Raw genomic sequence first — 72,089 nt, 5'->3', positions numbered from 1 at the left:
TGAAGGCCAATTTGACTTACTAAATTAAAGTTTTTTTTAAAACTAAAATATAGTTTTGTAGGTCTCGGAGTCAAGATTATGATTATGTAATTTTTTAAAATTTTGATTATGGATAATATGTTATAATTTGAAAATAGTACAAGTAGGTATTTTAAGATTCAAGAAGATGTCTATTCAAAAATAAGAAAAAAATAGTAAATCATGTTCAAAAATTTTTTTTTTTTAATGGTGCACTAGAGGAGAGAGTCTTCTTCAAGAATATGTAATTTGTTTTAAAAAAATATGTAGGTTTGATGGAAAAAGTTTGATGGGAGAAAAAAATTGTCAATTTTTGATAACTTTGACTTTGACTAGTTATAAATTATAAAATATTAGCTGAATTTCAATTTTTCTTTTTCGGTGCACTAAGTATACATGTTGACTCTAACATATTCCAAAATCAAATTAAAATATGAACATTTTCATATATTTGTTTGACAGGAAAAAAACTCTATATTTTTAGCATTTAAAAAAAATTAAAAAATAGACTTTAAAAATTGAATAATAGATAAAATTTTCACTCAATTTTTTTCAAAAAAATTATAGACATAAACTTCATCCAGTTTTACACATTTCATTAGTTTACATCATCTTCAAATTCTAAGCACAAATGCCACTTTTATGTCATTAAATTTGAAGACTTTAAATTCTGATATCACTTCTCCTTTATAAAAGGTGACATAGGTTTGTTCTTTTACCCATATAACTTGTTGTACAATCTATGGTTGATTTGTTAGATCTTTGTTGGATCAAAACCAACTAAAATATAGAGGAGAATCTTTGGTTTACATGGCTACATTGTTGGAGATAAAGATAGTATTTGTAGTCTTAAATTGTGTTTATTGTTTCAACTAATTTGTTTATGATTCATGGTTCATTTTAAATGATTTGTGAGGTTTTAAATGATTTGTGAGCCTCCTGATCACTCATCTATTGTAACAAACTACATAATTTTCCATTCATTATTATGTAGTCTTTACTTATATATATCCATATTATGTAAGCTACAGGAGTAGCAGATTTATATATCAGAAAAATACTTCTGCACATAGAGCTTCCTTTAGCATAATTCTATGTAATTTCTTTGTTACATATGGATGAATAAAATATCAATTTTTTGATTGAAGGAGCATAGAGGATCATTTATTTCCATCACCAAGTGTACTAAGGAGGCAGGATCCACTTCTTAGAATGACTGGTGATTTGTTTTAGATTAGAGTTTTATTTTATGTATGTTTTGATTTGATTTCTTATATAAAACTCTTACATTAGCTCACTTGTTTTAATTCATGTTATTGTAATTAATTATTGATTCATGTATTGTTACGATATAAGTGTGAATTCATATTTATGTGGTTTCTTATTTATTTTATGCAATGTTAAATTCTAGATTAAATTTTACATTTATAATTCTTTCTAGTGTTCAGAATAATTTGCTTTTACATTTAAATGTTTAATTCCTATCGTAGGAAGTGACAGTTCCTATCATTAGCTATATTTTGATTTATTGTGCGTTTTAGCTTATCTCCTATTGCCAAGAAGTGACAGTTCTTGTCACCATTTTTTTTTTCGTTTGTTGTAGGTTTTCTTCCACATTTTCTAAGTTGCATCTATCCCTATTGGGCATGCTATCTTCATCCCTTGAGCATATAGCCACTATACCTTTCACAAGTTTATGACCCCAGATTGATATTTAAATGTGAGATGAAATAGCCCTTAATCTTATCAATTATCCTTAATATTTGTACCATAGTTTTACCCTACAACTAGACTTTAATGTTCCTCCTTGAATGTTGTCGACCATCTCTAGCTTCTTCCCAATCAAGTTGGTTATGATGCAAAAATATTTACAAACAAGCATAATCAAATTAAATCCAAATATTTGAACACACATTCTGATGGTTATATGAAATATTACATTATGTGTATAATATTTGCAAAATGTGCCATACTATCTATCCATAGGTTAATTATTCTATGTGGATTTGATCATAAGTTCAACTAAACATAAGTTCAGAAATGTCTTGGCAGTATTAAAATAGAGTAATTAAAATTATCATAAAGTAGAGGCAATAATTAGCCTCATCATCTACCCCTAGTAATTTTGATGCTTGTCCTCAAGCATTGCATCTTCTAGTCATTGATTGGAAATCTCCAACTTCAGTCCTCCCTCTCCTACTACTTTTGAATAGGGCCACATGAACATTGGTGGCTGCATTGTTAGTGGGCACCAAAATTCTGATCTAGTCTACCTTCCCAACTATATGTATTTTAGAGCTCAATCAAGGGTTGCCTCTAAGCTTATAGGACTATGTGGCTTTGATCTTTTGAGTCCTTTAGATAGTCTCCCCCATCTACTTTTAACACCAACCATTGCTCTCTAAAAGGTAAAGTAAGGTAGGTTATCATATTCTACATATACCTTTGTTCTGGCCTCAAAGATTCATTTTCTCATCTCCTTGTGCTTATTCCCATAGGTTAGTCTGAACCAATCCCTAAGGATTTCTTCTAGTTTATCACTCTTAGCTCTTAATGACAGGGATTATGTTCTTTCCTCATCTCTATAATTGTTCGATTTTTTATCATAATTAGCTTCATTGAGCATCCAAGGCATCAGGGTCCTCAGATGTATATCCCCTATGTAAGGTAAAGGATTCCATTGAGTTTGTGTAGGGATAATGAAATTGTGCATATACAATTCACAAAGTAAATTTTGCTACCAAGATGTAAGAGTTTGGTATAAACCATAAAAAAATTCTTGAGCTCACTTGAATTATGCATTTATGTCTTTGAGGGTTAGCATAAGTTGGAATATAAGGAATTGTTCTTTTAAACAAATAGCATAGATCCTCGATGGTGGTCTATAATTGATTATTTGATCAGCCAATTTGGGGGCATTATCCATCTTTTGTTTCTATTTTTCCAATTTCTCTCTCAATTTTGCAATTTCTTCACCTTGATATGCTATGACCTTCTTCATCTCCTTTTTCTTCTCTTTCCATAGGGTTTTTGTCAACACATGTTTATTATACAAATGGAAAAGAAGCATTTGTAGCATAATTGGGCTACTTTCTTCTTAATATTTATTTTTCTTCTGTTGTTCCCTCTATGATTGTTTTAAGAAATTTGTAAACCATGTTTTCTTGTAGGGAACTAGGTCATTTTTTAAACAAGTCAACTGATGCATTATTGGGGTTTTTTCATCTTTACGGCTTGGAGTATCTTGTTGGCCTATTGGGAAATTGTTTTGGCTTTCATTCACCTCAACCCTACATTCCTCATCAAGGTTTTGAGAAATGTTTGGAATTTTAGGTTGATTGGGGGAATCATCCGGGACAACTTGTATTAGGGATTCTTCATTAGATGGTTTGGGTGAAGTAGACTAAGTTTTTACTAACACTTTAGAAGTTTTTCCTTTCATTCTAGGGCTTCTTCACACAGGGGTCTCCTCAAGCACCATGGCCTTCTTCCTACTACCTCTTTTTAGTGTCTCTACTACAAGAGTGACTATTGTAGGACCCACCTTTATTTTCTTTTTCTTTGAGACTATAGGGTTTTGTTTTTATGCTACCAAAGCCAAGGTTTCTTCTTATAATTTTTGTTTCCTCTTTCTTTAGGCAGAGGTAGGTACATTTCTCTTTTGAGTGGGTAAAGGCATATCTTCTTCCACATTTCTAGATTTAGCACCTCGGGTACTTTGCTTAGTAGTTGTGTCAATGGGGATTGCATTTTCTTCATTGGGTTGTTCATTAGGGGTAGCCTGAGGTTGCAAGGTTTTACACTAGACAAATTATGCCCATGACATGGGAGAGGCATCTCTAAGAGATCTCTCTATGAGAAATTTGATTAGGGAATGGTGAATAACAGAGTTTTCCTTCCCTTTTTTGGTTTCTTCATCACTAATGCATGGCATATTATATAAGAAATTGGGAACATTCACTAGAGAATTATGCCTTACATAACTGAGCAACTTAAAATGATGTGCATGCAAATATGAAAATCTTCCTTCATAAGTAAAATACCTAATAATATATATGACCAAATCATTGTATGGTGGCAAAAGAGATGTTCTTTTGCAACCCTACTTGGTTATATCCAATGGACGGTCAATTGGTATGAAAATTGGGCCCTAGCTAACCTTGCATCATGTGCATTAAGCTAGTGTTCTCCCATTGCTAGTAACCCATTTACTTTTGCTATCCACTCTTCTATGGAAAAAACTATCAATTCCCATACCATTGCTTCACCTTCCTCAAATGTATATATAAATTTAGTGGATGCTTCATCATCAAACTTTTTAGTTTTGAAAAATACCCTAACTAGTCACATGCATTAAATCTTCTCACTACCTCTACATCTGAAAGTAACACGCTATGCTCCACTGGCTCTCGTTGCTACAATTGTCCTCCCATTTGTGCTTGCCAATTTAAATCTCTAATTTTCTTGCACTATTACCTTATTCCCTTCTATAAATTCAAGCTTTCTTTTGTTTTCAAAAATCATAGACCTTTTTTACATTTTGCATTATTTACTGCTAATTTTCATCATGAACAATATGTCATGAGCATTAATAATGTGGTTTTAATAAAAATAAATCATAAATATGCAAGAATCATCCCAAAATTGAATTTGGGTCACACCAAAATTGAAGTTGGGTTACATCAAAATTGAGTTTGGGTCACATCATAGCCTGATAGTGAGGCATTATTTGGGAATAAGGGTACGACACATGACACTTCTGTACTATGGCAACTGGGTTTTAAACAATCAAAGAGAATGTATAGATTTGAGGATCTTTAATAAATAAATAGAAATGTCATTGGGAATTAGTAATCTTCCATGCCTCCTACAAAACATGGACAAGTGTCCTCACTTGTCATAATTGGCATGAGGTATGGAACTAGAATAACACCACAATAATATATTTAATGTAGTAATAGATATAACCATCAAAATCTATGTACTATAAATGAATAAAATTTTGAAAATCTTATAAATGCTAATTGATCATTACACATGCTAAAAGGTGGTGAGAGTTGAAGGTCAACATTGATAGCATACATCAGCATACTCATCGCATTATTGAAAGCATTGTAAAATGATGACATGGAAGATGGGTGGATGGTAGAGAAAGAAATGAGATGAGTTGAAGAAGAAGAAATTAAAAAGTGAATGAAGAATTTGAAGGTGTTGTTATTGAAGAGCTATAGGTAGGAGGTCAACACCTTCTGTTTTAAGAAGTGTGTTAGTTGGGAAACTACATAGTTGGAACTCCTGCAAAAACTCATCTTTAGTCTACGGTTTATGATAGAGGCACAACCTATGACCATTTACAAGAAATTTGAAGTGGATAGGATCAATGGTTGTCAACTCGACTACTCCATTTTCAAATACATATGAATTTTAGAAGGCCCTAGCCATTGAGTCTACAACTTTCCTAGATTCTTTTTGAAACAAGAATCATATAGGAGGGCCCAATCTCCCACTTGGAATTTTTTTTTACTGATACGAGCATCATGCCATTTCTTTCACTACTACTGAATGAACTTTCTTCTTTCTAATGTTGTCTTTCACATTTCATCCAATGAGTTCAAGTGGAGAAGTATCTCTTGTTGTGTTGCAAGAAGACTAATGTTTAATTCCAAAGTAGTGTGCATGGCTTTATGCTCAAATTCAATAGGCAAAATTACTACTTTTCCATACATAAGTTCAAATGGAGTAAATCTATTGGTTGTCTTCCATGTAGTTTGGTATGCTCATACAACTTCAATTAATCTACTGCTCCAATCCTTCTTGTGTATTTGCACTATCTTAGTTAGAATGCATGAGGGTAATAAGGAATGGATTTTTGGTTCCTTATGTTTTATTCTTTCATAACTTTAGTGATCAAGTTTGGGGTGAACTAAGTGCCTTGATCGATGACAAGTTCTCTGGGAACTCCATAGCATGTGAATATTTCTTCATATAAGAATTTAGCTACTTTCTCATCTCTTGCATTTTTTATTGCCTTGACTTCCACCCATTTAGTTAAATAATATTTGCATACTAAGATGTAGGATTTAACATTTGATGGTGGGTCAATTGGACCTATACAGTCCATACCCCACTTATCAAAGGGTGTTACAATAATTTTGGATTGAGTGGCATCTCATCTGACTTGGTTGGTTAGCCCATCCTCTGGTATTTGTCACACTTGGTGGTATAATTTGTTGCATCCTTACGTAATGTTGGCCAATAATATCCAGTAGTAAGTACCTTTACTATTGTTCTCTTTCTTGAAAAATGGCCTCCACATGGTTCATCATGATAAGCATGCAATATGTTATATATCTCATCCTCTCGATCACATATCCTCATAACCTGATTTGGTCCAGTATATAAGAGATTGTTATCTATCCATGAATAGTTGGAAATTTTCTCTGCTAACTTCCTTTTGTCTTTGTGAGAGAAGTGTGGGGGCATTCTATTTACTGCTAGATAGTTTTCTATGTTTGCATACCATGGTGTATGAGTTGCTATGTGGAACAAGTGCTCATCTAGGAAGGTATCTTCAATTCGAGTTGGATCTTCATCAACAATGTGCGGTCTAGAAAAATAATTGGCAACAATGTTGGACTTGTCTAGCTTATCAATAATGGTAATATCAAATTCTTGCAACAAAAAGAGTCATCTTTCCAATCTACCTATTATGACAGGTTTGTTCATTAAGTACCTTATAGATGAGTGGTCAGTATGAACAAAATTAGGATATCTAATTACATAATGTCTGAATTTGTTCAATTCATAAACTACAACTAAAAGTTCTTTTTTAGTTACTGTGTAGTTTAGTTCAGGACCATGAAGGCTTTTACTAATGCAACAGATGACATTTTCAAGATTAATTGGCTTTTTTCCTAATACAACACCTACAACATAATCGGATGCATCAGAATGGATATGAAATGGAATTGACCAATCAAGTCCCTTTAAAACTATTGCCATAGTGAGGAGTTTCTTAAGCTATAGAAAGGCTTCATGACATACAAATTTCCAATTGAATTCATCTTCTTTAGTCGACAGTGTATACAAGAGAATAGCTATTTTACTAAAATCTTTAAAGAAATGCCTATAATAGCCAGCATGACCTGAAAAATATCTTACATCCTTTGTTTTTGTAGGTATGGGTAATATTATAATTACCTCTATCCTAGCTAGATCCACTTGTATTCCTACAGCTGATATAAAATGACCAAGCACCACTCCTTCCTACATGAACATGATAAATTTCTCACTATTAAGTGATAGATTATTTTCTTTGCATTGGACAAGAACCTTTTCTAGATTCATCAAGGTGTCCTCAAAGGTGACTCCAAACACTATGAAATCATCCATTTATATTTCCATGTAGTCATGTGATATATCAACAAAAATGTTGATCACAACTCTTTGAAATGTTGTAGGGGAATTACACAAGCCAAATGGCAAGATAGAATATGAAAAAGTACCACATGGGCATGTAAATGTGGTTTTATCTTGATCTTTAGGAGCTATACTTATCTAATTATAACCACTATACCCATCTAGGAAAGAAAAATATCTCTTACCAATAAGAGTGTCCAGAACTTGATCAATGAAGGGTAAAGGAAATTGATCCTTCTTGGTTGCCTTATTCAATTCTCTATAATCTACAAAAAATTTCCATTTCCCTCTCTTTTTAGGTACTATGACTAGAGGTAAGACCCATCTAGTATCAGATATAGGGTATATAAAACCAGCATCAAGCAACTTTTGTAGTTCAGTTTTCACTATTTCTCTGAGTATTGGATTAATCCTCCTCTAGGGTTGATAGAGTGGTAAGCACCCTTCATTGATATATATTATACAAGTGCATAATGTAGGACTTAACCCTTTCATATCCCCATAATCCCATGCAAAATCTTTTTCATGTTTTTTGAAGAAGCTATGTTAACAATTTCATCTGTTTGGGAGGTAGTTTGTGATTAACATGGAGATTATGACCTTTTGAAAACTTAAAAGTAGTTGTGAGATCAACCATAGCAACTTCAAATATTGGACTTGTATCTAGTTCACATGGTAAAAGCTAATGGATAATAATAGGTTCCTTAGGAAAAAAATAATTCTCATTAGATTCCTCATATATAGTTAATTCCAACACAGAACTGTTAGATACATCTTTTTCTACCACACATGAATTATTAAGAATGCTTTGAATTATTGAATCTTCTTCTTGCGGCTTCAAAAAAGACTTTATATGTAACATCATAAGCTTTTATATAGAGTTTAACTCTTCTTCTACATCCCCTAAATCTGGTCATATAGATGTACTTAAATCTGGTTGTGGTTGTGCTGGAGGATATAGACCAAATTTCTTTGTTGCCTATCCATCTGATATGGTCATACTCCCTGACCTACAACTTATATTTGCATTAGTTGTAGCTAACCATGGTCATCCTAAAATGATAGGGTAACTAGATAAATTGACTTTTGGGGACAAAATCATGAAATCTGTAGGGCACTCTAAAGAGTCTAGGGTTACTACTATGTCTTCTATCATCCTATCAGGAGTGATAGTAGAACTATCTACAAGCTGTAGAATTATTGGGATAGCTCTTAACCCTTCTATATTCAACTTTTTCATAGTATCCTTAGTCATAATATTTATAGCAGCACCAAGATCAATCAAAGCATTTTTAATAGATTGACCATTTATAATCACATTCACAACTGTACTTCCTAGATCAGAGTATTTAGGAATAATCATTTTTCCTAACATAATATTAGCCAATTGTCCTACAACATGGATTGTAGTTGGGTCTTTTTTCTCTCTCCTAGAATTTTTTAGATAGGCTTCTCTAATGGCTTTGCCATAAATAGGAACATCTTTAATGGCTTGGAATAAAGGAATTTGAACATGCATGTTCTTTAGCTAATTGATGATGTCAAAGGATTGTTCCTTTGTTTGTGTGGGTTTACTTTGTATGAGCTTTTGTGGAAAATGAGGTTCAACTATTGTTTGAGTTTTACCTGAGCTAGTTACATTGGTTGGGTCAACTGCTTGGGGCTGAGAAGTTGTAGGTTCTAATGCTACAAGAGTATCTGGTATTTTAATTATGAGAGGCATTTTAGGCACTGGTAGCCCTTGGTTGTACCAAATCTCAAATGTATATCTGCAACATTTAGAGCATAAGCAGGGTATTGTTGAGCATCAACATAATATATAGGTTGTTGTGGCTACTGGTTATTTGGATTTTACTAAGGTCGTGCTAACAAATGAGTCTACTTTTGAGTTCCAGAACTTGTAGGTGGTGGCATTAGTGCATGTTGTTGGACTGAAGGTGGTAATTGTAGATTACTAGTATTTTGGTTAGTCCATTGGTGAGGTCCTCTCCATTGGTCTGTAGATTGTCAATTCCCTTGGGGTGGTTTCCATTAGTTCTATTGATTCTACCATTGATTATTTTGTTGGTCATTAGTTCTTTTGCTAGTTTGGCCAGTAGGATTTTTTCTAGTTTGACCAGGAAGGTTGGGAATTCTGAGGCTATTGAGGCTACTGTGGATTATTTTTCCCAACATTATTCCAATTAGATTGACTATATTATGGAGGACCTTGGGTACTACAGTTTTTCCATTGATTATCATATAGATTTGAATTTTGTAAAGGGTCTTGAGGCATACCTTGATGTGAGGCCCATGGCCAGGGTTGAGCAACAAAGAATACTTGCTCATCCTCTCATTCTATCTTGATGTACTCAGTTGGAAGATGTTGGTTCTCTATGCTAGTGACCAATTTGCACTAACAATATTTCTTTTGCTTCTAGTAGTGTGGATAGTACTCAACTAATTGTGTGTCAGCCTCTACATGCTTCTTCTTTATATTCATTATGTTGAGATGTGTAGCAACATCATTTATGATGTCCTACTTAAAATTTGAGTGTAGATTAGATATCTCAAGCCTTGAAATACCCTAACTGATTCCTTTAGTGGCTATGGTCTGATGTCCTCTGCCTTTCTTCATAGTTGAGTAGTTAAGACAAATTTTCTTTAGGTCATCCCAAGAAGATTGATATACATCACCACCAGCCATTAGGCCGAGTCCTTCTAGACAGTTATCATTCACCCATCTCAAGAAGACTAGTTTCTGTGAATCCTCTGCCAATACATGTTGGGGGTTCTTCTATAGTGTATACAAGAAATGTGAAACATAGTCTTTGAAAGTTTCATCCTCATTTTTTCATATTCTAAAGATATCATCTCTTCTTGAGTCATTTTCCTTGCAATACTCTTTGTATTTCTCAAAAAATAGAGTTTACATTTCATCCCAAGTACCTATTGCATTGGCTCCTAAACCCATGAACCATCATAAAGATGATTTTTTCAATGTTTTTGGAAACAACTTGAGCTTATGGGCATCAGTGTTATAGTCAAAGCTATGATAGAGTATGTCAAACTCAAACAAGAAAGTATCAAGATCTTCACTTGCAAGGCCATAGAACTTTGGAAGAATAGCTATAGGTATATTTTTGAGATTAACGTTGGTTATGAGGCTTGGGAGAGGAAATGGAAAAGTGGGTTGTGTCATTACTAGACGTATTTGATTATGGGGTTGCTACTGAAAAGGGACATTGGGTACTGGATTGTTAGCAACAAGTGGATTTGGAGAAAAACTACTAAGAAAGATGGCCAAAATTTTAGCAAAAGGTTGAAGACCATTTGTGTCCAAGGGTTGTGCTCTAGAGGAAGATTTTGTAGGAAAAATAGGACTTGCGTCCTCAAAAGACAACTCAACTTCTTCTTCAATTTCTTCGTTCAAATTAATATATTCCCATGGAAGAAATCCATCATATTCATCTCATTGAATTCCTCTTTGATGCATGCAATTGAATTCTTCACACTTGTCAAGAAACTTTTAGGAAACAAATTTATTAAAAAACTATGACCCAAAAAAATGTTCCTAGCTTGACACCATCCCCAGAAATGGTGCCAAAAATGGTCTGCCACACAATAGGGGTGTGATAATCATGCCCAAGGCATTACTTAGGAATATTATATTCAATCTAAGATTATTCTCCCCACCATGAGGTGCATTTAGTTTGTCAACCCAAAGACATATACTTCAAATGGTCGGCACGGTATGTGCACTAGGTTTCTTAAAGAGTCATTATGCTTATGCTATAGGAAAGTAAAATGCAAAGAAAGAACCTACACCAGTGTTGTGGGAAATTAACACACTTAACTCTTCACTAAAATGAATGTTAGAAATGAAATTAAATGCTAACTTATATTCCAACTCAAACCATCCACTATAACTGTTCTCACAAATGTTGCAGGAACACTCACAAAGTATGATGTTGTAGGAAGAAACTTAGAACTTCTACTTGAAATACTAGAAATGTTAGAATTAAATCTACATTACTCTAGTCTAATCCACCTCCCAACTGGGCTCCCTTGGTTGGCTTCTACTAATCTACTAACACAGAATGTAAACCAAGAATTATTTCATTATATTCCAAAATTTCTTACATAAGAACAATACATAAAATTGTAAAATAATTCACTATGAGAGTCAACAATTTCTTTTCATAAAATTTCTTCCAACCTCCTAAAAATTATCAATCCAATCCCTATAAATAGAGGATTGACACTTATTCTAAAATAGGAAAGAAAACAAACTGACTACAAATTTGCCAAAGAAAAAGAAGGAAATATAAAAATTTGTGATTCAAACAATAAAGTCTGGATAACCAATTCAACACAATAGTAAATGTAGAGGGAATATAGTAACTTTTCATCCCTGCATTCCTAGAACAATAGCTCCTCTTTTGTTGTGGTCATGTCTCCTGATACCATTATGGATCTTCCACTACTACTGGACTTTAATGTTCCTCCTTGAATGCTGTCAACCATCTCCTACTTCTTCCCTACTAGGTTAGTTATGATGTAGAAATATTTGTAAACAAGCATAATAAAATTAAATCCAAATATTAGAACACACATTCTGATGGTTATATGAAATACCTCATTATATGTATAATATTGGCAAAATATGACATACTATCTACCCATAGGTTAATGGTTCTATCTGGACTTAATCATAAGTCCAACTAAAAATAAGTTCACAAATGTCTTGGTAGTATTAAAAAAGAGTATTTAAAATTATCATAAAATAGAGGCAATAATTAGCCTTATCAATGAGTATGATGTTTGGGTCTAGGACATATATTTGATAGACCTAGACTTAGTTGGAGAGGCCTACAAAATTTGGATATAAAAAAGAGTCAAAGCTAAAGTTAATGACAAGAAACTAAGCACATGCTATAAATATCAAAGAGCATTTGATAGGGGCTCCATATTGCAAATGTGAATGCTATGGAAAATGAAGACATGAAACATAGTGTCTTATATGTAATAAATTGGACATGAGATTGGATTATCAAGCCCAATCAAATGGAATCCATATAAAGGGTGGAGGGAGTTGACAAAATTTCTCTATACTAATCAACCCAGTAACTCCAAGAACAATAAGTCTAATGCTAAGTCTTCTCCACCCACTCATCCAATAGGGCATGCATAGGTGGTGACTGGACAAATCACCAATAGGATTAGGATGCAACATTAAAAAAAGAATGTAATAGTAAATTTAAAAAAGAAAATGAAAGTTCGGCTACTCCTATTGCACCCATTATTACACATCCTTATTTAGTGCACCGAGGTCTATAAAGAAGAAGGAGACAATCAAGGAGAAGCTTTATGATTTCTTTGAGAGTATACAAAAAATTAAGAAAGAGTTTGAGGATGGTATGAACATAAAAATTATAATCAAAAGAGCATCTCCTCCAAAGGAGGAAAATTGAAAAAAAGCAGTTGGGACCTATGTATATCCATAATATGTGGATGTTGCCACTATTCCTTCTACTAAAGAGAAGCCCACCACACCATGAACCATGTAATATATTAAAGAAGAAATAAATCAACAACCACCCCAAGATACCATTAACATCAAATATGATATTAAATAAAATGTTAAGGGGGATAAGGTAGAATGAGAAAAGGCAATATAAGAAGAACCTTTCATAAAATAAGACTTATTGCAAGTAAATGCTTAAGAAGAAGAAAAAATAGCTAGGATAAGGAAGCAATAGATGCACCAATTTATTTAGATGCACAATAGATGAAGAGTGAGGGGCTCTACATTGCATTCTTTCCAAAATGGGTATACAAACAATAGATTATAATACAGGGGTACCAAAAAAGAAAACTTTAGATCCTCAACAAAAAGAAAAAGTGCTAGAAGAGCCTCATGAGAAAAAAAAAGGAAAAATCCTAAAGAGAAGGAAGAAATAAAATAGAAGCAACTAGAGGGAGAGAAATAACAAGAGCATGAATAAATATACCAAGATATTCCTTCAAAAAACTTAGGATCCATTCCCGAATAAGGAGAAGAAGAGAGAATTTTGGATATGAGGATTTATATAGGGAAAAAAAGAAGCACCACAATAGTGTGGTCATATTAGATTATGCATAAAATAAGGAAGAGTTGTACATAATTTAGAGTCAAAGATTTTACATTTTTGGAGTAAATATTTGGAGTTCTTGGCCAAAGAGTAAGGCATAAAAAATATCATAGGTTACAATTGAAACACATAGGCACTAGAAAGCTTGAATTTCAATCCCCACTATAGAAGAATGGAAAAAAAAATGCAAAAGGAAGTGGGCTTGGAGGTTCCTATAAAGGAGGGAGAAAATAGCATATTGTATGAGGGTGTAGCAACCATTTTCAAATATTTGCAAGAGGCTGAAACCAAAATGGAAGAATTGTAGCCTCAAATAAACAAGATAAAAAGCATGTTGGTCATTTAAAGGACCATTGGATCACTCAACCCCTTCCTCAAGATTGTAGAAAAATCACAACTTAAGGGAAGAATTATAGGTTATGACACACTTTTTGGTAGCTTTAGATTGAGTGCAAGAGATGGAGACATTAGGCATAGATGAAATTAGCTTATGACATTTTTAATTTTTATTTTTTATTTTTTTTTATGAAATAAAAAGTTTAAGTTAGAAAAGTTTGTTTATTTTCCTAGATTTTTTTCATTATGGTTTTTATTTCTTCTTTCTTAAACAATCCAAAATAAATAAAGTTATCACTTTGAAAGTAAATTTAATATTATTACCATTGTACTAAATCAACCTTTGAAACTTCATTGTGTCACCAGTAATATGATGTGAACATCCACTATCAAGTATCCATCTATCATTTTTTCTTCTGGGTGAAATTAGAGTAGAATTTTCACATTTTTCATTAGAATTAGAATCATCTTTCATCACAACATACATAAATTCTTCATCATTTTCATCAATACCACTACCAGAACTTTCTTTGACAATATAATAAGATTTATTACCTTTTCCTTTATAGTCTATGTTACCTCTTCTATCTCAGTGCATGTCGTCCTTCCTCTCATCCTTATCTTCTTTTTTAGGACACCTTGCAAAATTATGACCAACTTTATTCCATGTAAAAATAATAATACGATTTTTTCTTTTTATTTACCTTTTCCTCTAGGTAGCCTCTTAGCCAGTAACACTTCAAGTTCATCAAATTCTTCATCTAAGTCACTATCAATATTCACATGTTTTCTTTTCTTCTCCTTTCTAGAACCATCAAGAGTCATTTTTTTCTTTGAAAAAACTTTTAACATTCATAATGAAATAATTATCAAAATTAGCCAACTCAAAAGTTGTGATTCTACCAACTAGACTATCCAATGTGAAACCATTACCAAGTATGTATCTCAACTCCTTTATTATAGACACTCTAATAACATGAATAGGAAGTAAAGTTCTTAGTACCTTGTTGATCATTGTCTTATCAGATATTTCACCTCCAACACTCTTGATAGTATTCACAACTTCTTTAATTTTTGCAACTTATTGTGCTATGTTCTCACCATCATTCTTTCTCATGTCATCAAACTTCCCTCTTAGGATTTTTTCCTTGTCTCTCATTATATTTATTTCTCCTCCATGAATTGGTGCTATCTTGTCCCATACTTATTTTTTATTCACACAATATTTTACTTCATCAAATTCAGAATAGCTTAGAGAGGATACAAGCTCAATCATCATTTGATTATGCTCCTGCTTTTCTTTCATCTTCTCAATAGTCACAAGTCTGGGAAACTCAATATAATCATTTTCAAGATAGTAAAGTGTAGAATCTATAATACTTGATTGATACAATTTCATCAGCCTTTTCCATGCTCAAAAATTATCCTTTCTTAGTTTGGGTATCTCTCTCTCATACATCTTGATATTTAGCTTTAAGTCCTTCAAACTTTCACACAAGCACCAAGAACTCTAATTCCAATTGTTAGAATATTTAGAATAATTAAGAGGGAGAGGGGGGGGGGAGGGGGTGTGAATCAATTATCTCTAGGTCTAGATGTATAAATCAAACACTTGAAACTTTAACAAACTTAACCCAATAACTCACTGATTGAAACTATTCACTATAATCCAACTTATTCATGTCACTATAGCTCTTTGTTCTATATGTGCCACCTTGTATAAACTTATCACAATAAATAATAAACTTAAAAATAATAAGTAGCATAAACACAAAACACACATCCACACAATGTTTGACATCAGGATTTAATGTAGAAACATAATTTGAAAAACATCACCAGTAACATGCTACCACTTTTTCACTCTTCTGAAGTGAGCTTTGTTATGAGCCAACCCTCTAAAAGGTTACAAAACACACTATTAGGTGTGACCCTCTTAAAGGATTTAATCCCTATTACGAGTGGCCTTATAAGAATGTCACATTTATTAAAGGATTTAAAAATAATGGTTAGGTCAACCTTATCAAAAGGATTTTACTACTTCCACAGCAGTTAGAAAGTAACAACAAAATTTTGATTTGATAACATACAACTCACTTTGTAAATTTAGATCTATTTTTTTCTCCACTTTGGCTTATTGACTAGACTCCATCATCCTCATCATCTCAAATCTTCTTGGAAACTCTTCAAGTAATCCTTCATCTCACAAACCTTGCACTTCTCCTTGCAAGTTTGTCCACCACTTGTCTTCTCAAATTTCTAGTCCAACAACCCTCAAGAACATATCAAATACCTCCTTAAATATGTAGCTTAGATATTTTGTCTCTTAATCACAATCATAGATGTTAGGTTTTATGATAAGATCCAAAAAATTCAATGAATATGCCCACCTTCTTGTTCTCCTTCTCTTCTCTACACTTCTAGAACCATGTTCTCAATTCTTTGCCTTTGATTACTCAACTAATCCTTTCCTTCGATTAAATATTTCACTCATCAATCTTTATCATCAACATGTTTGGCTTATTCCAATACATTAACTAATTTGGCCACAAATCTTGATTATTCCATAGTAAAAAAAATTTGTCACTCGGTCATCACTATGTTCTTGTGCTCAATCTTAACTAGATCACTTGATCATCATTGAATTGTCTTTCTGGTTCAAGCTTATCATTATGACTTGTTTCAACTCTAAGCTTCATCCAACATTCACCTTCACTTCATTTATTAGCTAAAAAATAAATTATCTTTCCAAGTACCAACTTATCAAGTGTCCATTGTAATTCCATGTCACTTACACATCTCAACTCAACCTTTCACTAGGTCATCTCATGATCTCTTCTTTTAAAATCCTCTTCATCAATAAAATGATATGGCACTCTACACTATTAAAAAATGTTTCTTCATTGTCTTACCAATAGGTTTGAGATCAATTACAATATAACAATAGTTTGAATCAGGCTTGCAACAATTGTATATCTAATAGAGGATAGGAGTGCACTCAATGTTGCATTTAACAGTGTTGGGGGAATATATCGAGGGGCAGTCAAAAGTATTCAAATTTTAATTCTTTCAAATAAGAGTAAGTCATCAAGGACACATGACACTCACGATCTCTTCATCTTAGCTTATTTTAAACTCTTTTAGTAAACTTATCTTCCACCTTCAAACAAGATCGATAAACATTCTCAATAGTATTTAATTGTCCACTAGACTCAACTCCTCTTGTATAATCAGATTCAACTCATTAATGTAATGAGTCATGTTCTCCTGATTGACCTTTGTATATTGATTAACATATTTTTCCACTCACATAATTCCTTTCATCCTCTTAAACAAATTAAGCTCATAATCAATGGGGATGAATTACCAATTACACTATTTTCTTTTGTTTAATTATCTTGTCTTTGCTTATTCTATTTCTCTCCAACTAAGACTATTTACACGAGATATTGACACAAAATTTCAACCAACTTTATAAAGTTGGCTATCAAATTCTTCAACTTATTCATGGTCAAAGTAATCATCCATATCATTGATCTAATAAATCAACTCTTCCAAATTTAGACTTCCAAAAAATGTATTTCAATTTCAACCTTTGAGTTTTTGCCAATCTTGAAAATGACCCACATAAATTGTATTCTCTTTATTATATTGCATATATTTTTCATTAGGTCCACTGAGAAGATTTAATGAAAAATAAAGACTTCACCAAAAACATATATTCAAAAGTGGTGGTGGAGATAAAAAGGCTCAATACCTATTTTATTTTATTTCAAACTTTTACATACATAAAGATCATTAGGTACACATTACAACATTGTAAGCTACATAGGTATCCATGAGATTGAATCATTGTGTTGGAGCTTTATATAAAGTGGGTAATTCTTATAAGCTATTAGTCATAAGAATAAGTCTTGTTTTAAATTCCTAACTAAGGTAGGAAACCATAGTTATTAAGACATGAAGGTCACCAAAAGTGTATATCTTTATCTACTAGAGTTTTCACTAGAACCATTAAAAGTAAGAAGGGATAAATTTGATCCCATTAGAACTTTTAGCCATGTCATTGGCTTGCATTTAAGAAGATACAAGATATAAAAGATGACTGGAATAATTGTATACATGAGTATGATGTTTGTATCTAGGGCTTATATTTGATAGACCTAGACTTAGTTGAAGAGGCCTACAAAACTTGGATATAAAAAAGAGTCAAAGCTAAAGTTAATGACAAGAAACTAAGACCATGCTATAAATATCAAAGAGCATTTGATAGGGGCTCCATATTGCAAATGTGAATGCTATGGAAAATGAAGACATGAAACATAGTGTCTTATATGTAATAAATTGGACATGAGATTGGATTATCAAGCCCAATCAAATGGATTCCATCTAAAGGGTGGAGGGAGTTGACAAAATGTCTCTATACTAATCAATCCAATAACTCCAAGAACAATAAGTCTAATGCTAAGTCTTCTCCACCCACTCATCCAATAGGGCATGCATAGGTGGTGACTGGACAAATCACCAATAGGATTAGGATGCAACATTAGAAAAAGAATGTAATAGTAACTTTAAAAAAGAAAATGAAAGTTCAACTACTTCTATTGCACCTATTATTACACATCCTTATTTAGTGCACCGAGGTCTATAAAGAAGAAGGAGACAATCAAGGAGAAGCTTTATGATTTCTTTGAGAGTATACAAAAAATTAAGAAAGAGTTTGAGGATGGTATGAACATAATAATTAGAATCAACAGAGCATCTCCTCCAAAGGAGGAAAATTTAAAAAAAAGTAAAATCAACCAATGAAAAAGAGTTAACTTTTCATGTGAGACAAAAGCCTTTTCTTTTAATTTGTAAATAGGAAAAAAACTTTATGTGTGCACATTGTGTGGGTTAGAAGAATGGGGTCATTTATTTATATTTATTATTATTATTATTATTATTATTATTATTATTATTATTTTATTAGACTGCAAGAATTGGGTGCAACACGGCCCCCACTATAAATTGCAGTGCGTTGGGTAAACTTTTTAACATGATTGATAGCACTGGCATGACATGCCCACCGGTACCAGGAGGACAGGGGAGACTACAACCTATGACCAACCCCTTGCAACAAGGAAGCTTTAGCCAACCAAGCTAGGCCCCCGCCCATGGGATCTTTTATTTAATTAAAAGGGGTAATGTTCTTTTAATCAAATATGGACTTAGGATATTATAGTCAAACTATAGGTTAAAATTAAATCAATTGATTTTTAGCAATTTGGCCTAGGAAAATGATTAAATAATTTAGCCAAAATCCTAAGAAGGGGGTTAATAGTCAAGATGACCATTTTAAGTTGATTACACACATAACATGGTGCATCAATTCCAAATTTAATATTATTACCATTGTACTAAATCAACCTTTGAAACTTAATTGTGTCACCAATAATATGATGTGAACATCCACTATCAAGTATCCATCTATCATTTTTTCTTATGTGTGAAATTAGAGTAGAATCTTCACATTTTTCATTAGAATTAGAACATCTTTCATCACAACATACATAACTTCTTCATAATTTTCATCAATACCACTACCAGAACTTTTTTTGACAATATAATAAGATTTATTACCTTTTCCTTTATAATCTATGTTACCTCTCCTATCTCAGTGCATGTAGTCCTTCCTCTCATCCTTCTCTTCTTTGTTAGGACACCTTGCAACAATATGACCAACTTTATTCCATGTAAAAATAATAATACAAATTTTTTCTTTTTATTTACCTTTTCCTCTAGGTAGCCTCTTAGCCAATAACACCTCAAGTTCATCAAATTCTTCATCTAAGTCACTATCAATATTCACATGTTTTCTTTTCTTCTCCTTTCTAGAACCATCAAGAGTCATTTTTTCTTTAAAAAAACTTTTAACATTAATAACAGAATAATTATCAAAATTATCCAACTCAAAAATTGTGATTCTACAAACTAGACTATCCAATGTGAAACCATTACCAAGTATGTATCTCAACTCCTCTATTATAGACACTTTAATAACATGAATATGAAGTAAAGTTCTTAGTACCTTGTTGATCATTATGATAAGATATTTCACCTCCAAATCTCTTGATAGCATTCACAACTTCTTTAATTTTTGCAACTTATTGTGCTATGTTCTCACCATCATTCTTTCTCATGTCATCAAACTTTCCTCTTAGGATTTTTTCCTTGTCTCTCATCACATTTTTGTCTCCTCCATGAATTGGTGCTATCTTGTCCCATACTTATTTTTCATTCACACAATATTTTACTTCATCAAATTCAAAATAGCTTAGAGGGGATACAAGCTCAATCATCATTTGATTATGTTCTTGCTTCTCTTTCATCTTCTCAATAGTCACAAGTCTGGGAAACTCAATATAATCATTTTCAAGATAGTAAAGTGCAGAAAAATCTCCAATACTTGATTGATACAATTTCATTAGCCTTTTCCATGCTCAAAAATTATCCTTTCTTAGTTTGGGTGTCTCTCTCTCATACATCTTGATATTTAGCTTTAAGTCCTTCAAACTTTCACACAAGCACCAAGAACTCTAATTCCAATTGTTAGAATATTTAGAATAATTAAGAGGGAGAGTGGGAGTGGGGGGGGGGGAGTTGAATCAATTATCTCTAGGTCTAGATGTATAAATCAAACACTTGAAACTTTAACAAACTTAACCCAATAACTCACTGATTGAAATTGTTCACTATAATCCAACTTATTCATTTCATTATAGCTCTTTGTTCTGTATGTGCCACCTTGCAAAAAATTATCACATTAAATAATAAACTTAAACTTAAAAATAATAAGTAGCATAAACACACAACACACATCCACATAATGTTTGACACTAGGGTTTAATGTAGAAACATAATTTAAAAAACATCACCAGTAACATGCTACCACTTTTTCACCCTTCTGAAGTGAGCTTTGTTATGAGCCAACCCTCTAAAAGGTTACAAAACACACTATTAGGTGTGACCCTCTTAAAGGATTTAATCCCTATTACGAGTGGCCTTATAAGAATGCCACCTTTATTAAAGGATTTAAAAATAATGGTTAGGTCAACCTTATCAAAAGGATTTTACTACTTCCACAGTAGTTAGAAAGTAACAACAAAATTTTGATCTAATAACATACAACTCACTTTGTAAATTTAGATCTATGTTTTTCTCCAATTTGGCTAATTGACTAGACTCCATCATCCTCATCATCTCAAATCTTCTTGGAAACTCTTCAAGTAATCCTTCACCTGACAAACTTTGCACTTCTCCTTGCAAGTTTGTCCACCACTTGTCTTCTCAAATTTCTAATCCAACAACCCTCAAGAACATATCAAATACCTCCTCAAATATGTAGCTTAGATATTTTTTCTCTTAATCACAATCATAGATGTTAGGGTTTATGATAAGATCCAAAAAATTCAATGAATATGCCCACCTTCTTGTTCTTCTTCTCTTCTCTACACTTCTAGAACCATCTTCTCAATTCTTAGCCTTTGATTACTCAACTAATCCTTTCCTTGCATTAAATATTTTTATCATCAATCCTTATCATCAAAATGTTTGGCTTATTCCAATACTTTAACTAATTTGGCCACAAATCTTGATTATTCCATAAACTTTTTTTGTTTTTTCACTCGGTCATCACTATGTTCTTGTGCTCAATCTTAACTAGATCACTTGATCATCATTGAATTGTCTTTCTGGTTCAAGCTTATCATTATGACTTGTTTCAACTCTAAGCTTCATCCAACATTCACCTTCACTTCATTTATTAGCTAAAAAATAAATTATCTTTCCAAGTACCAACTTATCAAGTGTCCATTGTAATTCCATGTCACTTACACATCTCAACTCAACCTTTCACTAGGTCATCTCATGATCTCTTCTTTTAAAATCCTCTTCATCAATCAAATGATATGGTACTCTACACTGTTAGTAAATGTTTCTTCGATGTCTTACCAATAGGTTTGAGATCAATCACAATATAACAATTGTTTGAATCAGGCTCTCAACAATTGTATATCCAACAGAGGATAGGAGTGCACTCAATGTTGCATTTAACAGTGATGGGGGAATATATCGAGGAATAGTCAAAAGAATTCAAATTTTAATTCTTTCAAATAAGAGTAAGTCATCAAGGACACATGACACTCACGATCTCTTCATCTTAGCTTATTTTAAACTCTTTTAGTAAACTTATCTTCCACCTTCAAACAAGATTGATAAACATTCTCAATAGTATTTAATTAGACTAGACTCGACTCCTCTTGTATAATCAGATTCAACTCATTAATGTAATGAGTCATGTTCTCCTTATTGACCTTTGTATATTGATTAACATATTTTTCCACTTACTTAATTCCTTTCATACTCTTCAACAAATTAAGCTCATAATCAATGGGGATGAATTACCAATTACACTATTTTCTTTTGTTTAATTATCTTGTCTTTTCTTATTCTATTTCTCTCCAACTAAGACTATTTACACGAGATATTGACACAAAATTTCAACCAGCTTTATAAAGTTGGCTATCAAAGTCTTCAACTTATTCATGGTCAAAGTAATCATCCATATCATTGATCTAATAAATCAACTCTTCCAAATTTAGATTTCCAAAAAATGTATTTCAATTTCAACCTTTGAGTTTTTGCCAATCTTGAAAATGACCCACATAAATTGTATTCTCTTTATTATATTGCATATATTTTTCATTAGGTCCACTGAGAAGATTTAATGAAAAATAAAGACTTCACCAAAAACATATATTCAAAAGTGGTGGTGGAGATAAAAAGGCTCAATACCTATTTTATTTTATTTCAAACTTTTACATACATAAAGATCATTAGGTACACATTACAACATTGTAAGCTACATAGGTATCCATGAGATTGAATCATTGTGTTGGAGCTTTATATAAAGTGGGTAATTCTTATAAGCTATTAGTCATAAGAATAAGTATTGTTTTAAATTCCTAACTAAGGTAGGAAACCATAGTTATTAGGACATGAAGGTCACCAAAAGTGTATATCTTTATCTACTAGAGTTTTCACTAGAACCATTAAAAGTATGAAGGGATAAATTTGATCCCATTAGAACTTTTAGCCATGTCATTGGCTTGAATTTAAGAAGATAAAAGATATAAAAGATGACTGGGATAATTGTATACATGAGTATGATGTTTGGGTCTAGGGCTTATATTTGATAGACCTAGACTTAGTTGAAGAGGCCTACAAAACTTGGATATAAAAAAGAGTCAAAGCTAAAGTTAATGACAAGAAACTAAGACCATGCTATAAATATCAAAGCGCATTTGATAGGGGCTCCATATTGCAAATGTGAATGCTATGGAAAATGAAGACATTGCTCTACATTGAATTCTTTCCAAAATGGGTATACAAACAATAAATTATAATACAGGGGCACCAAAAAAGAAAACTTTAGATCCTCAACAAAAAGAAAAAGTGCTAGAAGAGCCTCATGAGAAAAAGAAGGAAAAATCCTAAAGAGAAGGGAGAAATAAAATAGGAGCAACTAAAGGGAGAGAAATAACAAGAGCATGAATAATTATACCAAGATATTCCTTCAAAAGAGTTAGGATCCATTCCCGAATAAGGAGAAGAAGAGAGAATTTTGGATATGGGGATTTATATAGGGAAAAAAAGAAGCACCACAATAGTGTGGTCATATTAGATTATGCATAAAATAAGGAAGAGTTGTACATAATTTAGAGTCAAAGACTTTACATTTTTGGGGTAAATATTTGGAGTTCCTTAGGCAAAGAGTAAGGCATAAAAAATATCATAGGTTATAATTGAAACACAAAGGCACTAGAAAGCTTAAATTTCAATCCCCACTAGAAAGCTTAAATTTCAAAGGCATAAAAAATATCATAGGTTACAATTGAAACACAAAGGCACTAGAAAGCTTAAATTTCAATCCCCACTATAGAAGAATAGGAAAAAAAAAAATGCAAAAGGAAGTGGGCTTGGAGGTTCCTATAAAGGAGGGAGAAAATAGCATATTGTATGAGGGTGTAGCAACCATTTTCAAATATTTGCAAGAGGCTGAAACCAAAATGGAAGAATTGTAGCCTCAAATAAAAAAGATAAAAAGCATGTTGGTCATTTAAAGGACCATTGGATCACTCAACCCCTTCCTCAAGATTGTAGAAAAATCACAACTTAAGGGAAGAATTATAGGTTATGACGCACTTTTTGGTAGCTTTAGATTGAATGCAAGAGATAGAGACATTAGGCATAGATGACATTAGCTTATCACATTTTTAATTTTTAATTTTTTTTTTTTTTATGAAATAAAAAGTTTAATTTAGAAAAGTTTGTTTATTTTCTTAGATTTGTTTCATTATGGTTTTTCTTTCTTCTTTCTTAAACAATCCAAAATAAATAAAGTTATCACTTTGAAAGGAAATTTTATTCATTTGAATCTAGTTAGGTCATTGATTTTTACCAAAAAGGGCATACATTGTTCCAACTGATCTAGCCACACAAATAAGAACCAACCTCTTGGATCCTTGGAGTGAATTATTCACTTTTCAAGAGAGAAGATTCATTTTGACTCTCCTATTGTTGTTTGTGTTGATAACCAATTCAACAATGGTCCCTCTTGCTTTTGATGGATGAATTAGTTATGAGAACCACGTTGGGATTTTGTGGGGTTGTGACAACCATTAAGAGTTGATAAAGGTTTTTGAATGTCTAATGACTTCTAACGGTATTAAATTTTTTCTCTCTATTTGTTTGTTTCTCTTATTTTTTGGTTTAACTCTTCATTATCTTTTGAATGTTTGAACTATGTGTTAGAGTGGAACCACGTTGTGATTGACACAAGTTCCAAAACTTAAGGTTTCTAGTAACTTGATAATTAGTTAATTTTCTTATATTTATCTTCCTCAGCAACCTTTATAGTGGTTTTGTCCACCTCATTCTTGTGACAGATTACAAAACTTGCTTAAACTAAAAACATCTTTTTTTTCTTCCCCATCTTGATAGTTATTTCTAATCACCTTCATAATGATTTGTATTGACCTTCATATCGAATTTAATTATTGAAGGGAATCACAATGCATTAATTGAAAAAGAGAGTTATTCTAGTACATTTTTAAATACTAGAAGTACAACTAAAACCTTTTACGAAGAAGACCACAACAACTACATGTGTTGGAAAGTCAACTAAAAACCAAGTCTATTAAAAAGACTTGCAAAATTGAATCCACCAACTTTTTTAGCCTTTAGTAGCTAGTGTGGGTGGAATATTTTTCTAATGATGTTAGAAAAGGGTTACATTGACATGGAATCATCAAATACTAGGATTGGTTGAGACGGATTCAATTAATAGGATAAGTGGCTACATCATGTCAACAAGTGGTTGCATGTGTGACAACATGATTGAGCTAGATGCATGAGTGGGTAAACCTAGGTTTAGTTCAAATGAGGAATGAAGTTTTTTAAAGGGTTGATGACATTAACATGATGTAAGCAAGAGTTAACTTATAAGGAAAAAAACTAGATCAATTGGTATCGAAGCCTTAAAATATCTAGTTTACATGGGAGGATGATCTCCATAGAAGAGGATGATGTAAAAAACATTAACATTGGAAGGACAGTGAAGTTGATAGATAAATATATTTATTAGTCTGATTCTATGGACATTGAACATTAACAATGTATTAAATTAGCTCACTAGGAAGAAACTAAATAAATCACATTATTAGCTTTGACAATGTGTAGTTTGCATGAAGGAAAAGTTCTTGTAGGTATTATATTTCATAAATATTAATGTTGGGCTTAATAGTTGTCAAGTTTAGGGAAAGCTAAGGGAAGTAGACCTGATAATTCAGGTGGATGTCTTGTTCTCGCAAAAGTTTAAATTCGTTACTTTATTCATTTTTTCCCCTCTTGTGGGGACCTAGAAATAGTCAAGACATCATAGAGAATGCTAGGTGAACCATAAATAGTTTGATCCGATATGTAAGACCCACTTGAGCTAAGTTATTCTTGGCCTTAGAGAATTTAGAGAAACATTCGAAACGACCAAGGTGTAGCTTTGAATTCTCTATCTAGATGGAATGGAAATTATGACATGGGACTATTAAGATTTAGCATTTCCTAAAACACATACACGATTACTTGAGTGGTAAACTTAAATAAAATTAATAGTTCCTTAGGGAAAACTCATACTAGTAATATAAGTGATTTGAAAATAGTGAAATATTGTAAGATCAAGGGAAAAATTAAAAAGTAGTGTGATCCAATACTATTCTTGACATGGAAAAAAAATTCAAGTTTAAAAGCTCGGCCAGGGTTAGGTTGTAACCATAAGAATTTTGAAAGCACTCCAACTGAAGTACTATAATGATTTCTAGTTTATTAATCAAAGATATCAATGAAACAGATCTAGATAACATACTAATTATCTTGCTAGTTTTTATACACTTATTAACACATCCATGACTTCAACTAAATGACCATTATAAAGATATAATGAATCCAATTAGATGTGATAGCTCACACCATTATTGCATGTGATGTTTCTTTTATCATGCTATAAATTTCATAGTATTTAAATATGTTGGTTTCTTCACCTTATTGGTTATAACTTCTAGGCATGATGTTATCGAGGCTATTGTAAAAAGCTTTCAAGGCTTTAGGACAACATGTTTAGAAAGATTGACGAAGCTTCTATTTATAGATACTTGAATCTTTAAAAATGATGGATTTGACTACCTTTTATTTAATGCCCCTAAAGATTTTTGATAAGATATTTTTGTTTTTAATCGTGTTTAATTTTTCTTTCTCATATAATGTTAACTTTCATCATAGTATACTTAATTTTTGTTGAATCATACATGAGCCTATATAGAACCCATTATTAACCTCTTTTGAAGAAATAGTCAAATGTAGTCTCATTCAAAGCGTTTGTTAACTAGATATTATTGAAGAAGTAAATGCAACTATAGCTCATTTAGGCTAGTAGATAACTAGGCAACATAATATTATTTATTAAAAAAAGGAGAAAAATGTGCTATGAAATAATTTTAAAATTTATTATTAAATCATGAAAAATGATTTAATTGGAAAAAACGATTTAACTAGGCAGCATAATTTTATTTATTAAATAAAAGAGAAAAATGTGTTGTGAAATAATCTTAAAATTTATTATTAAATCGTGAAAAAACGATTTAATTGCAGGCGCTTCCCTCGTAGGGATTTCAAATCATGATATCTTAGAAAGACAAAATCTGCATATCCGTTGTCGTCTAGTCCGGTTAGGATATCTGGCTTTCACCCAGACGACCCGGGTTCAAATCCCGGCAACGGAAATCGTATGTTGTCCTACAGACAGAATTTTTATTAATGTTTGCTGCTTCTTCCCCCACTTTGTGTGCGTTTGTTTCGGCTTGCAGACAATTTTAGGCTTCTGTAGAAATGTGATATTAAATAGTTATTGTACAAAAATGTAAAGCGAGAACCTATATGAAGGATCCGTGGCGCAATGGTAGCGCGTCTGACTCCAGATCAGAAGGTTGCGTGTTCGATTCACGTCGGGTTCAATCCCGAATGTTTTAATGTTTTTCACATCGCAATTTGCATTTTGCAAAGATTCTCGACTTAAAAAGGAGGCAAGAATGTAAGGAAAGATTAAATCTGATGGAGATGCGGGGTATCGATCCCCGTACCTCTCGCATGCTAAGCGAGCGCTCTACCATCTGAGCTACATCCCCGTGATTGACTTGTAAATTTTTACTAATATAAGTCGATAAAACGAAAGGAGCGGAATGAAAACAATGTGAACAGTCGGTGTTAGGCCTACTGCAGACATTACTATCAACTCACTCACGTGAAGGGCTGGGACAAGGGGATTTGTGTAGCGAGGAGAGGGAAAGGAGGGAGAAGGGCAATCATTAAAGTGGTTCCATCTGCAACAATATCATCCAAGGAGATACAAGATTTACGAGGCACAACTCCTCTCTAGTTTTCAATGACCTAATCAGTAGGACTTCCTTCATTTATACTATGCTTCTGCAATGTTTGCTCATCACTGGACCTACTCCACTTCCTCCAACGATCAATATTATGTTCTATATAATCTTTAAAGGGTTTCCAACTGCAGTTAAATTTTTTTTGCCACCTTCAAAGATCTCAAGTGAGTCACTTTCACATTTCAACTATAATCACGGAAAATTACACCATGCTATATAAAGATATACAAATTTCAACATCATATACATTGTAGGTAAAACTATGCATTTTGTAAAGCACAATATCCTTGACCTAAAAATTTACTTTGCCTTACAAGCTTTTGATATTCCAATTTATGAAAAACCCTTCTACATGGCTTACTTCAACCTATGCCATGAGTTCAAAACTTGACAAGTATAGCTTTTGATAAAATGAAGTGAAAACATTGTCTTGTTTCTACAAGGTGGGTTTAATTTGTCAGCCTACTCCTCAATACCACAAACACTTTCTGCATATATGTAGGGTAATGTCATGTCAATGATAGATGCAATCAAAGCTAACGACGTTTGAAAACTAAAAAATAAAATAATAAACGAAATGAAGGAAAAGTGGCATCAAAATCCAAAAATCAATGATAACAATCCAAAATAAAATATCTAAATGTGAAGAAAAAGCAAGAACCCGAGGTGGGAGTTCCTAACACAAAGTTCAAATGTGAAGAGATTTTAATCCATCTTCAATGCTCATAGATAAGAGTGACATAATGAAATGGATTTTCTAAATGGACTTAGATAACCAGATAGTGGAAGGTGTAGATTTATTCCATTGGTGCTTGGAGCACATGTACAGAGTCCCATTGATCAATTATCTTGGCCTCTACTAGAAAATTGATAATCTGATGAAGAAGAACATAGAGCATAGTATCATCCAAATGTACAAATTTGAATCTGATGAAGAAGAAAATAAAGCATAGTATTGTCCAAATGTACAATTTTGAAGTAAAAAAATTAAGAGTTGGAGCTTGAAGTAGTGGAAAAAAAACACAAATTAGAATATTTTCCCAATTGAAGGAATTCAAATGGTTACCATGTTTGAAGAACATCCTCATGGCGGTCATGACAACCCTAAGTTGTCTGGCGAGCCAACAATCTGCCATGCTGGGAGAGTGAAATAGCTCTGTGTCAACAAGCTAGCAAAGCATATCACAGTCCATTGGCAAATTCCTCTCTAAAGCCTGCTGACTGATTACTCTTTTCACTACTATTGGTGTACCTCGTTGTATAAGGTATGGAAATTTATGTGCTTCATTTTTGGCTCATTTTTAAAGAATTATTTAAATTATTAAATTGAAACTAGAATAAAAATCTAAAAAATTTTTTTAACTCTGATAAATTTTGTTGTTAATAGTACTAGTTATATGTATGTTGACTATTCAAATTTTTAGATATTGGTCAATATAATGGAACCCTTATATTGTCATAAATTAATGGATTCTATTATGTATATTGTAGACATAGAACTTGCAAAGTTAATTTTTTAGTAATTTTATTTGTTATACACTTTTCCTATTTTCTAGATACAAATTTTGATGCTTTATTTATATCTATAAATGTACTAAAAATTTATATAGAAAAATTTCACTTTTAAAGCAAATTATTAAATGTTCAAAAATAATTGATATAAACTAAACTAACATCAGTTACATAAACTTCAAGTAAAGTTCTAGCGTCATAGCAAACATTAATATTGCAACAATCATAGAACACTCAGTAAATGATCAATAGATAGGCAATAAATCAATGATTCAAACCACTAACATTACCAAAAGTTTAAAGCATTGGAATGGTAATTAATTCCTCAACAATCAGGGATAGTTTAAAGATCATCTTTCCCATGTCTAAATGACAAAATTTGGGCAAACTCATGGCGGCGATGTGGATAAATTAAAACCATTTACACCATTATATATGTATTTGATGAAAGAGATGGTGATGCTCTTTGAATTTAATGTCTTTCTCAACTCTCTATTGCATACGGTAGGTGTGAAATTTCCTTGCAGCTAGCCAAAATTGATTGGACATTTTAAATTTTGCTCCTGAAATTAAGAGGAGCATGTTGTTCTCTCTTTTTAGAGTCTCACAAGAAAGATATCTATGTTTTCTCGTTGTCATTTATTTTATGAAGTTACATATCTTTCATTGTCTTGGTAGCCTCTTTCAATACTTTTTAGCAGTTGGTACTTACCATTAATTACCTAAGAATGAGATGGTAAATAGGACATCATACCCTTATGGTTGTACTAATTATTTTCTAGTAAGAGACTACAAAGTTTAACATGAGATCTCTACCAATCGGTGCATGCAGGTCACCAAATATGCAGAGAGAAAATGTGTCAAAGGATGTTGTTACAATTTCAAGCAATGCTTCATAAACAACTCCCCCTCTTAGTTACAGTTGAGAAAGCAAAATCTTAGGAAGACTTCACTTCTATAAACTAGATGAGATTGCAAGAAACATGGGTACAACAACATGCCAAGATTATCACCACTAATAATGAAGATATAGTGAGGGGTCTAGGCCATGAAAATACCTCTATGCAAACTCTAAGAGACAATAAGATAGAGACAATGGAAAAGGCTACCATAGAGCGTGTGGAGTCATAGAAAAATATTGCACTTTAGAACAAGAAATAAGATAGGACAAGCCTTACAAGATGAGAAAATATGGTACATAGTTATGACATATGTTCATGATCTTTTTTTTAAAACCATGTGTGGAATAAGGCCTTTGCATAAAAGATCTTCTTTAGAAGGAAACCATAATTTTTTTAAAATGAATTATGATCTTTTAAACTTGATCTGAAGTTAGAAACTCTCTTTTGATATAAAAAATCAAAAAGTTGATTTGTTTGGTTTTACTATGTTCTTGTAAAAAGATCATAAGTTAGACACTCTCTTTGAGCATATTATTTTGATTATCTATCCAAATTCTCTTCATGGTTGGGACCTTGGTCATGTAATATAGGTCAAAGTTATTACATAATTGCCTATTTTATGGTATATTTGTGAAATTGTTAAATTAATATTTTTGTGTTACTAATACACTATGACCTCTACTGGTGAAATGTGACTCATCATTTTTTTAGTATATGCAAACATATTTTAAATAAACCAATTCTATGAAATGCAAAATACATATTGTATGTGCTAGAATTAGGATGCAAAAGATATAAAGCCAAAGCCAAACATCTAGCAAACTAAATCAATTAAAAAATATATTTGATAAACCAATAAGGAAACCAAATATCAGAACATGCAAACTTGCATCTCTGTGTAGCCTCCTTGATATGTAGATGTGGTCATGATTGTGGATGTGTTCTCAAATCTGGTGCTCAAGCTTCAACAATGGATGGATTTGATAGGTGCATGGAAATCTAAGTATCACCAAATAACACTTTGGAAGTAATTGGCTCTCGACACAATATAATATATCTACTCATAAGGTGGATGATTTGTGAGGAGGAAAGGGTTAAATTTATAGGAAACTGAGTGAGGAAGAGATACGAAATTTTTTATGGATAGTTAACTGAGTGAGGTGTGAGATAGGCTTCAGTTGACTGAGATAGGTGGAGGAGATGGACTTCTGTGTTTAGAGATGGATGAGGGAAATGTGGCATGAAAGTGGACTTGGGCTTGAGTTAGAGGAAATAAATCATACCTTAATTTATGCAAGCGATTTGAAGAGGGATTTTAGACATGGAAGAGGAGGTGATGTATTTTAGTTAAGGTGGGCGAGGTGGATCAGTTAACTAGAATATCTGGGAGGTGGATGGATTTGTTAGAGAAAAGGTTGGTGGTTGAACTTAATTAAATAAAAAGATTATTTAATTAAAAGAAGAATAATTGGTGCATGAGATTTAATTAAATAAATGAATTATTTAATTAAAATATGAATATTTGGTACATGAGTTGATTTTGGGTAACTGTTAGGTCAAAGAGTTACCTTGTGGGTGGAGGGATTTATTTAATTAAATTAATTAAATAGAGAGGGGATTTGGAGATAAAATTAAATGAGTTTTATATTTATTTAATTTAATAGAGGAAGGGGAATTTTATTAATAAATTAGACTGTTAGTTGTCAGTTAATTTATTAATTGGGCTATAATTAATTAATTAAATTAATTAATTAGGGATAGGACTAAAATAATTTAATATTTAATTAAAATATTCTTTAGAAGATGACTAAACTTTATTATGAATTAATGTGATCAGACTTAGGTATCTATACATATCTTATTTGAAATATTTATTTTCCATACTACAAGCACCTCTATGCAACCCATTTGGTTTCATTATATTCATGATTTGGAAGACAATATGGTATTGGACTGGTAAATGAAGACATAGGCTCATACATTTGAGTCACAAAATCTTGCATTGACCTCTACAACTTGAGGCCAAAAACTAATTTTCAACTAAAAGAAGATTGGAAGTAAGCTTAGAAAAATCATCAACCTGTCATGTTTTACTCTTAATTGTTTAAGTCTTTGAATTACCCTGTTGTCCATTCTTTGTTCTTGTCTATATTGAATAATGTGTTTTCTTGCACTGCAATGGTAAAACAAAGCATTAAATTTTGTGCTCTGGTACCATATGTAAAGACCACCCCTACAAAACTAATGCCACATCGACAATCTCCATAAAATGTGGAAGTCAAAGAGATTCAAGGTTATTTGAATATTGAATAGTAAACATTAATTGAATAATTATCATTATTTTAAAAAAAGAAGAAGATACATATACATATATACAATCAAGTCTAAAAGAAACCATAATTCAGTTACCAAAATACCAAGATGTATTGAATATTTTGACCATTTTGACAGAGGCTCCAAAACCTGTCTAAGAAGACATGGGGACAAGAATATTGTAGGGTGGTGCATGTGAATGCTCTTGAGATGATTGATTGACAAACTTTATACTTCACGTATGTGTTTATTTAATATAACTATATTACTTAAACTATGTTAGTGTTATCTCTGAAAAGTTGTGTGTTAATTTTTGGGAAGGTTAGAGTAGCAAAAGTCATCGGAGTCATATATTTTATACATTAGAAAAATCAGTTTTATATTCTTAAAAGAAAAATGATTGATCAAAATAGATTCAAAATAAAAAAGCTTGACTTTATTAAAGTAGATGAAAGATAATCTTATTGATTGTGAGAGAATCTAAATGTGAGTACATGCATTCTCTTGAAAATTAAACAAAGGAAGTTGGAATACGATTCATTTCAAATGAATTTCTTATTTTCTCCTTGGTTATGTTTGAAAATATTGACCAAGCATCGAGTACGATGCATTTTCTGAGGGGAGGATGTCACAACATATACACATGTGCATGCACACACATATGAAACTACATATACTAGACTCAAATCAAGATCAATAGTCTAGATTTGATCTTTATTATATGGTTGTTTAGAGTTTATTGGGGTAAAGGTTGAGTGGGCACATTGTTAGTTGAATCACTCATTTATTGATTTAATGCATCTAATTTTATGGGGGCCTTAAAACCCAACACAAGGCAGGTTTTTCTCATGACCTATTCCTTCATGCGAAGTAAAATGAATTGATGAAGGGTGCTCCCCTTAATACTAAAAAAAATAATAGAAACAAAGAAATAACATTTGCAAGAACAAAATATGGGCGTCTTATTATCATTGCAAATGAAAAATCATAGAATTTTGAAATACAATATGAAAACCCACATGTGTGCCTTCCTTCCAATAATTTGCAACATAGAGCTGCGAACTATCACCTAGAGTTGTCTTAGACAATGTATGAGCATTCCTTAAATAGATATTCTTACACCACCTGGGAAGTTTCTAGACATCAAACACCAACCCTTGAGACCGACTAACTCTAAATTTACATATAGAGTCAACCTGACACACCTTTGACATTTACTTTGAAAATTTTGGTCGGCCCAACTTTGAAAGGCCATAAATTTCAAACTATTGCTCTGATTAGGTATTATAACTGTTGGTGTAAATAAATATTCACTATTTACACTTACTTAAGTTTACTTTGGTCAATGCATTATTTTATTATTTCTTAGTGAGACAGTTAGGATTTTGCATACTCTTATGAGTTGTCATGTTCACAACACTGGAGTAAGCAACTCTAATTCAACACATGGTGTCTACAAAACTAGAGTTTGCATAATTAACTGAGCTATCATGTAGAAAACATAATTATTTGCACTCTTAATTAAGCACATGGTGTCTACAACATTATTTTTCATGCTACACCTTTGTAGGTTTATCCTCTCATCATCACACTTACTCCTATGCTTAATGGACAACAATGCACTTCTAGTGAACATGTGCCTTGTTGTAAGACTTATTAGTATGCTGATTTCTAGGCATTCTAGAAGCATTCCAAAGTACTTTATGTATAGGCACTTCTAGTGTACTTTCACATTGAATTGAATACTATATTGTTATTCTTATCATACTCTTCTGGTCTATTCTTATGCTTGTGCTTGAGTTCCTTGATCTTGGGTGAATTTTCCCTAAGAAAAATTCTTACATGGTATTAGAGCTTGGGGAATTTGTCTTCACATAGCCATTTAAGACCATTCTTGCTTCACCTCTTTGAGGACACCTTGACTCAGATCAGGAGTATTGCAGTCATTGGGAGCATCTAGAGCCAAAGCAGACCTCACCATTGTGTCTGAAATGTCGATTTGGTGAAAATTGACTATAAATTTTCCTATCCAACGCCATAGTTAAATTTGAGGCAATTTTTTTTTGCAAATTGACACCCAAAGGCCCAATTTGCAGCTCTAGTATGATCTATTAGATCTGCAATTTAATTTAATTTAGATCAGTATTTTATTTTTCTTTGCATTTTCGTCAGTATTTTTTTGCACTTTTTGGAGGAAATTTTAAGAAACTTTTTTTGACCCTTAGGCTTATAGAGATTTTTTTTTGTGGAAATCAGGTGGTGAAACCCTAGCCTTCACAGAGAATATTTAGGCAAAATATTCCTTTTAAACTTTGGTACACACCGATAGACACACCAACCAAGTCTACCCTTATAACATCCAGTAGGTTACATCATCTGACAGCTATTGCTTTCATTTAAACACCCATTGGCTCTTGTCTTTATACACCTGTAGGGTGTTCACACATTGTATGTGAGATTATTGCTAATTTCCCCCCTATGTATCACCAATTTTTTGGTGCTCTTTTTGCTTCACCGATGGTAGCAAAGTGTTCTCAGTGTGTTTCAAAAATTACTTTGTGTTGCTCCAGTTCTGTCAACCCCACCGACAAAGTGAGTCCTGCCCATTTTTCATAGTCTCCAGCAGTAGTAAAAATGCTTAACAACCACTGGCATAGATTCCTTTGGGTGGTCTTTCATTCTTTGGTAGGTTTTTATAGTACCACTATGATATACTTCCGACAGTGTTGACGATAACTCCAATAGCAACATCTGGCCATCCTCCCTGCACCACATGGCAACTATTTGTGAATTCATAGTTTCGTGGGACCAATCAGCTCCTATGTGGAGCCCACGTCAGCAAAGCAGTTGCACACATCACTTGCTAGTAGTGTCAACCTATCCATGTCAAACCAAGACCCACAACAAGCCAAATGGACATGTGGCTCCCTATTGTATGCCACATTGGATACACCTCACTCAATCGTACCATATAGTCAACAGATTTTGTACTGTACCATCAACATTTTACTATCTTAAATTTGATAGCTCTTAGATTGTCATTTTAAGCCAAATTTGAACTACTGCAATGGCCATTTTCCCAAATGTTTCTCTAATTTTAGTTTTGATTTGATATTTTGACATTGGGAGGCCATAACTAAGTCATCTGGACTCCAAATCAAGTGTGATTATTTTTGAATTTGGGTAGAATTTCTTGAACTTTTTAGTGGTGCTATTATTTTTTTGGTTTTGGTGCACAGATTTGTCAAAAATTGTATTTTTTGGCAACTGTACCTATCTAATCCTAGATTTTACAACTTCAAATGCTCCATACAGGCTCATCTAGACTTCAAAATAGGTTCCATTTTTTTTGAAAGTGTGTAATTTTCCATCTACATTCCAAATTTGCAATTAGATTATTTTGTTGTGTGGAAAGAAATATCACATTCAGACTTAGGGCCTTTTCTACATTGTATTTCTTTGATTACTTTACAAAATTTTTGTACATCTGAAGTATAGTGCTTAGTGACAAATTTGAGCCTCAAAAGGCAGCTAAAAACAACAAAATTAGAAGTCCACTTCGTACATTTTGGCAAGTGGCCTATTGTACATGCACTACATATAAAGTGCCAAAAGCATCATTTTTGGGGGGATCTTTTGATTGAGTGAATAGGGGTGGTGTCTCTTGTGCTCTTGTGTCTCTCTTTCATGCTCTTTTTCATTTTTTGCATCATGGGTTCACCTAAAATTCCACTTCTAACTTCACACAATTATGCTACATGGAAAGATATTGTATGGAGTAGATTAATGGAAAAAGGTTTAGATTTGTATTTTGATGGTACAATTACCAAACCCATAGATGCTACAACACTAGTTGATTGGAAAATTAATGACAATCAAGCTTTAGGAATTATTAGGAGTTATGTTCATAGAGATGTCTTCTTCCACATTTCTAGCTTTAAGGAAGCCAAGCCTGCTTCAAACAAACTTGAATAATTGTATGGTAAGTTGGATGATGAAAAGGGATACCAAATTGAGGATGACCTACTTCTCTTGGATCCTAAAAATCTTGACACAATTCAAGACTATATCAACAAAGCCAATGAATTAAGAGCACTACTTAAAGATTGTGGTAATCCCATGAAGGATGATCAATTGATTCATCACATTTTGACGAGGCTACCTTTAGACTATTCATCTTTTGTGTTGAGTTACAACACTCACAGGTTGACCATAGGAAGTTCTTTCACCAAGCCTACATTTGATGCATTCACGAAAATGTTAATGTTGGAACAATCCAAGTTGATAGATATGGGTATTCTCAAGTCATCAAAGACCAAAGCATTGGTGGCTAGAAATGAGAACCAATCAAATTAAAGTGGAAAAAGTTCTACCAAAAATAAGAAGTAGCAATGGAAGTAAAAAATTATAATCAGAGACACAACAATCAACCTCCTCATAGCAAGGAAATTCTTCTTCGAACAAGAAGGGAAATGATGATAAGAAGGACAACCTATTTTGTGCATATTGCAAGAAACTGAATCATGATGAGCATCATTGCAAGACTAAGAGAGTCAATGAATTGAAAAACCTACTCAAGAAGAAAAAAATCAATGTGCCAAATGCTTCCAAGGATTCAAATCCACCCACTTCAAAGGGAAAAGGGAAAGCACTTATGGCTGGTTCAAGTTCTTCAGCAGAGTGAATTCTTGACTCAAGTGCCTCATATCATATGGGTTCTTCAAAAAGAGACATTTCTTCATCGAAGTAGTCTAAGGTACCACACATCTTTGTCAGAGATGATACAAACATGGAAGTTGAAGGGAAGTGACAAGTTGAGATGGGAAATGGGGAGTTCAAAGAAGTTATCTATGTTCCCAACCTTAGCTCAAATCTCCTCTCAATCTATCAAATCAATCACTATGGAGATGGCAATAAAGTTGACTTCCTCCTAGATTTAGTAATGGTGTGCAATCTCAAAGATGATTCAGTGGTTGCAGTGGGTAAAGTCAATCATCACAAAAGGCTTTATTCTTTTTCCCACTTTGTGCCGAAGTATCCTTCACGTGCCTTATTAACTCAATCTCATTCACAAACTACATTACGACATGAGTAGTATGGTCATCTTGCCTTCCACTATCTTCATCAACTTTTCTCAAACAACATGGTCAAAGGTCTACCTACAATCAACTTTTCTAAGGGTGAGTGTTCATCTTGTTCAATAGATATGCATCTAGAAGATAAGTATGATAAAAGGAACTCTTGCAGAGCATCACTCGCTCTTGAGTTGGTTCACACAATTCTAGCAAGTCCTTTTGCAGTAACATCAGTTAGCAAGGGTCACTAAATTCTCACTTCCATTGATGATTTTTCATGCCACACATGGGTCTACTTTCATGATCACAAGAATGAAGTGTTTGATAAGTTTCTAGACTTCACAAATCTTGTTGAAAAACAATCACGAAAAGCCATCAAAGTTCTTTTTATGAACAATGAAAGCAAATATGTGAACTCAAGACTTAGAGAATTTTGTAAGCTTGAGAGTATTCATCTTTAGAATATAGTAGCATTTAGTTCACAAAAGATAAGTGTTGTAGAAATGAGGATTAGAACTCTTAAGTCTATGATAAGTTGTATGATTCAAGCCAAGTCTCTTGATCCATCACTTGAAGTCAAAGCTATTAGCAATGCCAATCACATACTCAATAGGTCTCCTCATCATGCCTTAGATGGAAAAACTCCTTTTGAAGCATGGTGTGGTAGAAAACTAGTTGTGAAACACTTCAAAATCTTTGGTTGTCTAGCATGGGCAAACATATTTTCTAGGGAATGTAAGGCACCACCTCCAAGGCCTTGTACTATCATTGGATATGAAGAGAACATTAAGGCATATAGATTTATTGATCTAGTGAATATGAGATATTTGTAGAGAGGAATGTTCACTTTGAGGAAAGTTCACCCAACTTATCCTCTAATCCTCTCCACACTTCATACATTGTGGAAACCGATAGTGACAACAATGATAGTGATTCATCAAATTTAGATATGTGGGGTCCTATTGATAGTTGCAATCCGAGTTCACAACATCAACCCATTCCACATGCATACATTACTATAGTGATAAGTTTGTGCAAATCAAAATAGCAGGGTACATCTTGTCTACCAGCTCTAGCATCAGGGGATGACTACATAGTAGATATTTCAAGTTTTTTTGTGGACTCATAGATAGCAGATTTGAGGGACATCATTGATGATAGACATCTTATTGATGACAATGATCCTTCTTCAGTTGTTGTGAGGGCCCACTGCAACCCTCTTTTCCATTCTCTACATGATCAATCTTCATAGGTTGATATGATTATGGATCATTATGTACAACAGTTGTAGGAGGTCTTTTTATCATTCAAGGAAATGGTTCTTTGGACATGTTCTAGATCCATCCTTGCTATATTTGACATTATTAATTTCAGTAGCATTGGAAGGGGCACCAGTCACTATTGACATAGGGATAGTTAAGTAGGTTTTAGAGGCATCATTGATGATTAGGATTCTTTCCACACATTGGGGAAGCATCTCATTTGTACCTATGATACTATTTCTTCCAAAGGGGAGGAACATTATTCAATAGTCTTGGATAAGCTTCTACATTGGAGTAGCTATCACTGATGGGTATTTTACATTTGTGGGGGGGGGACTATATTGTCTCCTTTCTTCTTCTCTCTTTTAGGGGGGGAACTATTTTTCTTTTGGGATTGTGTTCTTCTCATACTTCTCTTTTTTATATACTTGATGTACGTTGACAAGGGGGTGTCTTCATTACTCCATCCATCCATGCATCTTGATTTTTCATCTCTCTTTTTGCGGAAGTAGTTTTCCCATGAGGTTTTCCCTCTTTCTCTTCTTTATGAGAGATTGAATTGCATTACATTATATACTTGGGTACCTAACATGGCCTAGTAGCTGGGACCAATCATGCATTTTCATTCTAGCTTTCATAAGCTTAAGTGCATTCCCCTAAGTTACACTTAAGGGGGGTTTTGGTGTAAATAAATATTCACTATTTACACTTACTTAAGTTTACTTAGGTCAATGCATTATTTTATTATTTCTCAGTGAGACACTTAGGATTTTACATACTCTTATGAGTTGTCATGTTGACAACACTGGAGTAAGAAAATCTAATTTAGCACATGGTGTCTACAACATTATTTTGCATACCAAACCTTTGTAGGCTTATCCTCTCATCATCCTAGTTACTCATGTGCTTAATGGAGGATAACCCACTTCTAGTGGACATGTGCCTTGTTGTAAGACTTATTAGTATGCTAATATCTAGGCATTCTAGAAGCATTCCAAAGGCTTTTATATATAGGCATTCCTAGTGTACTTTCACATTGAATTGAATAATATATTGTTATTTTGATCACACTCTTCTGGTCTATTCTTGTGCATGTCCTTGAGTTCCTTGATCTTGTGTGAATTTTCTCTAAGAAAAATTCTTAAATGGTGTCAGAGCTTGGGGAATTTCTCTTTACATATTTTTTCAAGACCATTCTTGCTTCACCTCTCTAAGGACACTTTGACCTAGATCTAGAGTATCACTATCATTGGGAGCATCTAGAGCTAAAGTGGACCTTGCCATTGTGTTCAGAATATCGATTTGGTGAAAATCAACTATAAATTCACCTATCCAAGGCCATAGTCAAATTCGAGGCAATTTTTTTTGCAAACTGCCACCCGAAGTCCCAATTTGTAACTCTGGTATGATCTATTAGATCTACAATTTAATTTAGTTTAGATCAATATTTTACTTTTCTTTCCATTTTTGTCAGTATTTTTCACAATTTTTGGAGGAAATTTTCAGAATTTTTTTCACCCCTCAGTCTTGTACAATTTTTTTTTTTTTTTCACAACCTAGTGGTGAAACCCTAATCCTCATAGAGAATATTCAGGTAGAATATTCCTTTTAAACTCCATCACACATCAATAGACACATCAACCATGTCTGCCCTCATAACATTTGACAAGTTACATCATTTGATGGTCATTGCTTTTTGTTAAACACCCGCAGGCTCTTGTCTTTATACACCCATAGGGTGTTCACACACCATATGTGGGCTCATTGCTAATCTCCCCCCCCCTCTCCTACATATCACTAATTTTCTGGTGCTCTTTCTACTTCACCAATGGTAGCAAAGTATTCCCAACATGTTTCAAACATTACTTGACGCTGCTCCAGTTCTGGAAATCCCACTGGAAAAGTGAGTCCCACCCATTTTCCATACTCTTTGGTAGCCACAAAACTACTTAAAGAACACCAACATAGATTCCTCTGGGTGGTCTTCTATTCTTTGGTAGATTTTTATGGCACCATTGCGATATACTTTCGACGACATCAATGATAACTCTGGCAGTGACATCTAGCCATCCTTCCTATGCCATGTGGTAACTGTCTATGAATCTATAGTTTCATGGGACTAGTTAGCTCCTATGTGGAGCCCACGTTAGTAAAGAAGTTACACGTGTCACTTGCCAGTAGTGTTGACTTATCCATATCAGACCCAGACCTGCAACAAGCTAGCTGGACATGTGACACTCTTTCATATGCTACATTGGAGACACCTCACTCGAGCATACCATACAGTCAGTAGATTTTGTACTATGCCATGTTAGCAGCCATACACCATGTGGACACATCTGTACCTTGTTGATGTCATCTACCACATGAGGGGAGGGGATTTTTTTGCTAACATCAACATTTTAATGTCTTAAATTTGATAGTCGTTTGACTATAATTCCAAGCCAATTTTGAACTACTACAATGGCCATTTGATCATCAAATTTAACCTTACAGTTTCCTACCCAGACCCCTCTCCAAATTTAGTTTTGATTTGATAGTCTGACTTTGGGAGGCTATAACTCAGTCATCTAGACTCCAAATCAGGTGCAATGTTTTTTGATTTTGGGTATACTTTCATGAACCTTTTAGTGGTGCTATTCTTTTCTAGTTTTGGTGCATGGATTTGTCAAAAATTTCTTTTTTTGGTAGTTGTACCTATCTAATCCTACATTTTGCAACTTCAAATGCTCTGTATGGGCTCATCTAGACTTGAAAATAGGTTCCATTTCTTTTGAAAGTGTGTAATTTTTCATCTACTTTCCAAATCTACAATCATATTATAGTGTTGTGTTGAGAAAAATATCACTTTTAGACTTAGGGCATTTTTTGCATTGTATTGCTTTGATTACTTTACAAAATTGTTGTACATATGAGCTACAGTGCTTAGTGATAGCTTTGAGCCTCAAAAAGCAATTATAAATAGCAAAATTAGAAGTCCATTTTGTACATTTTGACAACTGGCCTATTGTCATTGCACTACATATAAAGTGTCAAAAGCATCAATTTTTTTTTTGGGGGGTGGGGGGGTCTTTTGATTGAGTGAATAGGGGGGGTGTCTTTGTTTTGTGCTTTTTTTTCATTTTTTGCATCATGGGTTCACTTAAAAGTCCACTTCTAACTTCACACAATTATAGTACATGGAAAGATATTGTATGGAGTAGATTAATGGAAAAAATTTTAAATCTATTTGCTGATGGTATAATTACCAAGCCCATAGATGCTACAACACTAGTTGATTGGCAAATTAAAGACAATCAGGCTTTAGGAATTATTAGGAGTTGTGTTCATAGAGATCTCTTCTTCCACTTTTCTAGATTTAAGGAAGCCAAGCCTACTTGGGAAAAACTTGAATCATTGTATGGTAAGGTGGATGAGGAAAATGGATACCAAATTGAGGATGACCTACTTCTCTTGGATCCTAACTTTTTTGACACAATTCAAGACTATATAAACAAAGCCAATGACTTAAGAGCACTACTTAAAGATTGTGGTGATCCCATGAAGGATGATCGATTGATTTATCACATTTTGAAGAGGCTAACTTTAGAGTATGCATCTTTTGTGTCAAGTTACAACACTCACAGGTTGACTAGGGGAAGTGCTTTCATGAAGCCTACATTTGATGCATTCACAAAAATGTTAATGTTGGAACAATCCAATTTGATGGATATGGGTATTCCCAAGTCATCAAAGACCAAAGTATTGGTGACTAACAATGAGAACCAATCAAACTAAAGTGGCAAAAGTTCTACCAAAAACAACAAGAAGTAGTGGAAGTAAAAATCACAATTAGAGACACGCCAATCAACCTCCTCACAGCAAGACAATTCTTCTTCGAACAAGAAGGGAAACAATGATAAGAAGGACAAACTATTTTGTGCATATTGCAATAAATTGAATCATGATGAGCATCATTGCAAGATTAAGAGAATTGATGAGTTGGAAACCCTACTCAAGAAGAACAAAATCAATGTGCCAAATGCTTCCAAGAATTCAACTCCACCCTTCAAAGGTTAAAGGACAAGCACTTATGGCTGGTTATAATTCTTTAGTGGAATGGATTCTTAACTTAGGTGCCTCATATCATATGGGTTCTTCAAAAGGAGACTTTTCTTCATTGAAGTAGTCTAAGGTATCACACATCTTTGTTTGAGATGATACAAAAATGGAAGTTGAAGGGAAAGGACAAGTTGAGGTGGAAAATGGGGAGTTCAAAGAAGTTCTCTATGTTTCCAACCTTAGCTCAAATTTTCTCTCAATCTATCAAATCACTCACTATGGAGATGGAAATAAAGTTGAGTTCCTTCCAAATTTAGTAATGGTGCGTAATCTCAAAGGTGATTCAATGGTTGCAGTTGGTAAAGTCAATCATCACAAAAGGCTTTATTCTTTTTCCCACTTTGTGCCTAAGTCTCCTTCACATGCCTTGTTAACTTAATCTCATTCACAAAAAAAATCATGGCATGAGCAGTATGGTCATCTTTCCTTCCACTATCTTCATCAAATTTGCTAAAAAAAATGTTCAAAGGTCTACCTACAATCAAATTTTCTAGGGGTGAGTATTCATCTTGTTCAATGGATATGCATCTAGAAGAGAAGTATGATAAAAGGAAGTCTTATAGAGCATCACTTGCTCTTGAGTTAGTTCACACAATTCTAGTAGGTCCTTTTGTAGTAACATCAGTTAGCAAGGGTCACTAAATTCTCACTTCCATTGATGATTATTCATGCTACACATGGGTCTACATTCATGATCACAAGAATGAAGTGTTTGATGAGTTTCTAGTCTTCAAAAATCTTATTGAAAAACAATCAAGAAAAACCATCATAATTCTTCATATGGACAATGAAAGTAAATACATGAACTCAAGACTTAGAAACTTTTGTGAGGTTGAGGGTATTCATCTTCAAAATCTAGGAGCATTCAGTCCGCAAAAGACAAGTGTTGCAAAAATAAGGATTAGAACTCTTAAGTCTATGGAAAGTTGTATGATTCAAGCCAAGTCTCTTGATCCATCACTTGAAGTTGAAGCTATTAGCAGTGCCAATCACATAGTTAATAGGTCTCCTCATCATGCCGTAGATGGAAAAACTCCTTTTTAGGCATGGTGTGGCAAAAAACTAGTTGTGAAACACTTCAGAATCTCTGGTTGTCTAGCATGGGAAAACATATCTTCTAGGGAATACAAGGCACCAATACCAAGGCCTTGTACTTTCATTGCATATGAAGAGAGTGTTAAGGAATATAGACTTATGGATCTTGAGACTCATGAGATATTTGTAGAAAGGAATGTTGACTTTGAGGAAATTTCACCTAGCTTATCCTCTAATCCTCTCCAAACTTCATACATTGTGGAGACTAATATTGACAACAATGATAGTGATTCATCCAATTTAGATATGTGGGGTCCTATTGACAGTTGAAGTCTGAGTTCACAAAATCAACCCATTCCACATGCATACATTGCTATAGTGATAGGTTTATGGAAATTAAAATAGAAGGGTACATCTTGTCTTCTAGCTCTAGCATCATGAGATGATTGCATAGCATATATTTTACGTTTGTTTGTGAGTCATACATTGCCAATTTGGGAGATGTCATTGATAATATACATCTTCTCTTTGATGAAGATGATCCTTCTTCAGTTGTTGTGAGGGCCCACTCTAACCCTTTTCTCCATTCTCTACATGATTAGTGTTCACAGGTTGATATGATTGTGGATCCTTATGTACAATAGTTGTAGGAGGTATCTTTATCATTCAAGGAGACAATTGGTTCTTTGGGCCATGTTCTACATCCATCCTTGCTAGATCCAACATTCTACTTTTCAGCAACATTGAAAGTGGTGCTAGTTAGTATTGACACAAGGATAGTTGAGCAAGTTTCAGAGGCATCATTGATCATCGAGATTGTTTCCACTCATTGGGGAAGCATCTCATTTGTACCTTTGATACTATTTATTCCAAAGGGGAGGAACATTATTCAGTAGTCTTGGATCAACTTCTACATTGGAGCAACTATCACTGATGGGTATTCTACATTTGGGGGCATGAATATTTTGTCTCCTTTCTTCTCTCTTTTGTGGTAGACCTTTTCCTCTTTTGAGATTGTGTTCTTATCATAATTCACTTTTGTATATACTTGATGTATATTGACATGGGGGGGTCTTGATTACTCCATCCATCCATGCATCTTGATTTTTTATCTTTCTTTTTGGGGGAGGGTTTTTCCCATGAGGTTTTCCCTCTTTCTCCACTTTATGAGAGATTGTATTGCATTGCATTATGTACTTGGGTACTTAACATGGACTAGTAACCAAGACCCATCGTGTATTTTCATTCTAGATTTCATATGCTTAACTACATTCCCCTAAGTTTCACTTAAGGGCGGGTGTTGGTGTGAATAAATATTCACCATTTACACTTACTTGAGTTTACTTAGGTTAATGCATTATTTTATTATTTCTTAGTGAGACACTTAGGAGTTTGTGTACTCTTATGAGTTTTCATGTTGACAACTTTGGAGTAAGCAACTCTAATTCAGCACATGGTGTCTACAACACTGGAGTTTTCATAATTAACTGAGTTGTCATGTAGACAACAAAATTATTTGCACTCCTAATTAAGCACATGGTGTCTACAAAACTATTTTGCATGCTACACATTTGTAAGTTTATCCTCTCATCATTGCACTTACTCCTATGCTTAATAGAGGATAATCCACTTCTAGTGGACATGTTCCTTGTTGTAAGACTTATTTGTATGCTAATTCCTAGGCATTCTAGAAGCATTCTAGAGGCCTTTATATATAGGCACTACTAGTGTACTTTCACATTGAATTGAATAATATATTTTTATTCTAGTCTCACTCTTCTAGTCTATTCTTGTGCTTGTGCTTGAGTTCCTTGATCTTGGGTAAATTTTCCCTAAGAAAAATTTTATGGTGGCAAAGCTTGGGGAGTTTCTCTTCACATAGCTATTTGAGACCATTCTTGCTTCACCTTTCTAAGGACAACTCAACTTAGATCTAGAGTGTTGTAGTTATTGGGTGTCTCTAGAGCTAAAGTGGACCTCACCATTTTGTTTGGAATGTCATTTTGATGAAAATTAACTATAAATTCACCTATCCAAGGCCATAGTCAAATTTGAGGCAATTTTTTTTTACAAACCAACACCTGCAGGCCTAATTTGCAACTTTGGTATGATCTATTACATCTGCAATTTAATTTAATTTAGATTAGTATTTTATTTTTCTCTACATTTTCATCAGTATTTTTTGCAATTTTTGGAAAAAATTTTTGCCCCTCGAGTCTGCAAAGAATTTTTTTTTGCTAGAATTAGGCGGTGAAACCTTGGCAGCCACAGAGAATATTCAGGTAGAATATTCCTTTTAAAATCCATCACACACTGATAGACACATCAACCAATTCTACCCTCATAACATTTGACAAGTTACATCATCTGGCAGCTATTGCTTTCATTTAAACACCCATAGGCTCTTGTCTTTATAAACTTATAGGGTCTTCACAAATCGTATGTGGGATTATTGCTAATTTCTCCCTCCCTACATATCACAAATTTTTTGGGGCTCTTTCCTCTTCACCAGTGGTAGCAAAGTGTTCCCGACATATTTCAAACATTGCCTGATGTTGCTCCAGTTCTGGCAACCCAACAAAAAAGTGTGTCCTGCCCATTTTTCATATTCTTCGATAGCCACAAAACCATTTAATGACCACTGACACATTTTCCTCTGGCTAGACTTTCATTCTTTGGTAGGTTTTTATAGCACCACTATAATCTACTAACGATGGCATTAATGTCAACTCTGATAGTAACATTTGGCCATCATTCCTATGCCATGTGGAAATTGTCTATGAATCTACATTTTTTTGGGACTAGTTAGCTCATACATGCAACCCACATTAGCAAAGCGGTTACACATGTCACCCACTAGCAATGCAAACCTCTATCCATGTTGGACTCAGACTCGAGACAAGCCAGCCAGACATGTGGCACTCTTCCATACACTACATTGGAGACATCTCACTTGGCCATAACATAGAGTTAGTAGATTCCATATTGTTCCATTTTAGTGATCGTATACCATGTGGACCCATTTGTACCTTGCTGACATCATCTGCCATGTGACAGGAGGGAATTTTTTTGTTAACATAAGCATTTTACTATCTTAAATTTGATAGTCATTTAAACATCATTTTTAGCTAAACTTGAACTAGTGTGATGACCATTTGATTGTCAAATTTAACCTCGTAGTTTCTTGCCTAGACCTCTTTCCAAATTTAGTTTTGATTTGATTGTCTGATTTTGGGAGGCCATAACTCAGTCATCCGGACTCCAAATCAGGTGTAATTTTTTTTGATTTTGGGTAGAATTTCCTGAACCTTTTAGTGGTGCTATTCTTTTCTAGTTTTGGTTCATAGATTTTTTAGAAGTTGAATTTTTTGGTGATTGTACCTGTCTAATCCTACATTTTTGCAACTTTAAATGCTTCGTATGGGCTCATCTAGACTCAAAAATAGGTTCTATTTTTTTTTCCAAAGTGTGCAATTTTTTATCTACTTTCCATATCTATGATCAGATTATGGGGTTGTGTTGATAGAAATATCACTTTTAGAGTTAGGATATTTTTTGCATTGTATTTCTTTGATTACTTTACAAAATTGTTGTACATCTAAGCTACAATGCTTAGTGATAGATTTGAGCCTCACAAGGCATTTATAAACAACAAAATTAGAAGTCCACTTTGTACATTTTGACAAGTGGCCTATTGTACATGCACTACATATAAAGTTCCAAAAGCATCATTTTTAGGAGGGTCTTTTTATTGAGTGAAGGGGGGGGGGGGGTGTCTCCTATGTTATTGTATCTCTCTTTTGTCCACTTTTTCATTTTTTGCATCATGGGTTCACCTAAAACTTCACTTCTAACTTCACACAATTATACTACATGGAAAGATATTGTTTGGAGAAAATTAATGGAAAAAGGTTTAAATCTATATGTTGATGGTACAATTATCAAACCCAAAGATACTACAACACTAGTTGATTGGAAAATTAAAGACATTTAGGCTTTAGGAATTATTAGGAGTTGTGTTCATAAAGATCTCTTCTTACACATTTCTAGCTTTAAGGAAGCCAAGCTTGCTTGGGACAAACTTGAATCTTTGTATGGTAAGTTGGATGATGAAAAGGGATACCAGTTTAAGGATGACCAACTTCTCTTGGATCCTAATTTTTTTGACACAATTCAAGACTATATCAACAAAGCCAATGAATTAAGAGCACTACTTAAATATTATGGTAATCCCATGAAGGATGATCGATTGATTCATCACATTTTGAAGGGGCTACCTTCAAACTATGCATCTTTTGTGTTGAGTTACAACACTCACAGGTTGACCATAGGAAGTGCTTTCACCAAGCCTACATTTGATGCATTCACAAAAATGTTAATGTTGGAACAATCCAAGTTGATAGATATGGGTATTCTCAAGTCATCAAAGACCAAAGCATTGGTGGCTAGAAATGAGAACCAATCAAATAAAAGTGAAAAAAGTTCTACCAACAACAACAAGAAGCAATGGAAGTAAAAAATCACAATAAAAGACAATCCAATCAACCTCCTCATAGCAAGGAAATTCTTCTTCGAACAAGAAGGGAAACAATGATAAGAAGGACAAACTATTTTGTGCATATTGCAAAAAATTGAATCATGATGAGCATCATTGCAAGACTAAGAGAGTCAAGAAGAAAAAAATCAATGTGCCAAATGCTTTCAAGGATTCAACTCCACCCACTTCATGTTGAGATAATGGGTGTTGCACACATTGCATAATATTGTTATTTTATTATTTTATTTTATTATGTAATGTTCCACCTAGATGGATGTGCAACATGTAAAGATTCCCATGGAATATTCTTGATGAGTTGTATTCTAACATTGTGAAAATATTTCATGTAATTATTTAATATTGGGGAAAAGAATTAAATGCCCAATATTAAATGTGAGGTCAGTGGGTTAGGTAGCACATGGTTTTAGCACATGGTTTATGTAATACCACTTAGTAGTTTTGTGGGACTTGCTACTATATAAGCAACCACAAGGGTAGTTGTTGTAGAGTGATAAGGAGAAGATAAAAGGCAAGAGTCGAGCGGGACAAGGCTTGACAGGTTAACCAAGGGAGCATTTGTGAAGGTTGGAAGCATGGCATGGGATGTGTGGATTCATGCTTGTTCACATAGTTTGCTCGGTTGTGGCTATGGCCATGAAGGCTTCCATGGTTGTATGGTAATGGTTATTTTGCTGAATAATACATGGTGATGGATGCTTTTGGAGGCTGGGTTTTTTCCCTCAATGAGGTTTTCTCAAGGTATATCTTGTGTCACGATTTTTGTGGGTATGTTGTCTATTCTCTTGAATATGGATTTTTTAATTTTGTATTTATTTTAGATCTATTATGGGTTATGTGGAAATAGTTATATTCTTTATTGCCAAGTTTCCTTACAAGTGGTATCAGAGCTATGGTTTTATTATTGTAACCCTAGATTGAATCCATGGGAATGCATGAGAGGATAAAAGAAAGGGCAAGATATATGAATGATTTATTGTAGATCTAAGAGTTTTGGATTTTCTTTTATGATGGGATGTTAAAAGATTTGGGCATGTGAAATTGTTGGACAAAAATATTTTTTGGATGTTTCATTTAAATGAGGGTTTTGGGGGGTAGCTTGCATAAATGACCTTCTGGGTAAAAACAGACCTCACCATTGGATCCGGGTCGACATTTCCATAAATTTTGATATATAATATGCCCTAGTTTGGTCATGTTTAGAGAAAATGAAAGAGTTTTTTTGGTTTCAACCCATGATGGCCGTCAAATTTAATCCTGTCAGAATTTTCGTCACTGAAAAAATAAAAAAAATGAAAAATTGTACTGAAAATGTTAAAAAGACTATCTTAGTAAAATGGCTATAGCTTTCTCTCAGATTATTGGATTTTAGAGTTCTTATAGGCATTGGAAAGCTAATTCAAAGCACTACAAGATGGTGTAGGTTTGGTTCTATGATTTTTAGATTTTTTCAGGTTTTAAGAGCCCTAAAGTCAGATGTTATTTATTTTGAGCACGGATTAGCGCATAACTTGGGCATACGGAGTCAGATTTTGGACTTCGAGTAGTCAACGGAAAGCTCTTGGAGAGCTCTACACATTGGTTTAGATTTGGTATAGGTTTGGCATGATTTGTTTGTTGATATATTGATCTAAATAGTTTATAGATATATTTTGACTATGGTAACATTGTGAGTTTATGGCATTGGAGATTTAAGATTTGATGTCATTGTATACTTAGTTCATATTTCAGATTGGTCTCATGATGATATGGTTATCAGTGTTTGGTTTGGATATGCATGATGACTTGTTGGGTCTACAAGTTGTGTAGTGTTGTAAGCAGTCTATACTTACAGGTTGCATTTATAGCTTGGTTATGGGTTGTCTTTGCCCATTGATCTTTCATTATTGATGCATATTCAGATTGGTGGCTTGGATTTGGGTTGTCTATGCCCTAAGTCACATGATTTGCTGATTTTTTCTTCATTTAGAAGGGATGAGATGTTGTTACCAGGTACAATCATGGTGGAGGATTGTGGTTGACTATGTTGACAGGTTGGACACTTTGAGAGCTAGATGCTCAGTTCATGGATGTGATCATGGTGTCATAGATTTTGGCATGACATGATTGGATATATAAGTACATCCTTGATGTTCATTAGCTTGCATTTTTTGATTCAGTTATGGTGGTATATCTTCTTGGTTGAGGATCGTGGTTATTTGGTTTCTTTTGAGGAGCTCATGATGTGCATTTTGAGTGGTTTGATGCCTTGGTTGATTCTAATGGTTAGAAGCTGGTTTTTCATCATTATGTCATGGATAGCTTGGATACACAGTTTAGTGGGAGCTTGTGACAGTGATGGGGTGACAGTGTAGGATTAGTTCCTAGTTTGGTTTGGATCTTCAAGTAGGAGATGGATTTTATGATGCCATAGGCAACTTGGTACCCTAGCTGAGTGGGAGTTGTTGGCATTGATATATTTATTGAGTGTTTGTAGATGTTGGAGGTTTGTCTTAGATCCTGTTGCTGCAGAAGTGTCTTTGACATTTGCATAGTGCACTTGTTATCTTCATGGTGTGTGAAGGTGGTTAGATCTTGAGGACTCATGGAGTTCTTGGTTATCTTCATGGTATGCGGAGATGGTTCTTCCTGGTATGTGGAGATGGTTTTCTTCATGGTGTGTGGAGATGGTTGCATCTTGAGGACTCACAGGGTTCTTGGCAAATGTGTGGTTTATATTTTTTTATTTGGCATGTTATCCTTGGTATGAGGATGGTTTCATTATTATGTCATGGTATACTCTTGATATGCATTTAGAGTTGTGACATGTTATAGTATGTTCATATGGAGCATGTTATCTCTTTGGTTGAGATGGTTAGATCATGTTGTCATGTTTATGTTCTTGAGGCCATGGTTGGAACTTTGACATTGATGTTGGTTTAGTTTCTTGGTATTGAGTACACTGATCATAAGCTGGATACTTCATGATATTTTTATGTTGCATTTGGAGTTGGCATGGATTGATTGTTACAGGTGCTCATGGATACTTAGAGACGGTGGTGATGCTATTTTCTCTTGGATTAGAGAAGTATTTGTTGGGATGATTGATGGTTTCAGCAAGAAGTTCGAGGGGCAGTCACCTGATATGGACTTGAGAGGAGATTGTTCTTAGATGAGTCTTGGTTGAAGACTTGGGTATCTTGATGAGCATTCTCATTCCCCACTCTTGGTCTACCCGGCGGTTTGCTACTTGAGAGGTATAGCCCATTGTTTCTCTCAGTTGCATTATATTTATACTTGTCTTTCATCGATATGGATCTTGGGCTATGGTACATGAGTTAGTTCTGGAGGGTTCATTTGAGAGATGGTTTAGCATTGGTTATCTCCATGTGCATATGTTGTTATGCTGGTTGAGTTTGGGAGATGGTTTTATATTGGGCATATTCCTTGGATTAGGAATGCTTATTCCTTGGTTTGGGAATGGTTTATGAGTTTGATCTTCTTGTGAGAGGCTTACATCCATGATTAGTTATATGGTATGGTTTGGGTGTTGTTGAGGCTTCTTGTTGGGGTTTTATGGAGGAGATCATACTTGCACAATTTACATCTAGAGGTGTGTGTAGAAGGACATGATACAGGTTATGATTTGCATGGTTTCTCTGGTCTTGATTATCTTCTTGGATGTTCAGTTTTGCTTACATTGGATTTGACCTTGGTTAGAGATTGTGATCACTGGTTTGTGCTCATGTATGTCATGTGAGAGATGACATGGTTATTCCTTTATCTCTTTTCTCTGTTGGTTGTGGTGAACTTGGGAGAGCATTGGAGACTTGTTATGAGAGTTATTCTTGCAGGATATTAGTTTATGTATTGTGGATGTCCTTGATACTACATGGATTCACTTCTTTGAGATGTTGTGAGTGGATTGGTTATAGATTTGACATTATCTTTTGTAGTGGGAGCTTCTTGGTATATATGTGGCAGGTATTGCTCTTAAGGCTTGTGATTGCAGGTTATAGATTGGATATGTCGGTGATATGAGATTCACTTGTTATACCTTTGAGGTATGGATAGATGGATGGGTTTGACACTTTGCTGTGGGTGTTATTTCAGCTATGGATATTTTGACAACTAAGAATACATGTGATTACCTTTGGATCAGGTTATTTGTTCTTGGAATTTTAGTTGGTACAAGATTTTATGATCTTCTAATGCGACAGGTTGGGTGGTTTTCTCTTTGGATGGCTTCTATGTATGTCTAGTGGGAGTGGCATAATAGGAGGTGAGATCATTCATGTTCGAGATGTTGGATACTTTGATTTTGTTGTGGGTACTAGGATGGAGCACTTGGTGTATTTTGATCCATGATGGTGGATGTGCTAGGAGGGATTGTTCCCTTGTTCATTTATGTGGCTACAGATTGACCCTATGCAATGTATACAACAAGTGGGAGATTGTTGAGATAATGGGTGTTGCACACATTGCATAATATTGTTATTTTATTATTTTACTTTATTATGTAATGTTCCACCTAGATGGACGTACAACAAGTTGTATGATTCAAGCCAAGTCTCTTGATCCTTCACTTGAAGTCAAAGCTATTAGAAGTGCCAATCACATACTTAATAGGTCTCCCCATCATGTCTTAGATGGAAAAACTCACTTTTTGGCATGGTGCACCAGAAAACCAGTTGTGAAACACTGTAGAGTCTTTGGTTGTCCAACATGGGCAACCATATCTTCCAGGGAATGCAAGTCATCACCACCAAGGCTTTGTACTTTCATCGGATATGAAGAGAGTGTTAAGGCATACATACTTATGGATACTAAGACTCATGAGGTCTTTGTAGAGAGGAATGTTCACTTTGAGGAAAGTTCACCTAACTTATCCTCTAATCCTCTCAAAACTTCATACATTGTGGAAACTTATAGTGACAACAATGATAGTGATTCAATAGATTTAGATATGTGGGGTCCTACTGAGAGTTGCAATATGAGGTTTCAACATTAGCCCATTCCACATGCATGCATTGCCATAGTGATATATTCATGCAAATCAAAATAGTAGGGTACATCTTGTCTTCCAGGTCCAACATCAAGGGATGACTACATAGTAGATATTTGAGGTTTTTTTGTGGAGTCATACATACTAGATTTGGGGGACATCATTGATGATATACATCTTCTCTTTGATAATGACGATCCTTCTTTAGTTGTTGTGAGGGCCCACTCTAATCCTCTTGTCCATTCTCTACATGATTAGTCTTCATAGGTTGATATGATTGTGAATCCTTATGTACAACAATTGTTGGTTCTTTGGGATAGGTTCTACATCCATCGTTGCTAGATCTGACATTGTTCTTTTCAATGGCATTGGAAGGGGTGCTGGTTAGTATCAACAGAAGAATAGTTGAGCAGGTTTCAGAGGCATCATTGATCGTTAGGATTCTTTCCACACATTGGGGAAGCATCTCATTTGTACCTATGATACTATTTCTTCCAAAGGGGAGGAACATTATTCAGTAGTCCTAGATCAACTTCTACGCTGAAGAAGCTATCATTGATGGGTATTCTACATTTGAGGGGGACTATCTTATCTCCTTTCTTGTTCTCTTTTAGGGGGTACCTTTTCCTCTTTTGTTATTGTGTTCTTCTCATACTTCTCTTTTATATATACTTGGTGTAATACCCCAAAATTGGCTCATTGCCATGATACCAATTCTGGTCTATTTCTGATCAATCCTAAGACCTATTCTAATAGGCAATTCTCATTCTACTATTCGCTACTTGACTTAATTATCAGATGCAGAAAACCCTAATCTGCATTCATCATATTTCTTACTTAATTCTTATAGTATGTACTCATATTAGTCGCATTAAACCTACTTGATTTAATTATAATTTAATTATTAAGTATTTATACTTTAATTAAATTAAATTATATTCTAAGGCTAATGTACTATGGAATTAAATTTATTTAATTTAATAAATATGCCTATCTTAATTAATTAAATGGGAAAGGTATTTCTAATTAATTAAAAGAAATTATTTAATTAAATGGAGTACTTACTTCTAATTAATTAAACAAAGTTATTTAATTAAATGGAAAGCCATTCCTAATTAATTAAATGAAGTTATCTAATTAAACAAAAGTGTCTCTAATTAATTAAAGATTATTTAATTAGATAGAAAAAGTAATTATGAGAGCATATCTACTTTTATTAAATTAAATATCTCAACAAAATCTCTCTTCAGTTCAAAAAGGGAAATTTCTAGTTCGCTATTGATAAAAAATGAGTTAAATCAGTTAACTCCTTTTTCTACTCAAATTAAAACAGTTAACTCCTTATTTTACTCAAATAAAATCTATTAACTCCCTTTAATTTGGGAATCTCCCTTTATGATTGAACCTCATCTTCAATCCTGACCGTTGATCCGAATCGATCTCAATCGTTGATGGATTCCAGGAAAGTCTATTTAAGAGATCTTCATCTCTTCATTTTAGAGGATGAATTGGGAGAATTTGCATCAAATCGCTGCTAAAATTCATGCTCACATTTACTTACATTTCTTGCATACATTCTCATTCTTAGTTTAATCTCATTTTAGTTTAATCATGCATATGCTTAATCTAGTTTGCTTGATTTGTTCTTAGATTACATTGCATCTTTCATTCTAGATTAATCTGCATAATCATATAGATTAGTTGCATTTTCTTTGAAATCCTTCATTCTTAGAGGGTCTGGTTGCCTACACCTTGATTCTAAGGATATTAACAGGCAAAATCCCTTTAGATAGAAGGCAATAGGTCGCTTTGCAAGTCAATTTTTGGATGAAAAATCCAATGTTCATTTTGAGATGAATCCACATGCAATGACCATGTTGAAGTGTGTGTGTTAGCATAGGCCGCATTTTCACATATACATTTTTGGCGCCCACCGTGGGGCACAAAAATCAAGTTTTCTGGCCTCTTTCTGTATTTTTTAATCATTTTTTTGTTCTTTGTCCGTACTGTTCTGTACAGATTCAAGAATCTTCACGCAAGACTATTCATTTTCGTGTGAGGATCCAAAATTTTTGCGCAAAGATTCTTTCTGAATCACGCGAGAAAGTTCTTGGGCATGCGAAACTTTGCGCAAAACTTGTTTCTTCGTGCGAGCTGAATATAATTTCACGCGAGACAGAAATAACTTCGCTCAGGCTTCAAACAGTTTCACGCGAGACAGAAATAACTTCGCGCGAAACTCTGCTGACAGAGGCATTTTTTTGCATTGATTTTCATGTTTTCTGGTTTTCTGCTAACTGCTCACTATTTTTGGTTTTTTCATGTTTTCTATTTTTTTTGGAACAACAATATAGAAGACAACTTTTTTCCAATTTTCCAGATAAATAATCATAACAGCGGTTTGTAGGACAATTGGAAAAGCGTGATAAAGTTGCTAAAAATAGGTAAAACATCTACTAAGCGGGTTGTGAGGATTACCAGGTAATTCTCTTTGACTGATAACACTTCATTTAGAGCTAAAACAAACATCTCTTGTGTCAAGCTTGTGTGTGTTTCCTTCCATCATGTCATTTTACAACACATGCATAATTTGATACTAGGTTGTGATCTCTATTAGTTTCATCTAGCAGGCTTAGTCATTAGTGATAGATCTAATTAGCTATCTTGGGTTATTGGACTCGCTAATCTACCGGCCCCTTGTTCCACCCTGTGGTTGCAAGATTAGCACCACGTTAAAGGGGAGGGGTCTACAAGACATAAGCATTAAAGGCTCCACAAGGCAACCCTTTTGTGCTTTCTAGAACTCACTAGTTTCTAAGTTGTGGACTCATTTTGGCTTGTGTGAGGGGTTAAATGTTCCACATCTTTGGACTCACCTCACATTAGTTAAAGTGTTAAGTGTACCACCTTGTGCTTTTTGATTGCTTTTGGATAGATTTTCTTTGGGGAATTAACATCTGTACACACATAGTAATTAAGCCCCCATGAGCACTATTCGTGGATCTTGAGGGAGTGGGTTCCTAGTGAAACTCCTCTCTAAGAAAGATTTCTTATGGGTGGGGAGGATACTTCGAGCATCTCGTAGATAGATGAATCTTTGACTTGTTGATTAAGGCATCCTTTCTCCGGAGAGGTTGATAGATCACGGGGAGATGATATCATAGATCTTTAAGAGATAATCTTAGTTTAGCGTGTCGGATTAATCTGTCTATTTTGATTGGGCTAAAGGTGAAAAGGTGTCAAAACCTTGAATCTAGAAGCTAAGTCCCCTTGTGGTATACTATTGTGAGTCAATCACCTTTAGAGAGGGTTAACTGTAGCAAACAATCCCTCTACAGGGAAAACTGCATTAACGAAACCTCAAGCGGTAATAGCCATTTTTGCCATGGTAGTGACAACCGCTATATAAATGTCCTTGTGGAAGAAATCTCCATGGGTGTGGTTCATTGTGGGTTGTCAGATCTCCTTAGAAACTCTTGAAGATTAAGTTCTGAGACTGTGTCAAAACCTCGGTGCGCCAAGATTGGAGGTCACCCCTGTGAGTCATAAAAGTTGCAGAGTCAAACCATTACTAAAAACCTTAGAGAGGCCAACTTTTATTTTCTAGGGATGTATGCGTGATTGCAAAACCTTTTGAAAACATACACAAATAGCTCTCTTAGGAATTAGTGCATACTAAGTCACTTGATTGTTCATGCGCAAGGTTGCTTTTGCCCTTGCTCATTGTTTTCAGACATGCTTGATATCACTTGCTTGCTATTCTACATGCCTGTTTATCTTCTTGCTTACTAAAATGATCAAATTTGTTGTCTTTTAAATTGAAATTGTCTCAAAAATTTGCCTAATCTATCTAGAAAGTCCAGAAATCTTGCCAAAATCAGTTGCTGTTCTAAAACTGGTCTGCTTTCTCACGTAAAAACTTTTTCAGTCTCGCGTGAAATCATTTTGTCCTCGTGTGAAATCATTTTTTCCTCACGCGAAATTAAAATTATTTCATGAATCTTTACATGACCCTGTGTGCTTTCTCATGCGAAATTAAAAACTATCACTAAACTTTACGCGTGCCATAAAACTTCTTCATGCAACCTGTAAAACTTCTTCGCGTGGCCAATAAGGTTTCTTGCATGAGACTTTGTGTCAGCATTTCCACTTTTGGTCTGATTTATCTATTTGCAATCTGCACGCTGTCCTTTTCTGTGTTAGTTTGTCACTTTCTGTCTGCAAACATTCCTCAAACAGTGGCATCCTGCTTAGCTAATGACTTGCGATCCATACTTTAACTAGTCTTGTCTCTCAGTTATCTTGGTCTTGTCCTTTAGTGCTTGTTGTACTCTGTGTCATGATAGTCATAATCTTTGGTTGTTCTAGCCTTCAAATCAGACTATTCATACCTTCCTATACTACACTCTTATCTTGCTTTTTTGAGACTGCGTTCTAGTGTGGTCCTTGTCTAAGCTTTTGCTTTTTGTCATTGTCTATGACTGTGGCAACTTGACTTATGTTCTAAAACTTGGCTGTCACTACTTGAAACATAGTACATCAAAATGGCTAACAACAAATGTGCTAAATCCAATATTCCTAGTGAGGAAGAAGGGATTCTTATTGCAAACATGAAGCAACAAATCCAATCAATGAATGCTCAACTTCAAAGACTAAAAGAAGAGGAAAATACATCATCGAACAAATTATCCTTGAGAGAAATTTTCCCTTCCTTCTATGACAACCAAAAATCACATTCTTGTGATCTTGAATCCAAGACATCTAAGAAAACCTCACATACACCCAAGAAATCTAGAAATATCTTTGAAGAAAAACCTTGGGAACCTAAACCAAAGTGTGATTTCACACCTTTGGGAAAATCTTATGAATTAACCTTGGAAGGACTTCTTGAAGAGAAACTCATTGTGTTACCTAAGGTCACTTTTGCGAGAGTTTCCTTTTTGAGAAACTATTGTGCCTATCATAGACATAATTTACATAAAACTTTGTATTGTAGGGAGTTGAAAAACAAGATCCAAGATCTCTTTGATAGAGGCATAATTCAAAAATCTAAACTCTCAACTACTATAGATTCTACTCTCAAGAAGGATCAACATCATGAAACCATGTCTAGAAATAGTTCGAATGCAACTTCTACTTCCTCCAACATACATCCACCTTCTAAATTGTCCAAGCTTTCCAACACATATTCAGCAAAAGAACCCACTACTCCCCCAATTGACTATGTGTACCCTCAAGGACTACCTTTAAAGGAAACTCAAGCTAATCTTGACTTAGTTGCAAACCTTTCCCATACTACACAAAGTAAAGATCCAATACCTCCATGTGTTGCTCCTCCTATTATCCCCAATCCAACTATTCCTCCATTTTCCCTTCAAGATCCTATTATGGAGACTCTAGAAATATATTCAAATACAAATTCAGATACTCCCTCATCCTTGGATTTGGTTTCATGTCAAGAGGACCTCTTAAATGATGAAGAAACAAGTGTTGATCAAGACCAATACTCCTTCATCCCCTTTCAAGTCTTCCAAGATCTCGTGTCTCCATCTCAAGAGCCACATAGTCCTCCATCTCCCATGTCATGCACCTCTACTAAGCAAGATCAAGATATTCCTTCCACCATCCTTAAGGCGATTACAAAACACCAAGATAAGGATACTTTTCCTATGTTACCTAAAAATCCTTTTGAAGAAAAAAGTGTTCCCTCGCTCTCTTATTCTACCTTGCTACATTCACTTCCAAACTATGCTCAAGCTTTAAATACTCCTGTCAAAGGTATTGATCCTATAATAGTTACTCATAAATCTATTGATGGCTTTGGTCATATTGCTCACTCTAAAGATGCTGATATCCATACTCATGGTCCATTCACATCTTCTAAATCTATCCTTTGTCCCTATCCATCTAAGCTAAAACCTTCAAGTCTTCCATCCATATTGGGACCTTATGTTCCTCTATCTCCTACTTCCACACTTAGCTCATTATACATTTCTCCTACCCTACCCCAAGATCAACAAAGATACACATACTTAAACTCTTCACATTCACCTTTCCATCTAAACCAGTCACATTGGCCTCATTCATCCACAAGTCCCAAGTCCTTTGGAAGAAATTTGGATGATCAACTCAAACACAAGTGCATGAATCCATCCTCAAAAGTTCACTATGTCTCCTCTAATCAACATGTGGATGTTAAGAAGGAAAATATGCAAAAGAGACCACAAAGGTCCACTATTGAAAGAGCTCAACCAAAGAAAGTATGGGTTCTTAAATCTATTATTGAAGAAATGCATTCCAAAGCATCTAATGAAAAATCAAAAGCTATATGGATTCCCAAGTCTCTTTTGAAGGACTTGAATATTGAAAACAAATCAAAGTTGACATTCAAGCTTCCAAAGGCTTCCACTCCATCTTCTTCCCAACATCTTCCTAAAAAGGTTTCAAAACCTTCTACTCCACCCCTCTGCAAAATGGCTTTTCTACCTCATATATCTAAGCCTCAATCTATTTCATCCACATTTCCTCCATCATTCCACTACCCTTTAAGGTGTGTGTCAATTTTTATCTTCCCTAATATCTCATCCACCCTCATGAGATCCTCTAAATCTTATGCCTACTTGCCATCCTTGCTTGTTTTAGTCTTCCAAAACCAACAACCTTATCCTCTATCTACCTCTCATTTTCCTATCATTTCCCTTCCATTACCTTATCAACATCTTTGAGTGTACCTTGCTATGGCCTTGGCTTATCATAATTTATCCTTCCAATAGGAGCACTATTCAAATTGAAGAAGGCTTGAATTATTTCCAAAAACTCTAAAAATATAAAAAGAAAAAAGAAAAAAAAATGAAAAAAATGAAAAAAAAATGAAAAATGAAAAAGTGCCTTGGTGAAAACCACTTCTTGTGGCACCTTGGTAGCAAAAGTAAAGAAAAATAAATCCATCCTATGGTGAAAACAACTTCTTGTGGCACCTTGGATAAGTACCATGATGAAAACCTGGTAAACAGGCATCATGTTTAATTCTTCCATCCATGACATCCTATCATGATCTTGCTTATCCTTCAGATGTCCTCATTCCTGAAGTCATTCACTCATAACCTCAATAAAAAACTTTTCTATCCTATTCAGTTAACCCTTTGGTCTTGATCAATGAAAGAAAGAAGAAATCTCAGTTCTTAGCAATCTCTTAACATGGTCATTTTCTTGGATTACTTATGTGACACCCTTCATTACACCATGAGCTCATATTGTTATATGCTTTTCCCTAGCTTGGGTAATCTTATGAAGGCTTTCCTTGAGAGTAACATTCACTACTTCATACTCCTTGCCTATCCATCTCTGCTTATCCACCAGCTTGCTACTACATCTCGTCCTACACCTTGCTAGACATTGAAACAAAATCAAGGTGATCCTTCTTAAGAGCTAGTAATCTCTAAAAAAAATCTAAAAACCAGAAAAAGTCTTGAAAAAAATTATTACCCTGGTGAAAACCTAGCAATAGGCGTCTTGGTAACACCAAAATAATTGAAAATCTCAAAAATACAAAAAAATCAAAAATACAAAAAAATTGAAAAACAAGAAAAGTGTCATTGATGAAAACTTGCACACAGGCATCATTGTAGCAAAAGAAGGAAATCCTACCAAGAAGGTGAAAACCTGGTAAATAGGCACCTCTTGTTCCTAATGCCTCATCTTGCAACATATCTTCTAGCTATTTTGTATAGTCGCTTTCATGCTTTCACTTTCTTTCTTTTCCTGCTCATGTATCCATAGATTAAGTCTTGTCATAGCTCAGGGGCATTCCTCATTAGTGTCACTCTTTTCAAGATTCTCCTTATAGAATCTCCTACGTGATAGTCACCAGTTGTTCTGACTGTGTCTGCCTACTATCACCAGTGTCACTCTTTTCGAGATTCTCCTCATAGAATCTCCTTCACGATAGTCACTAGTCATTCTAACTACGTCTGCCTACTATTGCTAGTGTCATTCTTTTTGAGATTCTCCTCATAGAATCTCTTTTGCAACAGTAACCAGTTGTTTCAGTTGTGTCTGCCTACCATTTCTCGAGTCATGTCTCAAGATTCCTTTATGGAAGATCTCTTTTGCATCAGTCACTAGTCATCCTGGCTGTGTCTGTCTACTGTCGCTTAGTCCTTCTTAGGTTCTTCATCATGAAGATTCCTCTTTGACCTCAGTCACCAGTCATTCTGACTGTGTCTACCTATTGTTGTCACCTTACTAAAGAGATTTCTTTCAAACATGTTCTGGACATTGACATCTGACATCAATCCCGAAAACATTGAACTCAAAAAAAAAAAAAATGATATACTTGTTTGGATATGCTGAACATTTTCTTTGTTTGATTTGTTTTTCTTTATCATATCTCCTTGAGCAACTTGATGATGTCATCTTTGACTAGAGAAGTAATTACTGGGGGCATGATCTTTTTCTTTGCTTTCTGTTTGCAGTTTAGTTCCAATAAGTTGATATATTCCTATAAGAGGGGTGTCCACTATAAGAGCCTCTATCTCGTATTGGATGGTCATGTGTACCTTGACTCCTTTTATATAGATACGTCAATAACATTGGTTCTTCTCCTTTTTTTTTGGAGTGAACTCTTCATGCTATAGTACATACTAATACTCGTCCTATTAAGTAAACGTATGGGTCACTGCAAGTATATTTAGCACACTTTTGTCTTAGGTTACGAACATAATGGTCATTGCAGACAGAATGAATATTGAATACTTAGCATAAGAGGAATCTCTCATGTGTTTGGTGTGCCTATCATGCAAGCAACATTCAGGTCATCCTAGCATCTATGCTTTGATGCTTATGTTAACTTGCTACATTAAAAGGGACAAATGTTCTGGTCATTCTGGCTTTTTGTGCCTCGAATTCTTACATTTAATCCCAACACCCCAATAATGTATGTTATATTCATATTTCCATGATTGCAATGTCAGTGGGAATTGTATGACCTATGAGCTTTGTTCTATATCCGATGATGATTGAATATCGAGGCTCAGTAACCAGACCTAGGGTTGCATTTAACATAGTCTTGCATTACATACTTCACTTGCATAAGCATGCGATTCAATTTCAAATCTATTTTCACCTTCTCTGATGAGGGATTGTTGATCTCTTCAAAGTATCGTGTTCTTTCACGAACTGCACAAATGATTGATTAATCACCCTCTTGGATACTTTGGTTGCTTTGAACCCATTTTTTGGGATCGAATTCGAAATTTGACACACTTAAGTTGCTCAAAAATGCATTTTACAATTTTGGGACCAATGTGATTGAACGCTTGTACAGTCCAAATTTTTCTGATACTTTGTGATTCTTGGAATCTTTTCAACTCAAACTTGGTCTTTTGGATCTCGAAATCACTTCGGATCAACCTTCACATTTCTTCAGCTCGTTCTGATCTCTTCATATTTCTTCAGATGATTCTGATCTCTTCATATTTCTTCTGATTGTTCTAATCTCTTCTTTATTGTTTAGATCATTCTGATCTCTTCTACATTTTATTGAATCTCAGATTTCTTTTGTATCTATTACTATATTACTTCTCATCTATTTTTGGTGTGTCATCTTTCAGTTTCACTCCCTTGGGGGCAGGATGATTACATCATTGAATACCTATTGCTTGGGGCATCTGGTTCCCATCTTATGTCCTTATCACTTGGGGCATCTCATCACTCAGGGCATCTTGTTACCTCCTATTTGGCATCTTTTCTATCTATCTTATCTTTTCATCAATTAATCAATCTTATAACAATTCTTCTTAGAGTTTGATGGAATGGTATTGGGACAGTCTAAATCCTAACTCCTGAGGATCAAGCCTTGTTCTAGGGATGATTCTACGACTCATGATTAGACCCTGTTATCTTTTAACAATCTCTTGGGTATCTAGGTGTTCTATCTAGATCCTTGAAGGTTAAGCTCCATTCTGGAGATAATCTTCTAAATGCTTTCAATTTTAGGTATCTAGACATTTTGTTTGGATCCTTAAAGATTACGCTCTATTCTGGAGATAGTCTTTTAAATGTTACCAATCTTAGGTATCTGGGTGCTCTACTTGGATTCCTTGGGATTAAGCTCTATTCTAGAGATAGTCCTCAAAAGCTTATCAATTGGTCTCCGTGTCATCAACTTCAGAACCAATCTCATCTTTGCATCATGCTTTCTGATTTTCTTTGAATTGAACATGTTGCTCACACATTCATTCAAAGAGGGGCAAAAGGTAATACCCCAAAATTGTCTCATTGCCATGATACCAATTCTAGTCTATTTCTGATCAATCCTAAGACCTATTCTAATAGGCAATTCTCATTCTGCTATTCGCTACTTGACTTAATTGTCAGATGTAGAAAACCCTAATTTGCATTCATCATATTTCTTACTTAATTCCTATAGTACGTACTCATATTAGTTGCATTAAACCTACTTGATTTAATTATAATTTAATTATTAAGTATTTATACTTTAATTAAATTAAATTATATTCTAAGGCTAATGTACTATAGAATTAAATTTATTTAATTTAATAAATACGCCTATCTTAATTAATTAAATGTAATTATTTAATTAAATGGAGTACTTACTTCTAATTAATTAAACAAAGTTATTTAATTAATTGGGAAGCCATTCCTAATTAATTAAATGAAGTTATTTAATTAAACAAAAGTGTCTCTAATTAATTCAAGATTATTTAATTAAATAGAAAAAGTAATTATGAGAGCATATCTCATTTTATCAAATTAAATATCTCAACAAAATCTCTCTTCAGTTCAAAAAGGGAAATTTCTAGTTCACTATTGATAAAAAATGAGTTAAATCAGTTAACTCCTTTTTCTACTCAAATTAAAATAGTTAACTCCTTATTTTACTCAAATTAAATCTGTTAACTCCCTTTAATTTGGGAATCTCCCTTTATGACTAAACCTCATCTTCAATCCTAACCGTTGATCCAAATCGATCTCAACCGTTGATGGATTCCAAGAAAGTCTATTGAAGAGACCCTCATCTCTTCATTTTAGAGGATGAGTTGTGAGAATTTGCATCGAATCGCTGCTGAAATTCATGCTCATATTTACTTACATTTCTTGCATACATTCTCATTCTTAGTTTAGTCTCATTTTAGTTTAATCATGCATATGCTTAATCTAGTTTTCTTGATTTGTTCTTAGATTACATTGCATCTTTCATTCTAGATTAATATGCATAATCATATAGATTAGTCGCATTTTCTTTCAAATCCTTCGTTCTTAGAGGGTCTGGTTGCCTGCACCTTGATTCTGAGGATATTAACAGAAAAAATCCCTTTAGATAGAAGGCAACAGGTTGCTTTGCAGGTCAATTTTTGGATGAACAATCCAATGTTCATTTCGAGATGAATCTGCATGCAATGACCATGTTGAAGTGTGTGTGTTAGCATAGGCCGCATTTTCACATATACACTTGGTGTATGTTGACATGGGGGGGTCTTGATTACTCCATCCATCCATGCATCTTGATTTTTTCATCTCTCTTTTTGGGGGAGGGTTTTTCCCATGAGGTTTTCCCTCTTTTTCTACTTTATGGGAGATTTCATTGCATCACATTATGTACTTGGGTACCTAACATGGCCTAGTAGTCGAGACCCATCATGCATTTACATTCTAGCTTTCATATGCTTAATTGTATTCCCCTAAGTTGAACTTAAGGGGGGGGGGTGTTGGTGTAAATAAATATTCATTATTTACACTTGCTTAAGTTACTTAGGTCAATGCATTATTTTTTAATTTCTTAGTGAGACACTTAGGAGTTTGCATACTCTTATGAGTTGTCATGTTGACAACACTGGAGTATGCAAATCTAATTTAGCACATGGTGTCTACAACATTATTTTTGTGCTACACCTTTGTAGTCTTATCCTCTCATCATCTCACTTACTCTTGTGCTTAATGGAGGATAATCCACCTCTAGCAGATATGTGCCTTGTTGTATGCTTTATTAGTATATTGTTTCCTTGGCATTCTAGAAGCATTCTAGAGGCCTTTATATACAGGCACTCCTAGTGTACTTTCACATTGAATTGAATAACATATTTCTATTTTGATCATACTCTTCTAATCTATTCTTGTTCTTGTGCTTGAGTTCCTTGATCTTGGTTGAATTTATCTTAAGAAATTTTTTTACAATAACCACTTTTCAGAATCCCTAGCTTATGATCTACAAATTTGGATTAACCCAAGCTCTAGTTCACCCCATTTTAGAGCCCATCTAGGAACTCTAAGGTGTTCAACAATGATCCTAAAGTTTTTATGCCAAAATTTTATTCCAAATTTCCATAATAAATCCATGAATATTGATAATATGACACTGAGTCTTAATTAGTAGACTTATATATCCAAGATGAACATCCACCTTCAAAATTAGCACATTTCAAGCTCATATGACTGACTTACTAAGAAATAAGCCTTCATTGACAATAACTTTCTGTTGAGACAACCCTTATTCAAGAAACAAAAAGGAAATATTTTTGGGTGATGCAATATTGCTCTTAGACCTAGGATGCTCTTGCATCAAATGGTCAAGGTAATTTAAGAAGTGACTCCATCATTTCTCAAGTGTTTAGAGGAAAACCAAGGTGGTTAATCTCCTCCCTTAATAGCCATGTTAAATCTTCTACTGGCCTCCCTTTCCATTTGACTAGGCACTCTTCATAAGTTTTGTTCCTTGTAATTTTGCAACGTGGCTTTCCAGTATCTCCTCAATCTACTTTATAGCCTAAGTAGCTATTGGAATACTCCACAACACTTTTGTAACTTCATCTCCATCACCTCCTTCATAATATTCTATCAAATATGAAGTGTTAAATACTAGTGATATATTCAATTCAACATGCAACTCCACCTCATAGGCATTTCCAAAATCATGCCTCTTCACTATCTTGCATGGTCTAAACTTCTTCATTTATCAACTTATAATATGTATCCACTAGAAAATGCTCCTTTCTCAAATGAACCATAACTTCATCTCCAATATAAAATTCTTTATACATTATTTTCACATCTTCCTTAGCTTTATACTATGTATTTATCTTAATAATTTTCTTCCTCAACTCCTTACGGATATTCTTCAAATGTTCAACAAATTCTTCTTCTTCAACACTACTTATTTCTCATTTACCCATTTTCCTTAATTCAAATGCATTTATGGGCCTATTCCTATTGAATTTGATGAAAGATAAACCCCAAAGCTCCCAAGAATTACTTGTATGAAAACACCTGTCATAGAAAGAGAGAAGTAAAAACTATGGAGGCTAGAATTCCCTAGATCCACAAAGGAGACATTCTTGATGAACAAAAAAATAAATTGCTATAATCAAAAGTGAATGAATTATTATAAAGAGGTCAATCATTATAAAGGAGATCAAAACCCTAAAAGGTAAAACCTAGGTTCCATTATAATAATTAATAAAATGATTAATTATTATATGCCCAAAGTTTAGCTTAAGTAAACTAGAGATAATAATGACTTAATAATTAAATCAATATGATTTAATTAATAAGAAAATACCTTATTACCCTAAGAATTCCCATATATAATCTGGAATGGTGATTTACTAGTACTCCTATTGACATAGTTATTGTATGCAAATTCTATCTATGTTAAAATTAGACCCCAACTCTTTGGTTTATCTCCAAGAAAAAATCTCAATAAATTACCCAAAATTCAGTTCTTCATGAGTGTACTCTTCATAAAACCTTTCCAACTCAAAGCTTTTTTATGCACATTACCATGTGCAAACTCTTCCTTACAATGCAAACCAATTTTAGTGGCTAGCTGAGCCTCACCACAACTATTAGTATTAATAAACTACAAATTCACCAAGGAAAAATGTCAATTAGAAATTGGAGTCCAAGCATAAGAGTTTCTTCTACATTGTCTTGGATCAAACTACCCACATCATATGCCTTTGTGCATGTAGCCAAGCTCTATCATTTTTCCTTTTTCTACGTCTTTAGAGAGAGAGAGCCCGTGGGTACATGGAGTGAGTCTCAGATGCATGTTAATTTACAAAGAAGGGAATAAGGGGTGGTCTATGGCCAATTTTTTATGTTCACACTTCATTGTTGTATGAGATTTAAACATCATTGGGTAGAGTCTCTAGATGAAACAAGGTGTGTCATCAGTCTTTGTTGATATCTTGTTTCATTATGGCTTTGAGGTAAGTGTTGGGTTCTCTCATAGGAATGCATCTAAGAATGTTGCAATAGAGAAAATACATCCTGCCAAGCTGCCTTCAGACTAGTTTGCATGAGCAATTGTGTCTCCATTCTCAACCTACAACTTTAATACAACCCTAAAAAGTAAAAATTAAGAAAGATTGTGTATGTTATCCTCTAGATCACACATTTGACAAGGCAACTAAAATATATCACAAATTTGATTTGAATCAAAACCCCTCTTACATTTGAGACTCTTGGGATTGGGTTTACTATATTTAGTGGGATATGGGCTCTTTCTATTGGGTTAACCTTAGAAAATATAATACTTTATTTTTTTCTAATAAACATCTTCAATGGACATGCTCTACGGTGATGCATGATTCTAATTGACACATGTGCGGACACACACATACAAAACTACATTTACCCACTCAAATCAAGATCGAGAGTCTATATATGATCTTCATTATATGGTTGTTTAGATTTTATCCAAATAAAGGTTGAGTGGGCATATTATTAGTTGAATCACTCATTTATTGATTTAATGCATCTAATTATTTATTCTTCCTAAATAGTTTTTGATTAAAGTACAACCAATTTTATTGGGGCCTTGAAACCCAATATAAGGTAGGAAAATATATTCTTCCTAAATAGTTAACTAATTTGATTGGTCATGATTTAAAGAATTAATTAAGGAGTTTAATAATTAAACCTTCTATCCTTAGCACAATTATGGACTAAATTTCTCTTTACATTTAAAATCCCTAAAAAAAAATCACAATTTTGGTAAAAGAAAACACCTCCCACCTCACACTAAAAATTATTCAATCATAAAAAATTATCATATACAATTTCTTCCAATTCATATATAGTTAATCACCATTAATTGTAATTGCACAGTCATTTATTTTAACAATATTGTCAAACATGGTTCTTCATCACAAATCAATTATTTATCTTGAAAAATTGATCCCAAACTACACATATAAGGTCTCCAAGAAAACTAACATCTATGCTTTTGGAGTGGTTGTACTGTAGCTTTTTAAAAAAAATATTCTTTTTATTTTAGGCAAAGTGGGACATGCCACATATATTAGTAGGTGAGAGTGGACCTTAAGACCTCCTATATGGATGTTGCCCCAATTGACTGCTAGACCATAGGTGGGCTCTCTTGTCTTACTATAGTCACTTAGAGGGCAAAAGATAACCTTCTTCATGGGCTATCTTTGTTTGCCCAAATTTTCAACTTTTCTAGTTTTTCTTCACTAACTTTCTTTTATGGCTCATTGAAATGTAATATGCACTCAATACTTCTCTCATCTATTATGATCTAGTATACTTTTACTGTCAAAAAGGCTTACATTGGCCATTTGTGTACATCTTATACAATTTATCTCATTTCTTTCTATATTCCATCTACAATGTTGCCAAATAATTCTTGGAGTGACAATGTTTTTGTGAGTTTACTAATCAATAGTCCTTAGCTTAAATACTAATCATTTAACCACATATCTATTGAATAAGCCTACATTGGCCACTTGTAGACATATTATATAATTTCTCTCATTTCTTTTTATATTTCATTTACAATGTTTCTAAATAATTCTTGGTGTGACCAAGTTTTTATGAGTTTATTGATCAATATAATTTGTTAGTGGTCCTTATCATAAATGTTAATCATTGTACCACATGTCTATTTAATAGGCCCTTGATCTCCAAGAAAAATGACATCTATGTTACTGGGTGGTCTAATAATAGTTTCTTATCGACAAAAGATAACCTTCTTTCTATGCTATCTTTATTTGTTTAATTTTTCACCTTTTCAAATTTTTGTTCTTTGGCTCATTGAGATGTAATATGCACTCAAAACTTCTCTTATATATATTCAAAGTTAGTATATTTTTATTTCCCACAAACTTACATTGGTCATTTGTGGACATCTTATATAATTTATCTTATTTCATTCCATATTTCATTCACAATGTTGCTGAATAATTCTTGGAACATCTAGGTTCTTGTGAGTTTACTGATCAATATAAGTTTTTAGTCATCCTTACCCTAAATGTTAATCATTATGCCACATGGCTATTGAATAAGCCTACACTGGTCATTTGTGCAAATCCTTTTTTTTTTTTCTGAATAAGTTTTGGTGTGACTGAGTTTTTGTGAGTTCACTAATCAATGTAAGTTGTCAATGATCCTTATCCTAAATGCTAATCACTATACCATGTCATTATTGTAGATATAAATTGGTCATTTGACAAAATCTTATATAATTTCTCTCACTTCTATTATTGGATAAATCTTGGATAAATCTCTAACTATTAGATCTAGCTTAGATATTAGAAGGGTCTCTAACTCAAAACCCCTGAATAGTGGTGTTGCTGATCTCCTAAGGGTGGAGGATCACAATCAAAGTGATGGATTCATCGGTGATGGGTATGGTCAGGTGGGAAGTCTTGTTGCTCCTCTGACAAATTTGCTAGCATCCAAAGGTCTAGGAATAAAGATCTTAGAGCTTATTAACAATTGTTCTCTAGATCGGATCTCACAATGGGAAGATTGGATTGACAGCTGCTCTCAAGATAGTAAAAATGGCAGGAGTTTGGTTTAAAAAAGGAAGAATAATCATGACCACCCTCCACTGTCACCAAAAATAACTAGAAGTAGGGTTAAGGCTAATGTTGAGGTTAAACCTAAGACTCTAGGAAGGAAAAATCTAAATCAATTATTGTAAGAAGAGACCAAAAAAAACTTAGCAGATGGGAGCCAAAGAACTATAAAGGAATACACTAGAAGTAAGAAATGAAGATCATATCTTGGAATATAAGGAGCCTAAATGGGGCTCACAAATAGGAGATAGTTAGGAATATGATTAGAGATCAAAAACTAGATTTTTTATTGATTCAAGAAACCAAATTGAGAAAAGATGTGGTAGGCAAGCTCTCTTTCAACAAAAGCACGAGTAGTGAGGCCACATACTCAGAGGGAGTTGCAGGAGGGGTGTTGCTTCTCTATAACAACAAGGCTTATCAGATATGTATTATCTATAATGTAGGTAATGCCCTCCTATGCAAGGTGTCCCATATTCATAGTGATTATTCTTGGTTTATCTTAAATCTTTATGCTCCCAATCCTAAAAGGGAGAGAAAGGTCTTCTAGGCTAAGATTCTAGAGGTTATTAGGATTAATAACATAAAAAAAGGGGTTATAATGGGGGATTTCAATTACCCCCTCTCTAATGATGATAAATGTGGAGGTCTTGCCCATATTAGGAAAGTAAGTTAGACCTTTCAAATTTCATTAACAATTTGGCTTTTATGGATGTTGATCTGATGAAGGGTAGATTCACTTGGTCAAATAGGAGAGTTGGGGGGGAATGCATTCAAGTCTTTCTTGAAAGAGCCCTTATTTCCCTTGTTTGGTTACAAACCCACTCCTATAGGCTCTCCCTTCTCCCTAGAGTGGGATTAGACCACTCCCCCATATCGCTTTCTATTTTCTCTTTAAATATCAAAAGGACTTTCCCTTTTTGGTTCAAGAAAATGTGGATTTCCCACCTAGCTTTAGAAACCAAGATTTCTTCAGGGTGGAACATTGAGGTGGAAGATACTGCAATGTTCAGGGTAGCCCAAAAATTGAAGAATGTGAAAAAAATAAATTAAAGTTTGGAACAAATCAAACTTTGGCCACATTTTCTAGGAAAAGGATGAGAAGACCGATCAACTCCGTATAGTTTAGGAAGAGATTCAACAAGATGGATATAATGACTAGAATTGGCTGGAGGAAAGGTCTATTATCTTTGACCTCCATAACATCATCTCCAGGGAAGAACATTTTTGGAAACAAAGATCAAGAGTTAATTGGCTTAAAGAAGGGGACTAGAACACCAGGTTCTTCCATTTATCCACCCTTAAACATCGGGCCAATAATAGGATTTCTAGCATCAAGAAAGGATAGACTTTGCTATCTAAGGATGATGAGATAACAAATGAAGCTGTGTAGTTCTTCTCTTCTCTTCTCACTAAGGATCCTTCTCTCTTAGTGTCTAATCAAGAGGAAATCTTTTTTGCTATTCCTTCACTATTGCAAGCCCACCACAACTCTATGTTGAAAGCTATTGCATCCCCAGAGGAAATTTTTCAAGCTCTAAATTCCATTCTAGGTGATAAGGCCCCTGGCCTGGATGGTTTTCTAACTTT

The 72,089-nt window shown here is 34.0% G+C and overlaps 3 non-coding genes across 3 annotated transcripts; 2 read left to right on the top strand and 1 right to left on the bottom strand.

The window, feature by feature from the left end:
• Positions 1 to 27,185: 27,185 nt before the first annotated feature.
• On the top strand, positions 27,186 to 27,259 carry TRNAE-UUC (transfer RNA glutamic acid (anticodon UUC)). The gene has a single exon. It is a non-coding gene; the product is annotated as a tRNA-Glu (tRNA).
• A 159-nt stretch (positions 27,260 to 27,418) lies between these two features.
• On the top strand, positions 27,419 to 27,490 carry TRNAW-CCA (transfer RNA tryptophan (anticodon CCA)). Its single transcript has one exon. It is a non-coding gene; the product is annotated as a tRNA-Trp (tRNA).
• A 98-nt stretch (positions 27,491 to 27,588) lies between these two features.
• Positions 27,589 to 27,661, bottom strand: TRNAA-AGC (transfer RNA alanine (anticodon AGC)). Its single transcript has one exon. It is a non-coding gene; the product is annotated as a tRNA-Ala (tRNA).
• Positions 27,662 to 72,089: the final 44,428 nt, after the last annotated feature.

The sequence above is a fragment of the Cupressus sempervirens genome, chromosome 6 (assembly GCF_028749045.1).
Source record: "Cupressus sempervirens isolate cs-2001-9-10 chromosome 6, ASM2874904v1, whole genome shotgun sequence".
Taxonomy (NCBI): Eukaryota; Viridiplantae; Streptophyta; class Pinopsida; order Cupressales; family Cupressaceae; genus Cupressus; species Cupressus sempervirens.
Note: the sequence above shows the minus strand (reverse complement) of the source record. Positions and strands in the feature narration are given on the sequence as shown.